General features: G+C 37.2%; 1 protein-coding gene and 3 pseudogenes across 1 annotated transcript; 3 read left to right on the top strand and 1 right to left on the bottom strand.

Annotated features, from left to right (window-relative positions):
* The first annotated feature begins 16,755 nt into the window (after window positions 1–16,755).
* On the top strand, window positions 16,756–20,491 carry LOC141844486 (uncharacterized; annotated as a pseudogene).
* Window positions 20,492–20,846: 355 nt separating this feature from the next.
* Window positions 20,847–21,784, top strand: LOC141844485 (uncharacterized; annotated as a pseudogene).
* A 28,890-nt stretch (window positions 21,785–50,674) lies between these two features.
* On the bottom strand, window positions 50,675–51,622 carry LOC141843816 (putative germin-like protein 2-2). Its single transcript, XM_074731839.1, has 2 exons — window positions 51,462–51,622; window positions 50,675–51,355 (listed from the first exon to the last, which is right to left on the bottom strand). The coding sequence occupies exons 1-2, from the start codon at window positions 51,574–51,576 to the stop codon at window positions 50,793–50,795; spliced, it is 678 nt and encodes a 225-aa protein (XP_074587940.1). The 5' UTR covers window positions 51,577–51,622; the 3' UTR covers window positions 50,675–50,792.
* Window positions 51,623–60,519: 8,897 nt separating this feature from the next.
* The window catches only part of LOC141844484 (uncharacterized), an 18,951-nt pseudogene continuing 17,733 nt past the window's right edge, over window positions 60,520–61,737 (top strand).

The following is a 61,737-nucleotide window of genomic DNA, read 5'->3' as shown; positions in this document are numbered from 1 at the left end:
CAGTCGACTGATGCAGTGATCAGTCGACTGATGTGGCTGAAATTCTCAAATTTTGATAATTTTTTGACTATTTGCATATCCTATTACCTACTAATTTTTGCCACATGCTCTAGAAATATTTTTATGGTTTATAGGATTGATCATACATATAATTTAGGCTCCACAAAGCCATTTTTGGTGTGTGTTATAGGGAGAGTAGGGATTTAGGGGGAGCGTTTGGGTTAAACATGAAATTTGAGAAGAAAATCAAAGTAAAATCCAAAACTTAAGATTTAGAAATATTTCATATTGATTTCTAAACACCCTAGAACTATCTATTGGTAGGAAATCATTTCCCTTTTCATTGGTGATACAAACTCTTGATGGCTTTAAAAGTTTCATATTTTTGATACATAATATCAAAGTAATATTTTAATAAGAAAAACTTTTTAAAATTATTTTTGTATGATCATATATGATATAAGTAATTACAGTATAAAAATTTCATACTTTTTGAACGAAAACTGAATTACTTATGAATTACTTATAAAAAATAAATTTTCAGACACCGTTTTATCACTGTTTTGATTCGTTTCTTGATAATTGGACATCCTTTGCCCTCTATTATTTGATGCATGCTCTAGGAGCATATTTATGGCCTATAGGAATGTTCAAAACCTATAACTTAGATGTCCTAACTAAATTGTTGGTACTTGTCTTAAGGATAGTACGATTTTAGGGGGAGCCCGTGCCAAAACTACTCAAACTTGACTTCTAAGGCTCCTTATTGGGATTTAGCTCTACCTCTTATTTATATCTACCTCCTTAAATGTGTATTCTTTTTTATGGTTGTCAAAAAGGGGAAAATAAGTTGTTTTAAGTTAGACTTTAATGCTTTTATGATGATATTCACACTTATTGATTCATGACTCATTTATTATCACTGTGATTATTCGTTATTATTTTATAATACTGTATTAAAGACCTAACTTAAATAATTTTTGCCAAACATCAAAAAGGGAGAGATTATTGGTGCAATCTTGCCCCAAGTGAATTAGATTTTAATGTTTAGCTAAAATGAGTTTAAGTTAGACAATGTTGGTGATCTAACGTATGTGAATTGAGTTCACAGGAAAGTCCAGGTTGGAAGATTTGGCAAATGGTGAAGTCCCGGAGGCGTGGCCTCTTGGCAAAGATGAAGTCCCGGAGGCGCGGCCTCTTGGCAAAGGTGAAGTCTCGGAGGCACGACCTCTTGGTAAAGGGAGACTTAGCATGATGAAGCTGAGGGAAACGTCTCAAGCAAGTGCAAGGAAGGGCACGAGGCTTGTGGAAGACGTTTGAAGATTTGCGTCAAGGCTAAGGGCTAAAGAAGAAGTTGAAAGGGGGTTTCAGCTTGATCAGTCGACTGACACTTGGTGCAATCGACTGGAGGAGATCAGAAGCACACATAGAGTTCACAGAAAAATCAGTCGAGTAAGCAGTCGATTGGTCGAGTGAGCAGTCGATTGATCGAGTGAGTAATCGACTAGTCTTGGAGCAATCGACTGCTACATAACCATTGGAGCGACAACTACTGGCCCTTGGAGCAGTCGACTGATGTCGGGAAACTTATAAAAATGCAGTTTGACGATTGGAGAAGGGTGGTTCACATTCTTTCATTCTTGCACGAACTCCAATACTTGTCTTTCATATTCCTCTTCCTCTAAACTTTACTACACATCTTGTGAAAGGAAGAGATTGATTTGTAAGAGTTTCTCCGCCTTCAAAGTGCTCTTTGAAAAGGAGAGATTTTTCATAGTGGAAAGGTGCTCGGTGTGTGTGGATCCTTGGATTAATCACCTCGTAGAGGTGGATACCAAGTAAATCGAACGGGTTAGCGATTGTTCTTTCTTTTCTGTATTTTATTTTACTTTCGATAACGATCTCGTAGAAAAGTTCAGAAAAATCGTTATTCACTCCCCTCTAGCGAACGTCTCGGTCCTAACAGTCACCAGAAAGGATGAAAGAACCTGAAAAGCACTCAAGAAAGAGAGTTAGAATGATTTCGGATTCTGGTCTCGACAAGCTACTCCGATGCTCAAGTTAGAGATTTATGAAAGGACAGAGATTAATGATTTGAAGAAATTAGGATTGTGTGTGCATACCTGTGCCCATGGATATGAGCATCCTTTTATAAAGTTATCAATGTATACAATCGCCAAAAGATCAACATCCGTTTAAAATATATTCTGAAATATGTGTACCATTTATAGTATACTCCAATATACATATTTCAATTGTCCGTGTTTTCTAGGATATTTTTTTATTTTTCGGGCGAAACAATCTTAAGGTTTTATGATCTTACAGACGAATCTACTTTATGGGATAACCTAGAAGTGGATGACAAATGACCCAAAACTGAGATGAGGGACCCCAAGTTGGCATGTGGTTAGCGCATGAGACCAAGTAGATGTCAAGGATGGAATCCGAGGCTGAGATGAGGTCGATGCATGAGACCAAATAGAGGTCGAGGTTAGGACCTGAGGCTGAGATGAAGGTCAAGTCATGAGACCAAGTAAAGATCGAGGTTGAGATTCGAGGCTGAGATGAGGTCAACGCATAAGATCAAGTAGAGATTTAGGTCGGGACCCGAGGCTGAGATGAGGTTGGTGTAAGAGACCAAGGTTGAGATCCGAGGCTAAGATGAGGTCGACACTCGAGATAAAGGTGTATCCAAGGCTTATGTCCGACATCGAGATGGAGTAGAGGTTTGTGCCCGAACTAGGGCATACCTGTGATCTGGTTTGAATAAGCTCGGGTTCGCACCAGGTTTAAACACCTTACCTTTGGTCTTGCTTGGCGCTCCTTTGACTGACAGCTCATCATGACTTTAACCCCCGTGTGACACGTAGAGGTAATGATTTTCACCACATCACAAGCATCCTCAATTAGTCTAGTCGAAAGAGGCGTAGTCCAACTGACTGGACTATGCTGAGTTATCGCTGGGATACTTTGATGAGGTGTCATTGCTCCACCACATATAGATGAAGTTGTCATAGCATGATCGCGAGCTTGGGGCTTGGTGCTCTGTGTCTATGATAAGGCTATATATCGAGTTCGAGGCTCAGTGCTCCTTGTCTGTCGTGAGGTTATGTCGTGAACTCGGAGCTTAGTACTTCGCGCTTGTCATAAGGTTATGCCGCGAGCTTGGGACTCGGTATTATGTGCTTGTCATAAGGCTATGTCGCAAGCTCGGAGCTTGATTTTTACTACATCACATGCATCCTCAATTAGTCTAGTCGAAAGAGGCGTAGTCCGACTGACTGGACTATATTGAGTTATCGTTGGGATACTTTGATGAGGTGTCATTGCTCTGCCACATATAGATGAAGTTGCCATAGCAGGATCACAAGCTTGGGGCTTAGTGCTCTGTGTCTGTCATAAGATATATATTGAGTTCGGGGCTCGGTGCTCCTTGTCTGCCATAAGGTTTTGTTATGAACTTGGAGCTTAATGCTCCATGTTTATTGTAAGGTTATGCTGCGAGCTCGAGACTTGGTGTTCTATGCTTGTCATAAGGCTATGTCGCGAGCTCGGGGCTTGATACTCCGTGTTTGTCATAAGGCTATGTTTCGAACTTGGAGCTCAGTGCTCCATACCTGTCATAAGGCTATATCGTGAGCTTGGGGCTCGATGATCCATGTATGTCGTAAGCCTATGTTGTGAGCTCGGGGCTAGATGCTTCATGTCTATCGTAAGTCTATGTTGCGAGCTCGGGGCTCAGTGCTCTGTGTCTGTCATAATACTATTTCGCGAACTCGGGACTCGGTGCTCCATGCTTGTCATAAGATTATGTTGCGAGCTTGGAGCTCGGCGCTCTATGTCTGTCGTAAGTTATATCGCGAGCTTGAGGCTCGATACTCCGTGTCTGTCGTAAGGCTTTGTGATAAGTTCGGGCTCGGTGCTTGGTACTCCATGCCTATTGTAAGGCTATATCGCAAGCTCGAGGCTTAGTGCTCTGTGTATATTGTAGGGATCTATATGCGTCATCAAACAATTTTAATCGCATATACGCAGCGGAAAACAGGATCCCTCCAGAAGATCCATGCGAAAAACATACTCGTTTGACGATTCTACCTACTAGAATCGAGATTACCTTTGATGCGAGCCCTTCGCAATCCCGACAGCAACTCTTGCCTTCAAAGGTTCACGGATCTCAGCACGATCAGTGTGTTCGCGCCTCCACGGTATCCACACGAACACTGAGATGGAGAAGAACCAAACTGTGGTGCTAGCCACAAGATAGGGTTCGGCCAAGGTGGTAGAAGAGAAGAGGAAGAGGGAGAGCAAGAGCATCCAACAACTCTTCATCAAGAGCCTCTCACCCCTTTTTATATCCCACCATGGGATGAAGGGTTTTTGGCTTTTAGTGATCTAAAAATTAATATTTTATTAACTCTCATGCATCTCATGCATGAAGATCTTTCTCTTCTTTTAATGAAGATCATGCATCTCATGCATGATAATCTTTCTCTTCTTTTAAGGAAGATCATGCATCTCATGCATGATAATCTTTTGATAAATTCGAATTGGCTTGTGTGACTTGAGTCCAACTCGAGTCTCACACAATCTGAGTTGACTTGAGTCCAACTCGAGTCCAACTCAATCCGAATTGACACTAAGGGCTAATTCTAACAATCTCCCACTAGCACTAGTGTCAATCACTGTAATTCGAATCATTTTGAGTCCAACTCAATGAGTCTTCCTTGAGTCCCACTCAATGAGTCTAATCTACATTAGTCTCAACCCAATGGCTTAATGATTCATCACATGAACCATCTCCAAATCACATGTTCTAAGTGTGTGACCCAATAGGTTCTCGTAACGTTGGCAATGTCTCTAAAACCATTTTAGAGACATAAGCAATGAGCGGCATCTAGCAATACATCATTGCTACCCAAGTGACGAGAATGTCGAGATCCGACACAACCTTTCCGTGACTACTATCTTGTATGACTCAGTCCTTCTATCCTTGATATCTAGATTGATCAATGAGGCATAGACCGTGTCATCCTCTTATCAATCATGAATTTCTTGATCTCCAAGTAGACTACTCAATCAAATAAGCTCAATATCTCATATTGACTTATTTAAGCATGATCATGACTTCTGTAGTCCTACTCTATCAAGGGGCCCATAGATATCGCTTCCGTCATATGGAAGGGATAGATCCCATCTACATCACTCACATCCCTCCGCATAACTTATTGCATACCCAGTGATCGCCTTTATAGTCACCCTGTTACGGGTGACGTTTGACGAAGCCAAAGTATGCAACTCGTTATGTAGGGAACCGTAGTGACTTCAGGTCTAAGGACTATTCATACCAATAGTCACATGAGAATGTTTATGACACTCATATAACGATCCATGAAACATTCTCATGGCGGGTCTATTCAGTACATAGTCTCTAATACTTGTGAGATTAAGTCATCAATTGACCTACATGCTAGTCTTAACGCATTAATATTGTCCTTGCATATTAATGCTCGACTAGGAATGGTTAAGAGTTGTAACACCCCGATTATTTCTCCTTATTTTTAGGGATTTTAATTAGATTTAAAATTCTAATAAAAATACTTTAGTTAAATGATATAAGGGAGTTTGGTAAAATAAAATAGGTGAAAAGATTCGTCCTTGCAAGACGAATCCAACGAAATTGGTTTGGATCAAATTGGAAGTCGTTTGGTTAGTGAACCACGCGAACCAAAATTGAACCCGGTCCGGTTCAATCGTTTTAATTGGGTTTAATCGGTGGTTTAGATTAGGTTTTTATTTGGGTTTTAATTGTTTTAATCGGGTTACTGTGCATTCCCTATTAAAACTACGCGCGACTGTTCACCGCAACCGCGTCTCGCGCAGCCCGCGCTCGGTCCGCCGCCGCCCGTTTCCGCCGACGGAAAACACGGAACGGAACGAGGATGGGGGCTATAAGAGGGGACCGCAGCCAAATCCCTAAGCCATCCTTTCCCTCTGCTCGCGTCCGCCGCGTGAAGACAGCCTTCGCCGCTGCCGCGTGGGGAAGCAGCGCCGGCCTTTCTCCCCCTGGTTGCCACCGCCCGGCCAGCCGCCCTCTGCCGGAAGCACACCGACGCCACCGCCCCTTTCCTCAGCCTCCTCCCGCCGAGCAGCCGACGCCCAGGCCCTGCCCTGTTCGGCCCTGTCCACGCGGGGAAGAAGACGCAACAGCAGAGTATCAATTAACTGGATTAATTAACACTAAGGTATGGTTGAATTAATGAAGGTTAATTGATTAGTTAGTTTAAGTAATTAATCGAGTTAGTTGATTAATCTAGGTAGTTAATTAATCTAGTATAATTAGATTGATTAATTAACCTGTTAGTTCAATTAGGAAATTAGTAATTAGATTTAATAAATGGTAATTAGTTTAAGGAATTCGTTAATTAATTGATAGTTAATCTGATGTAGTTAGAGTTTAATTACATATTAATTAGTCTAACAATTAGTTAATTGTTGAATTAGATGATTGATTTGTAATTGATTAGTAGTTAAGATCTAATTAATTAGATTAAAGATGAATTAGATTATTAATCGGATTAATTACATATTACTTGATTTAATGATGAGTTAAATGATTAATTAATAGTTGATTAATCAAGTATTAGGATTTAACTAATTGAAGGATGAGTAATCAAAGAATTAGATTAGGTTAATGATTTTGGTTAAATTAAGTTATGATTTTACTAGGTCACGTGAAGAAGACGCTAGAGTACCTCGGAGAAGGTCTCCGATTTCACCAACCTTAGCATTAAGAACCCAGTAAGCGGACAAGGTAAGTACATCTCTCACCTGCAGTATGAGTTGTTCCGTTACTTTCGTTATTGTTTCCATGATGTGATTTGATAGAGCATGCATACAGTATTCCTGCCATGACATCATTTTAAGTTAAAGCATGTGTAAATTGTTTCTTTCAAAATTGCATGATATACGAAGTATAAGAAAAGTATTTTACTTTATTTTGATGTTGACAAGTACCGGACCGTGAGGTGTCCAAGGGATGGGCTCCATAAGTTGCCCCTAGGCCGCGAGGTGCCTAGTACGCTCTAATCGGCTTCGGTGGCTAGCTACCCCGGACCGGTTAGGGATGCGCGCATTGGTACTTTGTCAGGGCCCAAAGGATGGATGTTTAGTATGTTTACTTATTATGAAATAGTATGTTTTGAAAACCCCCTCACATGTTTAGATACGAACATTCATGTTTGCATTACGAAGTTTTTTATGGTTTTGTGAGTTAGATGATGTACTTACTAAGCATTGCTTATAGTTTGCATTCCTCATACTGCAGATAAATGAAAGGAAAAGTTTTAGGAAGAGGAGGCAGCTGGAAAAGTGTTTGATGTGTGGTGTCGGCGGAACCGCGGAATAAGATCAAGAATTATATAAATGTTTATTTTATGTCCAAAAATTTATATTTATTTCTTTTGCTTCCGCATGCTAAACAGAAAAAGAAAAGTTTATTTGAGTTATTTTATTTAATGAGTAAAAGTTAAGGAAAGTTTAATACGTAACGTCTCCCTACTAGTATAAGAAAGAGGTGGGGCGTTACAAATGGTCACATAATGGGTCGACCCAAAGGAAGACTCATTATGTGGTCAACTAAAGTTTGAGTTATATTAGAGAGTACCGCTAACAAATTATATTTTAGTTCAAGGCGAAAATTGCAATATTGTATTTGGTATCTCATAAATAGCTCATTTATATGCTTTATTTACATATTTTATTATCTATACTTATATGTTCTTGGCATTAATTAAACTATGAGCTGTAATTTTGTGGATTACTCTAAAAAATCTAGAGGGTATAAATTTTATGATCCCTTTGACAGACCTTTCTTCGAAACGGAAAACGTCAAATTCATTGAGGACAGTAGGAGTGATAAAGTTAGGAAAATAATCTTTGAGGAAAGCATAAGCAATCCTCTTGTAGTCACTACTAGTGCAATCAGTAGCAGTATAGTTACCATACCGCACATCATGGATATTGTACATCTAGAGGGAGTAGTGACTCAAGATATTCCCGTGACATCTCTAATACAGTTAGAGGATCCCCCCACTCAAATGAGATATTGTCGCATATTGATGAGCAAATACCTCAACCACCTCAAGAACAAGTGCCTTTAAGGCAATCTACGAGGGAACAGAGATCCACGATGTCTCATGATTATGTTTATCTCCAAGAGAACGAGTTTGACATTAGGTTGGAAAGTGATTCTGTATCTTTTCAAGAAGTCAAATGATGCCCTAAAATTTAGATTAACGTCATGTAAGAAGAGTTAAAGTCTATGGCAGAAAATGACGTTTGGGAACTTACCTGAAGGTACGAAACTTGTTGGTTGTAAGTGGATATTTAAAATCAAATGGGATTCAAGGGGCAATATCGAAAATATAAGACTCGTCTTGTTGCCAAGCAATTCACTCAAAAGGAAGACATTAATTACAAGGAGACTTTCTCACTTGTGTCGACAAAAGACTCTCTTTGGGTTATCATGACATTTGTAACTCATTTTGATTTAGAGCTGCATCAGATGGACATAAAGACTGTATTTTTCAATGGAGACATTAAAGAGTCTATATATATGGTACAACTGGAGAACTTTCAGTTTAAAGATTCAAAACACCTAGTATGTAGATTAAAGAAGTCCATTTATGGTTTAAAATAGGCGTGCCGTCAATGCTATCAGAAATTTGATCAAATGATTATCTCAGTTGGATTTAGAGAAAACCCTGTTAATCAGTGTATATATAACAAGTTCAGTGGGAGCAAATTTGTCCTATATGTGGATGACATATTGAAGATCAATTGTAATAATAAAGTCGTAGAACGTTATGCCAAGAACAACTGCAGTTCGTTAAAATCCAAGCATATCGACATTAAATTTCTAGCGGTTAAAAAAAGAGTTCAGAATCGTCAAATGATGATAGAGCACATCAGTACAGATTCTATGTTAGCAGATCCACTCACCAAGGGCTTAGTGTGTTTCATACGCATGTTGTGGATATGGAAGTTCTTTTTATGGAAGAAGAATTCATTTAGTGGGATATATATACATTTTATTGTTCTATATTTGTTAATAAAGATAAATATTTTATTTTGATTATTGTACGTATTTAAAGTTTAAAACATTAATGAGTATTTATATGTTTGTTTGACATTTTGAATTAAAATATCATGATTTGCTACTGTAGTTTAGCATTTGATATTTGTAAATATGATACAGATTCCTTTAGGAATCATAAGGCTTGGATTATAATTTGTTGTTGTAGTTTAGCATAAAGTATTTGCAAATATGATCAGACCCTTTTGGATCATTCAAGACCAATTGGAAATTGACATGTACTGATCACATTTCATGTAATTTCCATACTAAATATCCACATCTTGATCTATGTTATTAATGAAATTGGTATTGTGATTATTGTTGGGGCTTGTTATAGGTATATATAGTAGCTATAATCTCTTTAGTCCTAAACCAATGAAGTTAATAAATCAGATTATTTACAGAGGTATTTTTGGACCCATAGAGTTTGATATCAACTGAAATTATAATCGTATATTATATACACATCACATGCAGCCCAAGTGGGAGATTGTTGGATTTAATTTCTTATGGATTTAATCTCTTAAGGTGGGCTCAATTATAATTTGCATATGTGGATACGAACCCAACCCATTTAAGTGATCTAACTAAGGTTTATCGGATTTTGAATTATTGGATGTGGATTAAATATGTAGAATCCGTTAGTCCGTTTCATTATTATTAGATGTGAATTAAATATGTAGAATTTGTTAGTCTGTTCCGTTATTATCGGATATGGATTAAATATGTAGAATCGGTTAGTCCGTTCCGTTATTATCTATGGGTTGATAACGGATCGGATTTCTATATATAGGATTTAGTCTCTGAGGATTTAGAACAACTGACATCCTGCCTTCGTTTCTCATTGACAAAGGTGTTACAGTGTCGTCACTCAAATTCCCTTGGAAGACCACCTTTTTATTTCCGTTTCATCTTCTTCCACATGGATCAAGCAATTGACGTTATAAGACAAGGACAATAGCTTTCCAATCAAGTTCCTTATCGTTATTTACATATTTTATAAGTTAAACCATGTTTCATTGAAACTAGATCTTTATTTTATTTGTATTTCTAATTATTCAAGTTCTTATTCGATTTATAAAACTCATACAATTTAGGATTTATAAATTCTTTCAGAGGTTACCAGCGGCGGCAGCACAGGGAGACTACAGGGACGCTATCAAGAACCCTGTTTGCATCTCCACGTTCCTACAGATCGGATTCATGCGTGCACGAGCAATAAATTCAATCAACATTCATACACTAATGAAAGATTAGGAAAAAGAAGCATTAGTGCCTTTATTATTTGTGCCATCACACCAAACCGCAATGCTATTCACTTTCCTAAACTATTTGTCTTACAAACACCTCAACGTTCAAGCATAAGACAGATAAAAATAACCCACATCCACTTGTATTATTTTCATCTGTTTTGAAATAAAAATAACATCTCTTTATCTTATTTTAGTTGGAATTGTTAGACAGGTAAAATCTATGAACCCTCCTAAGTCAATGGCCCTCAAACAAACAGGGCAAGAACATGAATCATGGAGGCAACCAATCAATCCAGGAAGATACTGAAAGAGAGAAGAGAAAGATTCGAGTAGAGTTGCTGAATCCATGCATCAGATCGTGCACATTACATCAGACAATTTGTTAGATGCCAGAACAAATGTCCACATCACCATCACTGTTCTTTAAACCAGGACCAGACCGACCAGTTCACTCGAAATGAAGTGTCTGATTTCTGTTACTGGACGAGAAGAATGAACAACCATAGCTGAGATCAGTAAGCAAGCGATGAGTAAACAGTAATTCTCGATGACCATTAGCATTCGAATCTGTCGAACTCAAGATGAATTCATGGAGTGGTCCTTTGCTGAACATGGTCTCAGCACATCAATGACTCTCGACCAACTGGATTGTTGGATGTTATTGTGTGGTACCAACTTGTGCCCTTTGCTAGTGCAAAATAATATGTTTTAAAGGCTACTTTGGCACCCTTCATTGTTAAACATGTTATCTTGTTAATGCTATTGCCTTAACAGGAATGAATTGTCAGTCCTAGTTAAGGAATGAATTAGCTTTTTCACTCCCTATCTTCTATCCCTGAGGGAAACAAACCCTAAGTGTAGTTTCACCCCCTACTTTCCCTTGCCAAACCTCTAGGCTTTTTCGTTCAAATCCTTCACTTTCCCTTGCCCACTTCCTTCACTATTGGAACAATCACCAAATTCTTAGCTCAATCCATCAGGTTTCAGAGATAGCATCTCCAAAAGGATAACCAAAAAATCACTAACAAGTTCATGTTAACTCATATATACTCAACTTTTATTAGACCTTCATGGATAAAGAAACTCATGATCTTGAGGCCACTACAGACTCATATATACTTTTTATCATCATGGATAAAGAAACTCACCTATCAACAAGTTAGATGGTAGGTGTGAGGTGATAGACTACAAGTTTAAGATCCTACGATTGATCTAGTGTTTAATTTAGAATGGTTTAAAGAGTTGCCTAATGAATTTATCTTGCATTTTAACTACAAGACATTGAGCTTTGTTCAAACTTAGAATAATTTAAATGTCGAAGAAGATAGGTGGGTCAATTTCCTTTAAAGAGTGTACCTTTATTCTAAAGCATTGATCTAGTGTTGATAATAAGCCTATTGATGCATTTGTAATAGCCATATTACACTCAATGAGGATGACAAAGTAGGATTTGATCGCCTTATAGATGTTATATATATGGATCCTATCTTAGTGTTGCGCATGTCAAATAGTTACGATCACTAGAAAGCACAAGAATTTTACATGCCACTATTGATCTCATATGAACCTTCGAAAGACATTAGTATGAATTTCATTTTAGATTTATCTTAGACTAACCAAAGCCACAAATCGTATAACAAAACCAATAGTACATCATAGATAGGCAAATTTTCCTTTAGAGATATTTAAATCGCATTGGTTATCCATATCGATAGTGTCAGATAGGAACATGAAATTTATTAACTATTTTTTGAGGAACCTAGGAAAACTATTTTGGACCCAACTTAGGTTCTTGTATGCTTTCTACCCATAGATTGATGGGCATACCAAGATTGTCAATTGCAAATCAAGACACATAAATGTCTAGTGGGCAAAAACTAGGTATTTGAGATTCTTTTTTTTTTTTTTAAAAACTCCCTTTGAGGTCATGTATGAATTTAAAAACCGTTAATCTACTTATTTGATTCCTTTATCCACCATTTCTGTTCATTCGAGTCAGTTCAGAATCTTGTTAACTATATTCATGATATTCATGTAGTTGTCAAGAGGAAGATTACATTAAATAATGAAACTTATAAAATTTAGGTTTATACACACTGTAGATATAAGGAGTACAATGTTTAAGTTGATGTACTATGTAAATTCAAAGAGTACAATGTAGAAAAGTATACAGTAGACGCTTTCTTAAAAATTCTTCCAAAAAACTTTAGTTAGTTTTTGATACACATCGTAAATTTAAGGAGTACAATGTTTAAGTTGATGTACTATGTAAATTCAAAAAGTACAATGTAGAAAAGTATGCAGTAGACGCTTTCTTAAAAATTCTTTCAAAAAACTTTAGTTAGTTACTATGGCACTTTTAGGTCATGTATGAATCTAAAGTCCGTTAATCTATTTATCAGCTTTCTTTATCTACCATTTCCGTTCATTCGAGTAAGTTGAGAATCCTTTTAATATATTGTATTCAAGATTTTCATGTAGATATCAAGAGGAAGATTGCATTAAAACTTATAAAATTTAGATTGATGCACATGTAAATTTAAAGAGTACAATGTTTAAGTTGATGTACATTATAAATTTAAGGAATACAATGCAGAAGATTACACTGTAATTTGCATTCATCCCGAACACTTTTCTAAAAATTCTTTCAAAAAAACTTCAGTTAGTTACTATGGATCTTTTCTTCTGCAAAAAAGTGGAATTTGTCACCTTAGCGGTTCCATGACCATCTGTGAGAAGGTAAATCGAGAAGCTGCAGTTGACTACGACGGAGGAGAGTGTTGCTCAACTTCGTCGAGATTCGAATTCTTATCCTCTTCTACAAGTCTGCTCTATCGTAACCAACTCAGCTATATCTCGGGGCTACTATGAATCTTCTCAAAACATGAGAAAAGTTGATTATAATATTTATTTTATTGACTTGCTTGCTAATTAGCATTAGCTCAATTTTAAATATAGAGAATTTACTTCCATAGGGACATCAATAACGCCTAAATTACTAAAAACAAACTTTAACACCTTGCTCTAGGGTTTCTTAAAAAAATAGAACAACCATCTAATAGAGGAACCCCACTCCACACCAATTTGAGACACCACAAATATTGATCTCCCTATTTAATGGAGTTGAGTTCTTCTTGATGAATTATGTCACCTACTGTTTATCTTAATTTTGTTATTTTTAAACAAAAAGTTAGTTGTTAATTTTTTTTGCGACAATTAAGTCATTTTTTTTATAGAAAATAGGCCTTGTTTCCAGTCTATAAGACCATTAGAATCTCATGTATAAAGGCCTTTTCCCTCTAATAGCACAAACCCTAAAGTGGCATGGAGTTTCCCCCTCTCAAGAACTCTAGTGGCTCATCGAATGCACAAACGACCTTCAACTTTTTTAAAAAATTCAAGTATCTAGGCTTCGTCCATCTAATCTTGGAGGTAGATAGCCTTCCCCTGATTTACTTACTAGATAAATTTGAAGCACAACTTATACACATTTAGAGACCGACCTCTAGAATATTCATCCTTATTGGGATTCGAATTTAGATCCTCTTATTTATGTTGGTGTAATCAACCTCCAAGATTTTGATGTTTGTTTGGTCAATATATTTAATGGGGAAATTGTTGGTATAATAGATCCCTAGGTTTGAGTCTAGTTAAGGTTGACCAAGTAATTTGGTCAAGGTTGATCAAGTTAGTATAAAATTGAAGCAAGTCAAGGGTGATCGAACGTTTGACAGTTGGTAGCAGTCCTGACAAGTCAGGTGACCTAGGCAAAGTAGAAGTCTTGACAAGTCAAGAGTGACTTAGGTAAAGTAAAAGTCCTAATAGGCCAAGGGTGATCTAGGCAAGGGAAAGTTCAGACAAGTTTAAAATAATTGGATGTATGACAAGTAGAAATCCAAACAGGTCAAGACAATCAGATATTTGACAAAGAAAAACCCTAGGGGAGTGAACCTTAAGTAACGGAAAGTCTCAGATGAATGAACCCTAGGTAGTGTGAAGTCTTGGAGGAGTGAACTCCAAGTAAGTGATAAAGCCCAATACGTTAGGTAAACTAGATACTAGGTAACATATCTTGTATATTGTTTGTGTTTAATTTTGTGTTGCAGGAAGTTGGAGTTGACGACACGGGTGATCGAAAGTGCACTACAAAAAAACAAGATTTTAGCGATGAATGTTTGCGACGAATTATTTTCGTTGCAAATTTTCAACATATTTTACGACAAAATTGCTATTTGTCGTAAATTTGTAACAAAATTTACGACGAATCATAATTTGTTGCTAATTTAGCAACATATTATTTTCGTAGCCAAATTTATTGCAAAAAAAAATTATTGCTTTTGCAAATTTGTCAAATTGCAATTTTGCCAAATGGGTACGAATACGCGTTCGTCGCTAAATCGAAATTCATTTGGCAAATTGGCAATGAAAAATTTATTCGTTGCCAAATGGGTACGACGATAGTGCGTTTGGCGTCGCCAAATTTCTACTTAACCCTAGATCTGAATCCCATTTTCCCTTACTCGCGAACAGCTTCTCGCCACCGCCTCCTCTCTCGCCTGCGCCTCCTTCCTTGATCTTTCTCTCTCTTGCCGGCCGGATCTTGTCGGATCGTTCCTCCTCGCGTTTGGTAAGCTTTCCTTTCCTCCCCTTCTTCCTTCCTTCCTTCCTCAGGTTGTTTTCGCCGCGCGGACAACTGCAGGGGCCAGTCGCGCGCGACCGACGGCCAGTGCTGGCCGGGGCTGGCCGTGGCTGGCCTGCTGCCCGCTGCTAGCGCGCGCCTGCTGGCTGGCGTTGGCCAGCGCGGGCCGGCCCTGGCAGGCGCTGTTGGCCGGCGCTGGTTGGCCAACGGCTGGTCGCTGCTGGCCGGGGCTGGTGGCTGCTGCTGGCCGTTGGCCGTCGCCTGCTGGGAGCGGCTGGCCGACGCTGGCGGCTGTTGGCCGCCCCGCTGTGCGCGCTGGCCGGTGCTGGAATTGCATAGATATTGACCGCCGCTGGCCGCCGCTGGTGTAGTGTTAAACTCGCGTTGAACATGCTTAAGTTGTGTTGTATAGATATTGCATAGGTTGTATGATACATGATGTGAATTTAATGTTGATTACTTTTTTAATGTTATTTTTGCAGGTTTACAATTTGCGTGGACAAAAGTAATTAGAGAGATAGTTTTACCGACTTGAGGTATATTTATAAGTATAGTTGTTTTAGAAATGTGCATAGTTTTTAGTGTTATGGGTATTTAGTTTAATGTTAATATTTATGATTATATTTTAGTTTGAATTAATTAGACCAAACGATAAACGTAAACCTAAAATCTAAACCTTAAACCCTAAACTCTAAACCATAAAAACCTAAAGCATAAACCCTAAAACCCTAAAATCATAAACCATAAATCCTAAATCCCTTTAACCCTTTAAACCTAAACCCTAAACCCCTTTAACCCTAAACTCCTAAACCTTAAACCCTAAACCCTAAACCCTAAACCCTAAACCCCTAAACCCTAAAACCCTAAACCCTAAACCATAAACCCTAAACCCTAAACCCTAAACCATAAACCCTAAACCCTAATAAACCACTAAACCCTAAACCCTAAATCCTAAACCTTAAAGTGTAAACCCTAAACCCTAAAATCCTAAACCCTAAACCCTAAAAAACCCTAAACCCTAAACCCTAAACCCTAAACCCTAAAATCCTAAAATCCTAAACCCCTAAACCCTAAACCCTAAACCCATAAACCCTAAACCCTAAATCCCTAAACCCCTAAAAACCTAAACCTAAACTCTTAAACCCTTAAACCCTAAACCATAAACTCTTAAAAAACCCTAAACCCTAAAATCCTAAACCCTAAACCCTAAACCCCTAAACCCTAAACCCTAAACCCTAAACCCTAAACCCTAAACCCTAAACCCTAAATTCTAAAAACCCTAAACCCTAAACCCCTTAAACCCTAAACCCCCTAAACCCTAAACCCCTAAACCCTAAACCCTAAACCCTAAACCCCTAAACCCTAAACCCTAAAATCATAAACCCTAAACCCTAAAACCCTAAACCCTAAATCCTAAACCCTAAACCCTAAAACCCTAAACCCCCTAAACCCTAAACCCTAAATCCTAAACCCTAAACCCTAAAACCCTAAACCCTAAAATCCTTAAACCCTAAACCCTTAAACCCTTAAACCCCTAAATTCTAAAACCCTAAACCCTTTTATTTTAATGTTAATGTTTATTATTATAATTTAGTTTGAATTAATTATACATATTTAATTGATGAAGAGATAAGTAAGAACAAGTTTATAAGTAAAAATTATAATTTATGGGATTAGAACAAGTGTTGATGAATTAAGAAAGAATTATTGATGAATTATATTTTAATATGTTGGAATTTGTGGGTTCAGAAAAAATACGAAGTTGGATGTATAACAAGAATTTACCTGAACGTAGAGGTTTGACCGATGAATTTATTGCAGGATTAGAATAATTTATCGAGTTTGCTTCAAATAAGGTTGATTTTATGGATGGAGATAAGATAAGATGTCCATGCAGAAAGTGTCACAATGGTAAATTTTTACAATGTAATAAAGTACGAGAACATCTTTGTAGATTTGGTTTCACTCCCAATTACTATAATTGGACTTCTCATGGTGAACCGTTCATATCTGATGAAGATTATGGACAAAACATACAATACTCAGGCATGGGGGATCAGAGTTATTATATAGATCAATTTAATCCATATCAGAGGATGGTAACTGATGCTGCGGGTCAGAATTTCTTTGCTGAATCGAGTGGTCCAAGTTCTAGTTTTCCTCCAATGGTTGAACAAATGTTTACTCCTTATGCTTATGCATCACCGTTGGAGGAGACACAAGTACCAGGAGTTGGTGAAAATTTGAATAATGAATCATATCTCAAATGGCAGGAATTATTGAGTGCTGCAGATGAACCATTGTGGGCTGGTTGTGACAATCACAGTAAACTATCTGTTACAGCAAGATTGTTGAATGTCAAAGCAGAACATAATGTGTCTGAAGATTATTTTAATGATTTTGTTCAAGTTATGGGGGAGGCATTGCCACGTGATCACATAATGCCCAATGATTATTATAATATGAAAAAACTCGTCAAAGACTTAGGTCTTCCAGTGGAAAGAATTGATGTTTGCAGAGATGGTTGTATGTTATATTGGGGTGATGATGAAAATGCAGAAGTTTGTAAATTCTGTAATCAAGCCAGATACAAGCCTACCAGAAGGAGTCAACAACGACGTAAAGCATACACTCAGTTGTTTTATTTGCCTTTGACTCCTAGGCTACAAAGACTTTATGCATCAAAAGTCACTGCTGAACACATGACTTGGCATGCAACTCATCAAACAGAAGAGGGATTAATGTGTCATCCATCAGATGGACTACAGTGGAAAAATTTTGATAGAACACATCCTGATTTTGCGAAGGAAATTTGAAACATTCGGTTAGGTCTTTGTGCTGATGGATTTGCTCCATTTGGTAAATCAGGAAGAAATTATTCTTGTTGGCCAATTATTGTAACTCCGTATAATCTTCCACCTGGAATGTGCATGAAAACACCGCATATATTTTTAACATTGGTTGTGCCTGGTCCACAAAATTCGAAGAAGTTAATAGATGTTTATATGCAACCATTGATTGCAGAGCTGAAACAACTATGGGATCAAGGTTTTCCTACCTATGATGTGCATACTGATCAGATGTTTATAATGAAGGCTGCACTTCTTTGGACCATAAATGACTTTCCTGCTTATGGTATGTTATCAGGATGGAGTACCGCTGGGATTTTAGGATGTCCAATATGTATGGAGAGATCAAAATCAATCAGATTGAAACATGGGAAGAAACCGAGTTATTTTGATTGTCATAGATAATTTTTACCACAAAATCATAATTTCAGAAGAAATAAAGATGAATTCACAAAGAATAGAATTGAGAGAACACCCCCGCCATTGAGATTAACAGGTGAACAGATTTGGTGGAGAGTGCATAATTTTTCATCTGTTATTGAAGATCCACATGGTACCCCTTATGAATATGGAAGTACACATAAATGGACTAAACGGAGTATATTTTGGGATTTACCATATTGGTACAGTCATTTGATTCATCACAACCTTGATGTAATGCATATTGAGAAGAATGTGTTTGATAATCTGATTAATACAGTCATGGATATCCCTGGAGAAAAATAAAAGATAATTTGAATGCAAGAAAAGATATGCGACTCATTTGTAAAAGACCTACTCTTGATGTTGATGAAAGTAGTAGGGGACCAAAGCCAAAGGCAGTTTATACATTGAATAGAGATCAGAGACGTGTTCTTTGTGAATGGGTGAAAGCTTTGAAATTTTCAGATGGTTATGTCTCTAATCTTGGAAGATGTGTCGATTTGAAGGAATGCAAATTAATTGGTTTGAAAAGTCATGATTGTCATATATTTATGGAAAGGCTCATTCCTATCGCTTTTAAGGAGCTCTTACCAAATTTTGTATGGGGTGTCATTACAGAGTTAAGTATTTTTCTTCATGATATTTGCTCAACAGTTTTGAAATGCTCACACATGGAGACGTTAGAGCGAGAAATTCTAATAATTTTGTGTAATTTAGAAAGGATCTTTCCACCTTCATTTTTTGATTCGATGGAACATCTTTTGGTTCACTTGCCTTATGAAACCAAAGTTGGAGGTCCTGTCCATTTTCGATGGATGTATCCATTTGAAAGGTAAAATAATATTACTTATATACTTTGTTGTTTCATATATATTAATGTCTAATATACTTTTATTTTATTACAATCAGATTTCTATATCATCTGAAGAAAAAAGTGAAAAATAAGGCCCATGTTGAAGCCTCTATTGTTAATGCATACATTGTGGAGGAAGTAACAACTTTTGCATCATATTATTTTGAGCCTCACGTCCGAAGCAAAAGACAAAGAGCGGGAAGAAATGATGAAGGACCCATTGATCCCAATTTGACAGCATTTTTAATTTTTAATTACCTTGGCCGGCCAAGTGGACCATGTAAAGAGAGATACTTAACTGGTCAAGAATGGCTCGCAGCCCACACATATATTTTACTGAATTATCCAGAAGTAACACCATATTTTGAGTGAGTATATATTTTATATTATTTTCATTCGGTTGTAAATAATTTATGTTATAATTATTATTTTTATAGGATTTTTCAGAATTTATACTCTGAAATGACAACACAAGAGTTTAATACCTTCTGTGATAAAGAATTTGCACCATGGTTCAAAACATATGTGAGTATAAAAATTTAAATTTGCTCAACATATATTTTGACTTATAATTAATTTTGAAATTTGATTTTAGATTCAGGGTAATCAAGCTCACGTTGACTCAGAATTATTATTTCATCTTTCATGGGGTCCAAAAGCAATGGTACGGACTTGGCCAGTATATTTCATAAACGGATATAATTTTCATACTCAGGAATATGGAATGGGAAAGGCTACAATGAATAGCGGTGTTTGTGTTCAATCATCCTCAGATGGAGCTGCAAGTAATGATTTTTATGGGTTATTGGATGAAATTATAGAGGTGGAATACCCAGGTCCAGAAATTCGAGTTGTTTTATTTATGTGTCGTTGGTTTGACCCTGTCAGAGGGATGAAGGTGCATCCACAGTATAATTTGGTTGAAATTAATCATAAGAGATTATATAAGAGATATGAACCATTTGTGTTGGCACAACAAGCAATTCAAGTATTTTATGCTTCATATCCAAGTTTGAAACGAGACAAAATTGATTGGTGGGTTGTTTGTAAAACAAAAGCAAGGTCAAAAATTGAAGAACGTTGGCAAGAGAATGCATATCAACAAGACGAAGTTGTAAACACATTTCAGACCCACGAATATCATATACCTACATTACGAGATCCCAGCGGAGTAGTGATACCCATAGATACAAGTGAAATTCATCAAAATGACGATGACGACGAAGATGACGACGACGACGACGATGACGATGACGATGACGATGACGATGACGAGACGACGATCATGACCATGCCCACGACGACGATGACGATGATAATTTTGATTTTTCATGCTGAGTAAGTCAGGTTAAATTATAAAAACATTAATAATTCATTTTAATATATAGATAATGGAGTGTAGGTGTATATATATTTCATTTTAATCTGTAAATTTATTTTTATTCTTCATAATATGTAAATTTTGATTTACTAGATAGATTTACAATATTTTAACTGTACTTTTTTCCCTTATAGATCATTTCTCCTGACTTGGTGGTGTATTTTGATTGGACACATCCTTTATAGATTTGGCATCATGGTAAGTTTTTAAGCATTTTCATTATGCAAATAATTTTATATTTCCTAATATGTTTCCTAATATATTTTTTTACAGTGGCGACGCGGTCGACGCAGCAGCAGTAGTCATGCACCTATGCAGCCCCCACTCCTTCACAGCCCCCTCTCCTTCAGGTGCAGGTGCAGCCTCTCCTTCAGGTGCAGCCCCCCTTCAGGTGCAGCTCCTTCAGGTGCAGCCCCCTCTCCAGGACCTTCCCCAGGAGCCATGGAAGGTCCTTCGACCCGACAGTCCGCTGCAGAGACACGAGAGTTGATAGTCCCTCTCGGCGATTCGTAAGTATTTTAAATTAATTATATTGTCAATTATATCTTTATAATTATTTAACATCATTTATTTGATATTGTATTATAGTTTTACTGATTCTGTACGGGTTATTCACGGTATTAATCGAATCGTGAATAACCTTTGGCGAGGGGATTCCATGAGTTATACAAGCACTCCTGATTCCACCAAGGAGTTGTGGTGGAGTGAATTTAAGGTAAACTATTCATTTAATTATATATATATGATATTATTGTTGAATATATAATAAATTATTTATTTCTACTTTCAGCGGGCATTTACTTGGGATCCTACTGATGAAGTCGAGATTAGACGCATTTTTAAGAAAAAATACGGTGATCACATCCGGCATGTCCTAAATCATGCAAAAACAGGGGGAAAAAACCACCTTGCATCAGCGATGAGAATTGGGTTCGGATTTCTCAGTTTTGGAAAACTGAAGAAAGTCGAAAGAGGAGTAACCAGAATAAGCTTAATCAAGCTTATAATTCTGGTGCCTTATCTGCGACGTATGCGGGCGGCTCAATCAATATTGATGAGCATACGCGCAGATTGGTAATTTCTTTCAACTACTTCAATTTAAATTTATTTCATATTAATGTTTATTATTTCTAACAATATTTTTTTAGGCTAAGGAAATGGGGCGAGATCCTGATTTTATTGATACTTTTACTCGCACTTTCCAAAAAAAAAGACAAGAGTTGGAGCGGAGACCGAGCAAAAGCTATTAAGGTTTTAATATGTATCTAAATATTTTTGTGTTTAATTTCTCAAATATTACAACATATTAATATTTCTTTTGATAATACAGGATAAATATTCTGAGCTCGAGCTAGCACAGCGAGCTTCAAGTGCTAGCTCTGAGGGATCTGAGCCCTCAGTTGGCAATGATCTGAGTCTGTGGTTGGAGGCGAGTGGGGGATGCAAAGGTGGTGGAAGGATATTGGGTATGGGTTCTTTGAGCAGAACCCATAGAGCTGCTGGTAGCTCTTCTATCACCTCCCCTGCCGTCACATCACAGATCCATAGTTTGACTGAGGAGGTAACCCACTTGAAAGGGTTATTACAGCAAAGAGATCAGGAAATGATACGAAGAGATAAGCAAATGAGACAAAGAGATAACGAAATTAAAAAATTACAAAGAAAACAAGACCTGATCTTGCAACATCTTCAGTTGCAATCTATTCCTGGTGACGACGACGACGACGACGACGATGGTGGTTCTTCATGAGTTTTTTTGTGTATGAATTTTTTATAATCATTATTTTATTTATTTAGCATTTTATTAGTTTTCGGGCGCCTGGAATACCTTTCCAAGCGCCATGACGTCCGCCGATCCGCCATCGACGCTGCTGACTCAGCACTTCAGTCGCCTAGATTCCCTTCCAATCGACTCCTTGCTCACGTGGAGGTTCCGGATGAACTTTGACTCCGCTGCATTTTATCCAATCCCAGGCGCCTGGAATCGATCCAGTCACCTAGAAGCTGAGGTGTCCCGGCCACTAGGACAACACCACCTCATTGCTTCGCTGGCCTAGTTCGCTGACGTGTAATCGCCTGGATTCACAATCCGGGCACCTGGACTGCCGATCACCTGGATTCTGGATAGAGTTGCTCGGAATCAAAATTCTCGCCTCTCCAATCCTGCATTACAAGTTAGTGCAAAAACCAAAGATGCATAAATGGATTAACAGTTTTTAAACTATTAAGTGGTCTTAACTTCAGGTTTCCAGTGAAACTCTAGGTTAGACCAACGCCTACTGTTCTACTCCGGGAACGCACCCTTATCCACTCCACTCAGAAGAATTTACCTAATTTGCTAGCAAGTCCTCCAGATTTATTGGACTTTCCACTTAGCCATGATCCTCGACCCCTAGAATTTGCTGCTAGGTTACCGGTCCACCTGACCGCATAGACTTCCACCACGCATCCAGTCCTCCTGACCTGCCTGGATTTCTGTCATGCATCCGATCCTCCTGACTTGCCTGGACTTGCACTTGGTGCACTTGACCTTGCTAGACTTCTACCTGATCCTCCAAACCAGGACTTACCTTTGTCTAGCCTCAACTAGGACTTACTTTGTCTAACTTCAACTAGGACTTTCCTGTGCTCCCTGTATACTAGATAATCATATCAGTACACAACACACACTTATGTTGAATCTCATGTCATCATCAAAACTAAGGTTCGATCATTTGGTGCTTTCTTGCACCAACAAGGGTGAGTTCCTTGGAAAGGATCTCTAAAGAGGGAGGGATGAATAGTGCATTTTTTATTTTTATTTTTTAAATAATAACTTCTCTTTCTATGATTTCAGGAACTACAAACACATAAATAAGCACATACTAAAGGACACATCAATTTAATATGGTTCATAATTTTGCTAAATTACTACATCCATGACACATGTACACGGAATGCACTATCTTTCTTCTCTTTACTTAAAGTGTCAGAGGTGAGGTAGAGAACCTCTTACAATAGCAAGCAAGAAATTCAAAAATTAAAACACCCAAGGCTTGAATAAGGAGAATACAATTCTTTGATTTTAGTGTCTCATCTTCTACTTTAAGCCTATGGTCCTATTTATAAGCTTTCCCCCACAAAGTGCCTTATTGTCAGAAAGTTGCTGACATGACAAGGTTTTAGTCAACCAAAACACTTTCTAGTTGATCACACTTTCATTTTTCTCCAATATTCTTTCGATCGCTTGGCTACGACTTCTTCAGTTGGCTTCGTCCACAAGTCCTTCTTGTTGCTTGGAAAATTTTCATTTGATCGCAACTCTAGTTAATAAGGATCTTTGATTGCCTCATCTGGATTTGATGTGAATCACATTCCACGTTTGTCTCTGATCGTTCGGATTCCTTTTTGGATCCCTTTTTGATTGCTTGGATCTCCAATATCGATCAACTCCATATCATGTTCATTGAAATGACTCCTTATCTGTTCTTTGGTCAAATGAACATGGTTATGGTCATTTGTAGCTTTGGTCAGTTAGAACTTTGACTCTAGTCTTCTAAAGCCAAGTTTACCTACGTTAAGTTTTACCATTCACCCTAGTACATTTTCACTCAACTCTCATCTCACAATAGTTCACCTTGTGCAGTCTTCCACCCAACTTTTTGTCTGTTAGATGTACTGAGCATTCTAGCTCACTCCCTATACTTACTTCTCGCTCTACTAGCGTACTCTTCTGCTAAGTTTCTTGTCCCTTTGATGCATCGAACTCATTGGCTCTCTTCTTGTGTCATCCTTTTCACTTGCTTGTGTCTTCTACTCTAGGTGCACTTGCTTCTAGTACTCCTCATGTTTTAGTCCCTCAAGTGTCCCATACCATCATTTTCCATATTTCCACAAACATTGATTCATCAGGTATACTCGTGTGTATTTCAAAAAACTTTTGCACACTTAGATACACACATTGTTGGAAAAATGTGAATTGAAAAGGATGGAAGAGACTCCAATGGGAGTTTTTAGTCCCATGTTGGGAGTTGAGTGGTTTGAAGGTTGTTTTGTAATGAATCACAACACTTGAAGTTATGTACATGTATGGGAAGATACTCTCTCTCATGTGTTGACCCGTAGGAGTGCAAATCCAGGGATCAAATTACACTAAACCCAAGTGACTCGTGTAGAGAAAGATAGAGCAAAAACTTCATCCATCTCGTTCCCCCTTCTCCTCCTCTTTGTTGAGAGACTTGGCAGATTTTTCATGATAGCATTCGAGTACATGCTCAGTTCGCTAAGAACAATCCATGCTTGGTTGTGTATGTGGTTGTGCTATTGTATCATGGGCAAATAGATGCCCAACATGGCCTTAAAGTACTATCGAGGGGATGAATCAATTTTAAAGAAACTATGTTAGACATAGTCTTGGACAATCACTATCCCAACCTCTCTGCTCTTAGTACTCGACCTGAGCACTTAGACTCAACACCCGACCACTTAGCCAACTCAATAGCTAGGGCCACTTAATAGTAGCTCATCACTAATCTTGCTTGGCAGCTGACTATTGTTGGTGCAATCAGCCTCTAGGATTTTAATGTTTGACAATATACCTGTGTCTGATCAAGTATTGACCAAGGGTTGATTGAAACAAGACTAGATATTTGGAAGGGAACTAAGTGAAAAGTATAGTCAGGTTAAGATTGACCGGATGACTAGCAAAAAGAAGTCTAGTTAAGTCAAGGTTAATCGGATGACTAGTAAAAGTTCAAGCAAGTCAAGACTGACCGGATGATTGGCAAGGGAAAGTCCAGGAAGATCAATGATGATAGGATGTCTAGCAAGTGGCAAGTGACAAGTCCAAGTAGGTCAAGGTGATCTGATGTTTGGCAAGAGAAAGTCTAGACAGGTCAATGATGATCGAATATTTGGCAATTGACAAGTCTGAGTAGATCAATATGATCGGATGTTTGACAAAGAAAAATCCTAGGGGAGTGAATTATAGGTAGTTAGAAGTCTTGGAGGAGTGAACTCCAAGCAAGAGTTAAGCCTAGTAGGTCAAGTAGACTTATATAATTAGGCTAGGTTGCATGTGTGTATTTGTATGCTTGTCTTGCAGGAACCTAAAGTTGGAACAAAGATTGAGAAAGCAGACAGACGCAAACCAGACACAATCAGACCAAGTCCGGAGTGAACCAAACTTGACTTGGGTCAAATTGGATCCAAACTGATTCGGTCGACCGATCTAACGGTTTGATAGACTGATTGGGTTTGGGTCTAGACTCAATTCGGTGATGTCATACGGTTCAGTTGACTAGAAAATTTTGGTCTATCGATAAACAAGATAACAACAAGTTCACAGGGGTCAGTCTAGATCGCAAAGAAGTTGGTCGTAGAGATCAGGTTTGACCAGGTTCGGTAGACCAATATGGTTTATCGGTAGACCGAACGTTGCCTATAAAAATAACTCAAGATCAGAGCCTCAACACATCAATCTCGATATTCTACTCTACATCTCTGCTTGTGAAAATATCTCGACACGCTGCTCGTCCGATCAGGGAAGCGCCAAGAGGAGTGTGTAGCACTCAGGGGCTTCCAAACTGACCGTTGACAAATCTATTTGTATTTAATTTACAAATCATGCTTTATTTCATATACCTTGTGCTTGTTTTTAAATTGTAAGATATTTTTTTGCCTCTGAAAAAATTTCAAAAATGACACTAGTGGATAGACGCCTCCTATACATAGGTCTTAGAGTAGCAACCCTTCCACTGTAAGGTATTATCTAATATAAATGAACAAAATGAAATGAGCAACGAAAAAGATGATTGATATTCACCCCTCTCTATCAATTTTTGCAATTCTATAATTGGTACAAGAGCTCTTGATTGGACTAATTGTCAAAGGAACAAAAGAGGCTAGAGATTGAGGGGGAGTAAAAGTATGGATGTCAATTTAAAATATAATTTTTATATAATATACTTCAAGTGTAGGGAAAGAGAGCACTACAAAAATAAGTACCCTACTTGTAAGATTCGGACTGTACAGTTGGTAGCAAAGGAGGAACCAATACTAGAAGTCCGGAGGAACAAAGAGTACATCATGTGCTTCAAGTGCAAGAAATATGGACATTACAAGAGCCAATGCTTAGAGAAGAAGGTAAAGAAAAAATCCACAGAATTTGGAGAAGAAATCTAGGTCAGTAATTTTAGAATTTATAAAAATATCCATGATAAAATACATGATATTAGTTTCCTCAAAAGTTTACAACAAATTAGATAATAATTCGCATGATAAAACAATTAAAATTTAATTAATAATTTGAATTTAAATTTAATTAATAAGTAGGGAACTTCCATTTTGAAGTTGAAAGTTAAAAATGGAATTTCAGGAGAAGTTTTTTTATGTGTGCCAAAGAGAAAGAATGTAGGGTTTAAGTTAAGAAACCCTCATTCATGCTTTGGTATGAGAGAGAAAGGATGAAGACTGAAGTTAGGTTAAAGAATTAGCCTAACTTAAATATATTATCAAATATCAAAAAGGATAAAGGATGTTGGTGCAATTAATCTCCAGTCAAAGTTGATCAGTTTGACCAACCTCGAGTTGACTCGAGTTTGGATTTAAATGTTTAATTACTATATTAGTTAGATGTCAAGTAGGTTAAGGTTGACCAGATACTTGATGGTAATGAAAAATTCAAGTGAGTTATGGAGGATCAAACACTTAGCACGAGATAAAAAGTGCAACTGAGTAATGGAGCACCAAACACTTAACATGCAAGAGGAAGTCCAAGTGGGTCATGGAGGATCGAACACTTTGCACGAGATGGAAAGTCTAAATGGGTCATGTAGAACCAGACACTTAGACATGAGACGAGAAGTCCAAATGAATCATGATTGACTAAACACTTGATGATGATGAAAGTCTTGGCATGTCAAGGTTGATCGATACCAAAAAATGTCCTACCAGGTCAAGGTTGATCGGATGTCAAACAATGAGAAAGTTCCAGAAAGTCAAGATTGATCGGATGTTAGACAATGATGAAGTCCTGGCAAGTCAAGGTTGATCAACGGTAGGTAATGAGGAAGTCTCGACAGGTCAAGGTTGACCAAATGCTAGGCAACGGGAAGTCTCAACAGGTCAAGGTTGATTGAATATCGAGCAAAGGAAGTCTTGGTAGGTTAAGGTCATGGATACAACACAAGATGAGAATTCAGCTTTGATAAGGATAAAACAGGAGTATTAGTCGATTAATAGTGATGCAGACCAAACTTTCGAAGACTATGACTTTTAACTCGAATATCAGAAATGAGACGATCTTTGGTGCAAAATGGAGCTCATTTAGAGATGTATCTTGTTGCTTAATATTAGTCAACTGATCTCGATCAGAAGCAAATAGAAGTCAAATTTGATTGCTTGATTCGATTGATGAGGTACATCAGTCGATTGATGTCGATCGAAAATCAAACAAAGGCTTATTGGATGCAATTGTTTGATTCAAATGGTAGTATCAATCGATTGATAGTGGACATCAATCAACTAATGTTGACCAAAATTCGAATTGAAGTAAGTCGATCTACTTGGGAGATTCGACTGATTGCTATCAGTCGATTGATAGGATATATCAATCGATTGATGTCTAAATAATCAATAAAATCAGATAGATTTCAGAAGGTCTTGAGGTCAAACAAATTCAATGAGTTCAAGACCATATCAATCGACTAATGGGTAAAATTAATCGATTGATAGGTAAAAATTAGCCTCGACCTAAAGGTTTTAAAGGAAGGGTTTCAAGGAGTTTGTCACCGTTGGTTCTTGGAGATTATGAGGCGAAGTGCTGGTGCATTTCCGAATCAACAAGAGACTATTCCAAGCAACAAGAAAACATCCAAAGTAATTTCATTGTAAAGTTATTTTCAATTTCATTTGTGTTTGTATTTATTTTTCTTATTGTGTTCTTGTAAGAACAAGGTTGTAAAAGGCTTATCCATCCACCTTCGGTTGTTGTCCAAGAAGGAGAAAGTTTAGTGGTAATGGATAACTAGGAAGGACCCTTAGATTAGTCGCCTTAAGGAGGCAGATACCAAGTAAAATCAAGATGGTGTGCATATGACATCGATTTTGATTTAAGTTTCCGTTGCACATTCAAATGACGAACACGAGATCAAGAGAGAAGCGATCAGACCTCACTTCTATCTCGCACAGGTCCTAACAACTCGTACATCTCACTGCTCAAGCAAAGACGACCCACTCAGACTCAACCTCTCAATCTTTTGACTTCGCACTCGGCCTCGTCACTTGGCAAACGGACTCACTCTGGCTGATTAGGCATGCACTCAACGCTCAGGTGGTAGTTTACCCACTCAGACTTAGGTCACTTGGACGATATCTACTCGAGCTCGGGACACTCAAAAACTCTGCCCAACTTCCCTACAGGGCCTGGACTTCGAGCAGCGACATTGTTAACCGCATTAGGCCATCAACAGATAAATATGAATTTGAATTCCTATAATTTTGATTTAGTATATTCCCTATAACTCCAACAATAATCGTAGAAGCAAGATTGTCAAACACACATTAGATCACTATGAAAATCTAACTTAAATTCTTTTTCTTAACATCAAAACTCATATCCAAACCACTTGAAGGTATCAACAAGAACCATAATTAGAGATGAAAATTTTTGATGAAGACCAATGCTCAATTATTAAAGTAAATGATGAAGATGATAGACTATGATCATCCTCTTAAGATTCATCGGATAGCGAGACATTAAACCTCTTTTAGTAATGAATCCACTTCCAATAATCATCATACACTCGTCGATACTATACATGGACAAAATGAGTCAATCTATAAAACTTCATATAACAAATTAAGAAAGAACCAATAAAAGAATAACATACTAGAAGTTAGAAGAAATGACTCTACGAGGATAAATGTTCAGATTTGAAGAAGAGGCATAAAGAAATTTAAAAAACAAGAATAAAAGAACCCCAAATGAAGAAAAAGAAAGCTAACGTAAAGAGGGAGCTTCAAGTGGAGAGGAAAGTGACATTGAAGAATTATCTCATAATAAATTGCTAGATTTAATACATAAATCTTTAAAGAAATCAGTAAAGTGTAAGGTGTTGGATATTGGGATTTTAAACGGTTTTGTGGACAAATCATGGTGTCATCAATTGATAAAAGTCATAATTGACTTCAAAATCGAAATCTATGTTTCGCGTAGATAGATCTAGACTATTAATTTGCTCAAAATCGATTAAGGATGAATGAGAAATTAATTGTTAAAGTTAGCCCTGATCGAATAACATGAATTGTTAATTAATGTTACATAAGGAAGTGCATGAGAAGTAATCCCACATCGGAAATTTTTTTTAAAAAATTCCCTTCCTTATTAATGTTGCTATGTTAATGGAGTTAACACAAAAGCTCATGTGCTCTCTTCTCACGGGCGAGCAAGTGCTCGCACCTGTAAGCTCGCGGCTCGCCACGCACGCAATGGACGCTTTGTTGGCGCACTTCGCACATATGCGTCGTCACGAGGAGCATTGAGGAGCTTAAATTTATGCTCTAGAGGACGAGGCAGTGCCTACGTGGCACTCGGGTGATGTGTCAGGCTCACATATGACGTGACAATGCCTATGTGATGTCCACGTGGGCAGGGAGAGATGATTGGACTGCTGACTGGGTGAACGGATGACAACCATTGATCAAAAAGGTGTGATGGATCACATCACATGCGATCTGGAGTGTTGGATTGTGAAGAGTCACAATCTGACCGCTGGTGATGGTGCTTGATCTGACGGCGGATGACAAAAGGGGATCTGAAGGGTCACAACCCTCCAGATCAAACGGCCCAGATCGATCTTGCCCGAACGTCACAGTCACTCACTAAAGGGTATTCTACCTTTTCCCTTTTTATAAATAGATCCCTCTAGATGTTGAAAATATCATCGATTCAACTCATCCTTTGAGCATTCATCTCATCTTGTGCATTCGGAGTCCAAAAAACCTACGAAAAGGTTTGTTGATCTTGAAATTTGAAGTGCTACTATTTCAAGAGGGAGCTTCAAGTAATCTAATAAAAGAACCCCAAATGAAGAAAAAGAAAGCTAACGTAAAGAGGGAGCTTCAAGTGGAGAGGAAAGTGACATTGAAGAATTATCTCATAATAAATTGCTAGATTTAATACATAAATCTTTAAAGAAATCAGTAAAGTGTAAGGTGTTGGATATTGGGATTTTAAACGGTTTTGTGGACAAATCATGGTGTCATCAATTGATAAAAGTCATAATTGACTTCAAAATCGAAATCTATGTTTCGCGTAGATAGATCTAGACTATTAATTTGCTCAAAATCGATTAAGGATGAATGAGAAATTAATTGTTAAAGTTAGCCCTGATCGAATAACATGAATTGTTAATTAATGTTACATAAGGAAGTGCATGAGAAGTAATCCCACATCGGAAATTTTTTTTAAAAAATTCCCTTCCTTATTAATGTTGCTATGTTAATGGAGTTAACACAAAAGCTCATGTGCTCTCTTCTCACGGGCGAGCAAGTGCTCGCACCTGTAAGCTCGCGACTCGCCACGCACGCAATGGACGCTTTGTTGGCGCACTTCGCACATATGCGTCGTCACGAGGAGCATTGAGGAGCTTAAATTTATGCTCTAGAGGACGAGGCAGTGCCTACGTGGCACTCGGGTGATGTGTCAGGCTCACATATGACGTGACAATGCCTATGTGATGTCCACGTGGGCAGGGAGAGATGATTGGACTGCTGACTGGGTGAACGGATGACAACCATTGATCAAAAAGGTGTGATGGATCACATCACATGCGATCTGGAGTGTTGGATTGTGAAGAGTCACAATCTGACCGCTGGTGATGGTGCTTGATCTGACAGCGGATGACAAAAGGGGATCTGAAGGGTCACAACCCTCCAGATCAAACGGCCCAGATCGATCTTGCCCGAACGTCACAGTCACTCACTAAAGGGTATTCTACCTTTTCCCTTTTTATAAATAGATCCCTCTAGATGTTGAAAATATCATCGATTCAACTCATCCTTTGAGCATTCATCTCATCTTGTGCATTCGGAGTCCAAAAAACCTACGAAAAGGTTTGTTGATCTTGAAATTTGAAGTGCTACTATTTCGAGGCGTCGTTAGGAAACGAATTACTGCTATCCGTAAGTACCTGTAACGAAGCAATATCGTTTTACGAAGATAGTGTTGAACACTAGTCTCGACGATATAATATCAGTTTGTATCCTCTCCGGACAGCCACCGACCCAACATAAGGAAAATTCAAAGCATATGAAAAAGAAATGTATTTGATAATTTGCATGAAGCATCCAGGATATAATGCAAATTGAAGAGTAAAGTGATCAATATTGGACAATGAATTTCATGGATTGAAAGTGGAGTAGAGTGGAGCTTTGAACTCATAGATGGTCATCATGCTTGAAGATGGCGGCCCGAACACTCATTATTGTATTGATCGATATTGTATTTTTAAATTTATTCATAATATAAATTGATTGTATCGATAGAATTTAAATTCTAAATGGAGATTAGGTTACATGTTTATGTCAACAACTCAAATCTTAGACCATAGACTTAGGAGGGTTTGCTCAATTGTGCTAATCAACTGATTAAAAAAATAGTCTAGTCGACTAGAGTAGAAGCAAAAGTGTATTGACTATAACTTTAATTTGTGTTGACTACGGTGGCCCATAATTGAACATTAATATCTTTAACAGTCCTATTCTAAATGTTGATTGACATAAAAGCCTAGATAGAGTCATCGAGTGTATTCTTTAAAAGTCTTGTTGCTTTTACACAAAAATATTTGTAAGCATCCTATATTTCTCTCATGTGCCAAAAGGAATATCAAAAGAGCTTGGAATAAAACCCAAGGTTTCAGCCTTTTCTAATCATGCTTTCTTAAATAACATTTTTTTCAAGAAGGATTAATTTTTTTTTTCTTCTAGATTATCTAGGTATCTAATTTTTATGATCCGATCAATCCTAGAGATGATCGATCTAATCTCATAAAAATTCTCAATCGACCATCAAGATAAATCAGGAAGTATAAATGAATCTTAATGGACGGTTCACATAACAAATAATTTGAATTTCTCATGTGTAATATGTCTTAGGTGGTATTTAAATCCTCATTGTCTAAGGAATTCGTCCCACCGTTTACCATCACACTATAGCTCCAGAGATATTAAATTATTATTTATAGGATGAGAGAAAGGATTTAACTCATTTATAATTATTAATCATCTTGAGTGTGAATTTGCTTCTAGAAGGTTATAACATTGAAGTAAACATTATAAAATAAAATTATAAATTTATTTTTAAAAATATTTATTAAAATAGGAGGATAAGTGAATTCAAACTAAGTAAAGAGTAAACTTACTCAGAATTAGATAGTGATTTAAAATTTGTAATAAGTATCAAAAAAATATAATAAGCAGAATATCTTATTTGATTTTGTATGAAAGTTAGCTCAGTTCCATTTTGAATATTTTTTTAGTTTTAAATCAAGTTCAGTACACATAATTATGAATTAAAATTTTATGGATGAAAAAAAATATATCCCAACGTTTTTTGTGTTATTCTAAAATGTCACTCTAATGTCTGTATTTATCAACATTTTGTTTTATTTTAATTTTAATAAATTACTTGTAAACCTCTATAGTAAAGTGGCATGTCTTGTAATTAATTAAGATTACCCAAAGTGATGTGAATGTTGCCCATTTTTAATAATCCTTTGGATCTCCACCATCAAATCAATGTCACTCTAATAGTTCAGGTATATTTCACTCGAGGAGTTTAAAAAATTTATTACGCTGAATCATCCGTTAGGATCCATCTGTGCACACTTCATGATTTATCTTAGTGGCTAATGGAAAACTTTCATACGTAGGACCGAATCGATCATCTCCAGAATTAATCAGATTGTAAGAGCTGGATATTTAGATTAAAAAAAAGATGAAAGTATACTTATCGCCTTTCATCCCCAACCATCCATCATTTAGTGAAGAACAAGTGCTTGCAAAATAACTTCGCCAAGTTGGATCTATCCTCTAGCTAGTTCCTAGCTAGTTTTGATACTTATCAAAATTTTGCTTTCACTCATTAAACTTCACTTAAAATTTTACGTAAATTTCATCTAAAACTTGCCTATTATATATCAAGAAGTGTAGTCAGAACGAGTAAGTGGCCTTCATCAAGTTGGAAAAATTAAAGCCCATGTCACACATCCAATGGGTTAAGTATCTATCTCTGAACAAAGTTCACGGACAACTGACTTAGCCATTTATTTGGCTTAAAGTTGAATAATATAATACAATAGAAATTTTTGGAATTCCTTGCTAGCTGATCTTCATAATTAGTTAGTTAATTCATAAGCCAAAATCGCCTGCGGGCGTTCAGCTTAATTAAGCTTTATCTGTCAGCCTATTCTTCATAATCATTAAATATCGATCATTTGCATGCAAATGGAAGAAGAAGATGGGCTGCTGAGAAATTGCATGAGGATCCATCCAATTACGTACGTTTGATTTAGACCAAGATTTATGAACTGATTCAACTCCTGACACTGCAGCCATGTGTCCTCATTTAGGGTTTCATAAGTGGCACATGAAAAATGTGAACTGCGCATAATAGACAAGGGAATAAATAGTGCATGAATGCAAGCTTTAAGATACTGTGGCAGTAATGAGAAAGTTTTATCCGTGCATATGAATGCAAGCTGACAGTAATGCTGTACATCTCATCTGAGTATCTTATATAATTTTGTTAACTTTAATTTTTATTTTATTTAATCTAAATATCACTATATCTTAAATCATAAACTTTAAATTCTAAAAATAAAATTATACTAGATGCTCACAATCAAATAAGATGCCCTTACTTCTTCTTCTTCTTGAGAGGGGTATATATAGATACATGAAGATTTTCTTTGCTTAAAGAGGAAGTTTTCTGTGTCTGTGTGTCCACTCAGAAAGTTAGTAGAGTTTTGTTTGAAAAAGAATATTAGTATCAAAGTTTAAAAGACTTAGGACCATGAAAATAGATGACTTCAGTTCCAACTACTATTCCAAAATATAGCTTAGACTATTTAGACTTAGCTCTATATCCAACTAGCATTATGACTACCGTAGATTTTTATAAACATCAAATCAGAACAAGAACATCCACTCATTACCTTCATTCTAGCTCTTTGATGTGTTTTTGTGGCTCAGATTTATCGTCTAAAATGAGCACATCAACTTAATTAATACTGCATTCCCTAACTAAAGTAGTGTAGGGTAACTCGAGTCGTCTCCCAATGATTGTAGTCGGTGTACGGTAATCCTAAGAGATTATTGCAATTGGGGATTTGAATTTTTGATTGGACGGGAGGGGTTGTATTAAGTTCTAAATCTAAAGAATGAAAAGAACACTAAACATTGTAACCAAAATTGCTAATACGAAAGTACTAAAAATAAATTGCATCAACAAAGTAAATAAGTGCATTAACAAACAATCAAGAGAAAGCTAAGGATAATCAATATCCAAAACATTGTAAGAGGGAATTAAGCAAACATTTAATATGCAGAATCAAATCTATGCTTAGAAATAGAAAGTAAAATGAATCTAGTGAATCTCCCTATGTCCCTGGTCAGAGGTGGATGTGAAGCGACGAAACTCCACGGAAGGTGCGGCGAAGGAAGAATTCCCCAACTTCGATGCAATCTCCGTAGATGATGTGGTAGGTGAGATGATGCGGTGGAGAAGGGAATCCCCTTGACTCCTTGGTGGATGGAAGATGGTCGGATTGAAGAAGGGAATCCTCTTAACTTCCTTCCGATGGTGGCGATGAATGAAGATGATGATGGTGGTGAGGTGAAGGTGGTCGGCTCCTTAAGTCAGATCCAAAGGGAAAAATCCCCTCATCCAAGCCAAACTTCCTTTATTTATAGCTCTCCTCGACATGGCTATGCCTCAAGGCACGACCTGGAACTTCGCTCAAGTGTTTCGCGGGCACGGTCGTGTCTCGTAGCATGGCCCCTGGCTAATTTCAAATGGTAGAAGAGGCACGACCGTGCCTTAAAGGCATGGCCTGGAGCAGCTAATACTCGATCAGCCGTGTTTGGGCCCTAGAAATGGTGAGGCACGACCTGGAATTGTGAGGCACGACCCTAGAATTGTGAGGCACAACCTGAAATTGTGAGGCACGGCCCTGGAAAGGTGAGGCATGGCCTGGAAAGATGAGGCAGGCCTGAAAGCTTCAAAACTAGTCTGGATGATGGCGCACAGTCGTGCCACCTTTGGCACGGTTGTGTTAGCCTCTGAAGCACTTCAAATAACCTCCAAACACATCAAAATATTCAACTTGATCCAACTTCATGGCTCTTTAAGTATCCTACAAAAACACATTAAAAATATTAGATTCAACTCCATATCTGTGGGAATAAACAATATAATCTAAAATGAATTTCTACTCGTAAAATGTATTAATACTCAATAGTTAAACAACTAGAGGATAAAAAATGTCAAGTATTAGAACCAAAATGAACTGTAAAAATGAATGTTATCACTCTTCCCATTTAAACACTATAAAGACTTACTAATATATCTAGGAAAAATAATAGAAACCTATCAAAACGTAGTCAATCTGACTTTGAAACAATTTATACAAAGTGTAGCTCAATAAAATTAAGAATTAAAGGATCTTAGAAGAAATAATGATTGTCTCAAAGATTTTCAAGGCTCTTTAAATAGAAAATTTAATAAATTTAATTTAATTAGTATTCCTAAGAAAAAGGACACACTAACACTTGCCAAACTTATTGAAGAAAACAAACCTAGAAATTTTGAATTACAAGCAAAAGATTTGTTAGTACAAATCAAAGAACTACTAAACAAGAATAAAACCCAAATAGAAAATAACTTGAAGATTCTACATACTATACTCGAAGAAATCAAATATAAATGAACAAAATATAATTTTAAAATACATATTATGAGGAAGTTTTGAACTATATACAACAATACTCAAAGACTAAAAATGATGGCTATTACATGGTAGACTTAACCAGGTGAGTAGATCAAATATTAACTCAACAAAACAACATTATTATAGCATTCACTCCATCACAGACTTACTCTATTAGAAAATAACTTGCTACATCTTGAAATGCAAATACAAAAGACAAAGCAAACAATAGAGCAAAAAGACAATATAGAAAATTTAACTAAAGATTTAAGCAAAGCAAACTGTCTATAGGAAGCATAGTTCCCAGAAGACAACCTAAAACATATTCCTTCCTTACTTATATCACACCTTCACAATGAGTCTTACCAGAACTACCTAAACAAAAAACTTTACAGGACCCCCTAGAACATTAAGGGGACAACAATCCAACACAACTTCCTTGCTAGATACTATATTAACTAGAAGAGATAGCACTTCTAACCATCAGTTAGAAGAAATTATAGATGTAGAAAGAAACCTTGAATTATTCTCTAATGCATAATTGAATGCACTTAATCTCAAAAAATTATATAATCATGGCACACTATCTTTCACTACTTTTATTTTTAGACATCATCGAACAGAAGCCTTACACCTCCCAGATGAAGAAAAAAAGATTTAACCTTATAACAGATGAATCGGCAGGAGTCCTTAATTAGGAGACGTAATTACATCCATCTTGGATTAATTGTTCTAGGATTAAGAAGAAGAATTAGGAAAAGGGTAGGCAGTAATGTTCTATTTGTATTATATGACTCTAAATTCTCCAACAAAGAGAAGGCTATTATTAGACTCATAGAAGTGGGTGTGAATAACAACTTAGGTATAACCTACATTTGTCCAAATTTTAACATGACCATCACAAATTTTATAAAACATATTAAAATTATGATACAAGCCAAAGGATATGAAGATTTCCAAAGAAATAATGTTCAACTAGATAATATCTTCCTAGGAAAAACAATGAATAACCGAAATAAAAATTTCAAAGTTAATATCCAAGGAATCATTGAAACCTTGACAACAAAAGGAATTTACTTCTTACAACTAAAAGACTTTAATTCTGAAATCTTAGCAGGATTAGAATGGAATGTTAATCTAGAACCTTATCAGACACTTAAACCAAATTATTCTATCATGTACAAAGATAGACATGGGAACTTAATAGTAAGATTTAGCGGTTATCATCCTTCTACTTCTCAACAAATTGGAGATCTAGAAGAAGAAGACAATGTTAATATGATGAACATTGAAGAAACAAACCCATTTGAAGTCTTAAGGCAAATAGGTCAGAAGCACCTAAAAGTTGTCATGCATTTAAAAGTTCAACATGCTAGTAAAGAAGCAGCTAACTTTAAATGTATGAATACAACCAAAAACTTCTTCGATGACCTAGAAGAATATATATATATATATATATATATATATATATATATATATATATATATATGCCAACAGAAGTGGCTACTTATTTAACCTTAGAAGATCTCGCCGCTGAATTAGAACAATTTGAAAAAACAAATCTATAGTTAGAGGCTGATTGGGAATTATATTTTGACGAAAAAAGAAACATAATTGCTCGAAAATAAAAAGTCAATCTTATAAAGCCAGTAGAATCCACTTCTACATCCAGACCACAATTTGAAGTACAATATCCAAAAGGTTCTATAAGAACCATGGATTATGGACAAGGTCATCCACCTAGGACTAGCAAAACTCCATATACAAACAATAACCCTTTATTGAGAACAATAGGAAAGAGGAGACCATCAGAAATCATAGTTTTTGGAAGAAACTAAGTACTCCTAAATATAAATGAATGTGGCCCTCAATTATATGACACTTACTTAGAATAATGGATTGTCTTAGTAAAATGAGACTACCAAGCTAAACATGAACTTGACATAGAAACTGCTGAAGCTATAATGCGAGTAGGAGAAAATTACTTAGGAAAAGTAATTAGAGCTACTTGGGAGGTTTATAAGGTAAAATTTCTAGAAGAGATAGCTAAAATAACATCTCAAAGAAATAATATTCTTAACTTTTGATATATCATTCATAGGCTTCGAAAAGCTAGAGATGCCAATACTAGCTTAGACATTACGCCAAGAGAAGTCATGTAAGACATAGAGCAACTTCATCTTTTTAGCTAGAATTAGATTAAGACTTTTTGTAATGACTTTTTAGCACTTATAGCAGTCTCGGAAAATTATTATAATCCCAAATTAAGAAAAAGATTATTTAGCAAACTTCTCAGGGATTTAGGAAAGAAAATTCATAAAGCTTGGACCGATATGAAAGTCTCACCCCAATATGACAATATAGGAGTCCGAGTCCAACATATCATTTCTATATTGAAAGAAAAATGCTTTAAATTCATAGACCTATAAGAATAAAATGGAAAAACTAACATAACCATTAATTTATATTGCAAAACTAACATAAACATGAATATTGTATACTCACCATAGTTTCAAAATTAGATATTGGATTACCATTATATGCAAGAGAGTTGTATTGGTTGAAAGTCATTGTATTTGTATCAATAGACAACAAGTGAAAGTGCACACTAGTAATATGTATAAAAATATACTTAACTGCTCCTTTGTCTTCCATATCCATTGTTATGATGTGTGTTGTGGTAGTTTTCCACAAACATTTTGATGTTGATTGCAATTGTACAGAGATACATAATTAACCAACTAGTATAACATATTCAATCATGATAAAGTATTAGATAATTTTAATTCCTTACAGTGAACTCAGATGAACAATATATAGACTTGTTGTATGGCCTACCAGACGAGGCCCCTAAACAAAATTGAACAATAGGTATCAATTAACTCCTCAATTGTAAAAATAGAGCCATTTACACTAAAGAAGAAGTAAGTCATAGTTAAAGAAAAAGGTGCATCCTGCCAAATAAATTCAAAAGTAGGTGATCAGACCGTATGTCACACTGCAGTATCAAATAAATTAATGAACCCCTCCACACTTATATAACATTGGGAATAATGACCTAAATTGTCTCTCACAAGGAATATAACAAGGATAATAAATCTTAAGGTCAATTTATTTATAAATGGAATATTTTGGGGTTTGGGTTCGAGATACTAAAGCTAATGACAATAAAGATAAATCTAATCTAATCTACTATTGCAAAGAAATTAACAAGAGCATAAAGTAAAGTATCCCTAATTTAATCATAACGAGAACATAATAAAAAGCATTCAATGAAAGCTAATCTAATCTAACCTACTTGCATTCAAATAAAGAACACAAACATAAAGCAAAATAACCATTGCAAAAACTAATTGAATTGAAATGCACCAATTGTATCAAAGTAATGTAAGGAGAAATTTATCAAACACATTGCAAGCAAACTAAGCATTAGGGAGCAAACTAAGCATTGAGAGTGGATACTTCTCCGATCGAAATGAATGGATGTAGTCTAAAGATATGAACCCCTAAACTCCGATGGACAAGGGAGAAATAGATGACAATGGGAACCCCCAACTGTTCTTCTCCTCGATGGATGATGGCTGATCAGAAGAGGAAGGGAACCCCCTTTCCTCTCTTGAGGTTGGTTGATGGTGTGTTTGGATCTATAGAAGATGTTGCGGATGGAGTGGTTGTTGTGGGATTATCGAAGGTGGAAGAGGGAGCCTTGGAGTTATGAGATCTCAAGCTCATGAGAGGCTGATGTTGTGGTTGGAGGAATCCCTTTGATCTTGTGAGATGAGGTTGTGACTACTGATGGAGATTGGGCAATGGCTTCAGATGGTAGTGGAAATGGATGATCGAAGCTTGCTTCTGATGGAGGTGCAGATAGATGTTGTGGCTGGAGGAAGTAGGGAATCCCCTTACCTCTCTATGGAGTCGAGCTCTGGTGTATTGTGGATGGACTCAGGCTGAAAAAGAAGATAGTGATTGCGATGGAGAAGAGGTTGTGAGGTATGATCGAGATTCTGTGATGGAGATGTGGATGGCTGACAGGATGAAGGATCCAAGAGGAAGAGAATCCCCTTTCTATTGGTGTAGGGAGCATCAGATAATTAAACTGACATTTTGATCATTAAAAAGGGTTCAAGTTAAGCTTGTGGTATGTACTAACAAGCTGAAATGAGTATGCAGGTAGCACATGGAAAGTCCTAGTTGAGATTGGATGAGGAAGTCCTAATCTGGAGGACTGTGTAAGAAAGTCATAGTCTAGAGGACTGAGCAAGGAAGTCCTAGTCAAGAGAACTGAGTAAGAAGACTTGGTAGATCAAAGCACTAGGTAGGAAGTATGAGATGCATAGGGTAAAAGCCTAGATTTTAGATGCTTATATCAGTGTATCAAAAATAAATCTAAACTAAAAATACATACATATATTAATCAAGTTAAGTGTTCTTTCATAGTAAAAGACTAGCTAAAAATATATATTTAACTTGACTAACTTAGTGAAAACTGATATCTTTCTAATAGTCAGCTAGTAATAACAAGTTAGACATGTGAATAAGGACAAATTTATAGATGCCTATTTTTTCTTATATATTATATAAATGTAGACATCATGCTTTTAGACTCATGACCCAGATTTTTTTTAATTTTTTACATGTTTATAAAATTGCTTGATAAATATTTTTTGTCAAAGTAGTTTGCCTCAAATTATTTTCAAATGTAAAACACTTTGAAAGTTTTGCAAAAACCTCTTAAATTTTTTTTTGATTATGTCAAAGGGAGAGAGAGAGAATATTTCAAAGTTAAAGAAAGTATTTTTTTGAAAGATTTTCATATCTAAAAAAGTAAGGAAAAATATCTTTAAAGTTTTTAAAAATGAAGTATTTTGTAAAACATTTATATTTTGTAAAATATTTTTTCCATAAAGTATTTTCAAAAATTAATATATTTTAAATACTAAGTTTTACTTGAATAGTTCTTAGACTCAAAATGATAAATTAGAGAACCATGTTAAGTTTAGGGGGAGAAGAGATGAAAAAAAATTTTCAAAATATTTTTTAAGTATACCTTAATTTCAGGGGGAGAGACTGAATTAAGGGGGAGCCTGAGTTTTGTGACTTAAGATTTTTTTGAAATGACATTTTCAAAGTAAAGCTTTTTACTTAACTTTGAACCAGATTGTCATAATCAAAAAAGGAGAAGATTATTGGTATAGGGAGCACCAGATAATCGAACTGATATTTTGATTATGGTAAAGGATTCAAGTTAAGTTTGGTGTGTACTAATGAGCTGAAATGAGTGTGTAGGTAGCACAGGGAAAGTCCAAATTGAGGTTGGGCAAGGAAGTCCTAGTCTGGAGGATTGGGCAAGGAAGTCCTAGTCAGGAGAACTAGGCAGGAAGACTTGGCATATCAAAGCACTAGGAAGGAAGTCTAGGCGAGTCAGTGGACCGGACATCTAGCGGAGTGATGGGTCAGCGAGGATCCATACATCAGAGGAAAGTCTTGGCGGCCGAGGATCGGATGCTGAGTAGAAGTCTAACCAAGTCTAAAGGATCAGATGGTTGGCAAAGCTAATCTCTCCTGAGAAGAGTAGGTGAGGACGCGTTCCCTTGAAGGGAATAGTAGACGTTGGCCTGACCTAGAATTTCACTAAAATCTAAAAGTCAAGATCAGACAGTTGAAAAACTGTCCAATTTCCTATTATATATTTATGCACTAACTCTGTGATGCAGGAAATTAAGAGATCGGAACTTCATATTTTGAGCGCCCCTATTGGATCCAGGCAATTGTACAGTCCAGGCGCCCAGATTGGATCAGGCACTTGATCAGGCCAGCGAGGTAGATGAGGTGGTGAGCCAGGAGTGATTAGAGACACCTCAGCTTTCTAGGCGCCCGAAAGGCTCTAGGTGCCTAGAGATAGATAAGGCACGGCGGAGTCAAAGCTGACCCGACAACCTCCACGTCAGCATTTCAAGTGCCCAAAGGGATATAGGCGCCCGGAGATGCTAAGTCAGCATCGAGAGTGTATCGACCAGACGACGTGGAGGCACCAGAAAGGAGTTCCAAGCGTCTGAATTACTCTATAAAAGCAACTGCGAGGGAAACCCTAGTTCATCCATTCATGCTACCTTGACATTCATTCTGTGCGAAATCGAAGCACCTGAGACACCGTTGTAACGCTTGAAAGCTACACCGACAACTGCACGAACTTCCTACTTATATTGTTATAAACTTTAATTTTATTTTCTCCTAATTTCTATACTTGAATATTAGGACGATAAAAGTATTACTGATCCTACATCCTGTAAAGGCGAAACTCTTTCTCGTAAGAGTAAGATTTCATTAATGGATTGTCCAACGTAAACAGTCAAGGACCATGTGAGCCTTGGAATAGTAGCCAGTAATTATAAATCAAATAAAAATAAACTTGCCCATTTTGTGTTATTAAATATTCCACTTTTATTTTAAATACTCAATTTATTACATTTTATGAATACGTGAAAAAGTGACAAATGCACTATTCACACCCCCCTTCTAACGCTCACTTCGATCCTACTGTAACAACCCCCCCTCTTTCTTATACTAATAGGGGATGTTACGTACTTAAACTTTTCTCATTACTCTTACTCATTAAATAAAATAACTCCAATAACTTTCCTTTTTCTGTTTAACATGCGGAAGCAAAAGAAATAAATAACTTTTTTGACATAAAATAAATATTTATTTAATTTCTTGATCTTATTCCGCGGTTCCGTCGACACCACACATCAAACACTTTTCCAACTGCCTCCTCTTTCCTAAAACTTTTCCTTTCCTTTATCTGCAGTATGAGGAAAATAAAACTATAAGCACAAAGCTTAGTAAGTACCATCCTACTCACAAAACGATACATATTTTAAAATCATGCTTTTGAAAAATATGAAAGGAAATATTTTCATGCTTATAATTTATTGCTACTGAAACATATAAGCTAGATAAATATCATGGTATATGCATCATAACAAGCACATGGACTAAAATCATAACTGAACTAATCATGATATAAAAAAACTACTTTCACTTCAAGTTAGTAATGAACTTTTGAAAACTTATACATACAGTAAGTGAAAATAGTAATCATCCTGCTGTGGGCCCGGCATTGTGCTAACTATGCACGCATCCCTAAATAGATCCGAGGTAGCTAATCCCGAACCCATTAGGGTACTACTAGGCGATCTGAGCCTAGGGGCGATCTAGGAGCCCACCCATGGACGATCTGAGTCCAAGCACATGCCACATAAAAGTAAAATACTTTCTTTAATCATTCTTTTCTCTTTAACCTTGCATATACTAGGCGATCTAGGGCCTAGGGGCGATCTAGGAGCCCACCCATGGACGAACTGAGTCCATAATTACTGAGGCAAGGTAAATTATTTTCATAAACATTCTGTAAGAGAAACAATCTCCACATACATACATAAATTTTTGAATAACTAAAACTATGGATTTATGCATACGAACGGAGCTACTTATACTGCAGGTGAGAGGTACTTACTTGATCTGCTTTCAAATGCTAAGATTTGTGAAATCGGAGACCTTCTCCGAGGTGCTCTAGCGCCTTCTTCGCACGACCTAGAAAAATCATAACTACAACTTAACTGAAATCTTTAATCTAATCTAATTATTTAACCAGGTCAAGAGCTAACCCTAACACAAATCACTTCTCCTTACTCTCATTCAACTGGATAAATTCTCTAAATCAAATATTATTTATTTAATCAATCAACTTGAATTAATTAACCCTAATTTAATTTACCAATTAACAAACCTTAATTTACTTAGCAAACCAACTAATCCTCTAATGATCCTAACCCATCGAACTTTCCTATTAACTTAATCAAAATCTGATTACTATCAATTAATTGGATCTTGCATTAATTAACTAATCCAAGAATTCAATTAATCAACTAACTTTAATTAAATAAACCTTACCTTAATTAATCAATCTTGGTTAATTAAAATCTGCTTCGTCTTCTCCACGCGAACAGGGCAGCACGGCTCTGGCAGTGGCGCGGCTGGGCACCGGCGGAAGGCGTCGGTGTCGGTTGGACGGCGGCGTTCTCCGTGAAAAGGGGCGGTGCAGAGCAGGGGCGCGATCGCGAGGGGCGGCGCCGGCTGGATTTCGACGGCGCTGAGCAGTGGCGTCGAACAGAGGAAGGGACGCGACCGGTCTGTGGAGAGGAGAAAACTGATAGGAGGCAACGGCTCCGGCTCCGGCTCCGCTTCTCTTCCCGCAGCGCCGGTGACGACGCGGTTCTTCTCCACACGAGCAGGCGACGGTCAGAGGCGGCGGCTGCTCTGCTTCTCCACGCGGCGGGCGGCGAAGGGCGGCGGAGGTGGCAGCGGCTTCGGCTAGGGTTTCGGCCTCCTTTATAGCCCTCTTCCTCGGTCTGTTCCGAGGTTTCCGCCGGCAGAAACGGGCGGCGGCGGACACAGTCCGCGCGGGGTCGCGGCTCGGGAAGGAGCGGTGTCGCGCGGAGAGAAAGCGGCGGCGGAAAGAAAAAAAAACTCTTTTATAAATAGGACGAATTTGCACAGTACTCCTAACTAAGAAATCTCGATTAACCTATAATTTACTGTATCAACCCGGGTTAAATTTTGGTTCGCTTGGTTTACTATCCAAACAACCTCCGAATTGACCCAAACAAATTTTGTTTGATTCGTCTTCACGAGACGAATCTTTTCCCTATTTTATTTTATCAAACTCCCTTCTATCATTTAACCAAAGGACTTTTATTGAAAATTTTAAATCTAATTAAAAATCTTAAAAATAGGGAGAAATAATCCGGGTGTTACAATCTCCCATCCTTATAAAAGTTTCGTCCTCGAAACTTAGAACAACTCCGAGTACTTTTATCTCCTATTTTCTTCACTTTCTCTAGTTGCTTCTTCGAATCTTGGATTTTGCCAAATGACTTTTACTAATGGCATTTCCTTGTTTCTCAACCTTTTGATTTCTTGATCCACTATCTACATTTACACTCGCTAAATATAAAGACTACATCTATTCCACTGCATATAAACAGCTAATTGTCTTGACACTACTCGGATCTAATGTTACTTTATTCATCGAGCAGTCCTTTACTATTGTTGATTTCTTGGGCACCCTTTTCTCCTATCACTCCTTGATTTCCTTTGATCAAGTTGAGTATCTTCTCTCCATATCAACCTTTTAGCTTCCTACTACAGCTAAGTTTCTTAAAATCTGAGATGTCTCAAACCCAAGAAGGTCATTATATTACCAATCAATTGTTGATTCCAGCCTTACTAACACTGAATCCATGTCGTGCTAAGAGTTCTCACACATTTGAGACTTCACTTGCTGCACATTCGAACTTTGACTTGTTAGACTTTACTATTGTCAAACCTTTGGCTTCTGAGAAGTTGAATCTGATTGTGCTTTTGAAAAGTTGAGCTGAAATTACATTGCAATTTCAATTCTAAAATTAATGGTCAAAAAAAAAATTTTTTTTTTTAACCTCCGTGTCAAACTTCTAAACAGATGGAAAGCATGGTTTATAAACACAACCAGTAGCCCTATACTCAACTCCCAACGGCACAAATAGACTCATAAACATTCTGAAAGCTTCAACCAAATTCCAACCAATGAGGAATCAACTAGGTCCTACAGAACCCAGTCATCCTTCCCTTAAGCTCTTCTCATCTTTGTATGTAGAGATATAATCTCATTCTATCAACTTATTGAGAAAGTTACAGCAGACTACTATCTGCATAGTTTTCTATAGCAAACATCCTACTCATTTCTAAAATAGCCTCATGAGCCCTATAGTTACCGATTGATCTGATCTTTTAACATGTTTTCTCTACATAACAACCTTTCCATGGATATTACTTACCTTCTTCGAAGTTGCAACTCTATCCTTTGTAATTCGGACTCTCATGTTGAATACTTGAAAACATATTCTAGAACCAAGCACGTCAAACGCTTGAAACCATACCCATGTCTAATACTCATACTAGAGTCCGAGTAACACATTATGAGCTTGCTCATGCCACATATACACCTCTGTGAAGAGCATGAGGAGACATTTGCATTCCTTGCTTATCAAAAAGGTCCCCCATAGTGTACTACTTATTCTTTTAGATATCTCTTACACTTGTCCATCACCTAGTTATTTTGCCTTTATTTTATTTAAATTCGTGTTGCATTTCTTAATATTGTTTTAGAGACACTATCAGATTAGTTATGTGATAAGCTATGGTTGATGAGATAATGGTCTTACATCCTAATGACACTTAGGAGTTAGTTCTTCTTCACCTTACAAATCTTTACAGATAAACATAAGTGACTATTCACTGTCGAGCCCACACCCATAAAAATATTATCGATCAACTGAAGATTCAATTGATAGTTAAGAGATTAATGATTCAATACTAGTTTAAGCATGTCTAACTTAAAACCATTCTTTATGCTATTCATAAAAGGAGATTATATAAGAAGAAAACATATATGTACTTCCTTACTTGGGAGACGGCAGGGTCAATGCTTGATGTGAGTGTGGCGGAAGGGCGGAACCTGCTCTGATACCATTTGTAACACCCCCCCTCTTTCTTACTAATAGGGAGATGTTACGTACTTAAACTTTCTCATTACTTTTACTTATTAAATGAAAATAACTCAGATCAATCTTTTTTTTTCTAGCATGCGGAAGCAAAAGAAATAAAAATAAACTTCTTGGACGTAAAGTAAATATTTATATAATTCTTGATCTTATTCCGCGGTTCCGCCGACACCACACATCAAACACTTTTCCAGCTGCCTCCTCTTTCCTAAAACTTTTCCTTTCATTTATCTGCAATATGAGGAATGCAAACTATAAGCAATGCTTAGTAAGTACATCATCTAACTCACAAAAATCATAGAAAACTTTGTCATAACATATGCTATTATATGAAAGAAAATGCTGGTAAATGATGGGGGAAAACTTATACTATATATAAGTGAAAATAAATAAACATACTTCTTTGGGCCCAGCGAGGTATCAATGTAGACATCTCTTATATAGGCGAACCTTGTGCCTTGAATTCCTTTCCTTGTGGGCGAACCTTGTGTCCGGAATTCATTGTGGGCGAACCTTGTGCCCTGGATTCCTTCCTTGTGGGCGAACCTTGTGCCTGGAATCCTTTATGCCTTGCATTTCTTATGGGCGAACCTTGTGCTCGATACCCGCCTCTTAAAAGTAAAATACCTTTCTTATACTTCTTATATCATGCAATTCTACCACTTACATATGCTTTAACAAAATCATGCATATATTTTAATAAAATCATACTATGGAAAAATAGAAACAACGGAACTACTCATACTGCAGGTGAGAGATGCACTTACAATTAACAAAGCGTTAATTGCACCAGGGCAATGAACCCTAGGTGGAGCACGACAGAGAGCACAGATCGGGGGCCAACCTTCGTCCATCGCCAGCTGCAACCAACAAACAAAGCGTTAGAAGAATGGAATTACAACCCCTTACCTTGCTTTCTCCGGTGAATGAAGATGATTGAAGCCGAGCACGAGCATTCCCAACGCTTCTGAACCACTTCAGCGTCGGTCACTGTACTAGGGTTCAGTGAAGATGGCACGCCGGAGAGTAGAAATAGAGAACCACTCACACCTCACTCTCTCGGGCTAACGACCATCGAGCACCGGTGATCGGAGAACCACCCACGGCCATCGTTCCGCGACGATGGGGAAATGGATCTCAATGCCTCCGAACCACTTCGGCGCAGATCCAGCAAAGGCGACGGCGAAAACTTAAGAAGATGAAGCTGATCTGTGTGACCGGAAGGTGGAATGAGGGGGACGGTGGCGCGCGACGGAGCCCGGCAGAAAATCGTCACGGCGGCGGAGAGGAGTCGAAGAAGACCTAAGAACCGAGCTCTCGATCCTCTGTGAACCAACTTCGCCTTTAACCTTCGCGTGAACCGCCGGCTTATTTCTAATCGAACCGGACCAATTTGAAATCAAACTGGGTTTATCTGATTTGGGCCGAATAGTGAAGTGGGTTGGGCTTATGGATTGGGCTGAGCTCATTTAAAGGCTGATTTAATGAATTCAAATCAAATTAAAGCCCAATTTCAAATATGATTGAGTCAATTGAATGCATTTTGAGTCCAACTCGAACCAGACTTGATTTTTTTCTTTCAAATTAAATTTTCTACAAAATAAATTACAACCCATTAATACCCATAATTATCATAAATTAAAAATATATATAGAATAACACCTAAACCTCATTTAGATAAAGAATCAACTCAAAATCCCATTTATAGCATGAAATATAATAAAGAATTACCCAATCTAATCCTAATTTACCGGTCAAATAGCCAGTTATCACCTCCCCCTATCACTAGAAGATCATGTTGTCAGTTGGGAAGGAAGTGAGGGAGGTAAGAGGAGATCAACAATGTGCTCCTAAGTGTTAAGTAAAAATAATATGAAAGAATCAAAAGGAGCCTAGAATGATGCTGAGCAAATCCAAGCAAAGAGAAGTATGAGTAATGAAGTTCATTTACTGTAGGAGGCTTCAATAATTTTCATGGTGGACAAGGAACTCAAGTTAGTACCCATCATGCTTGGGTGTAACAACAAGGTCACTTGGGTTGCCCTTAGATTGGAACCTAGATTGAAGAAAGAGTTGGTTTCTTGCCTCACCAAAAATAGTCTCTGGTCAGCATGGGATCTAGTCAGGACCTCTCCTAACATTATGGAGCACCATCTCATCTTTCTTCATACAAGTCAAGTTGTAAAACAGAAGAGGCAACAATTCAAGCCTATGAAAGATTGGGTTGTCCAGGCAAATTGGGTTGTCTAGGCAAATGCAGAAAAGTTGTTGGAAGTCAAGCACATTCGAAAAGTATATTTTCCTACATGACTATCTAATGTGGTGTTGATCCTGAAGCCTTTTGGCAAGTTGAAGATATGCTTAGGGTTTTAGGATCTCAACAAAGTTTGCCCAAAGTATTACTACCCCTACTTCAGATTGATCAATTAGAGGACTCTACTATTAAATATGATTCCATTTCAATGATGGACACCTACTAAGGGTATCATCAAAATTCCCTAGCCAAGATTGAGTAAGATAATGTTAATTTTATAATAGCCGATGGTACTTTCTGTTATGGGTTATGTCTTTCGACCTGAAGAATATAAGAGCCACATATCAAAGACCCATGAACAAGGTCTTCAATTCTCAGATCAGACGCTTTGTGTGCGCAATCAATGGTGAGGGTTGTCATCACCTCCCATGCTGATGTGATCCCTTTCCTTACAAATTAGTCAGCATGACGAGGCATAACACTTTGAGTGGTTGATTGGATGGACAAGGTTGTGTTCCCCTAAATTGCTGACATCATCCATGGTCTAACTCTTGTCTCCCTGGCCATTAATGCTTGCACTCTATCTCTAGTGCTAATCATGACAATTAGAGCGACGATTACCATGCAAGAAGCGAATCATGACTAGATGAACCTGACTTAAGCATCGAAGGAGTTTTGTTGGCCTTCGTCGACACCCTCTCACCTGTGTTACCATGCAAGAAGTGAACATCAAAGCAGCCAACTTTGCTTGTCAAAATAGTGCATCGTTGATACTCAAAAGGGTGTTATTGAGTAACTATTAATTGTGACCTACATTGTCGTAATATTGATGCATCATCCATTAGAGCCACCCAACTACCATAAATTAGGGCCACCCAACTAGGCTGGCTAACATACTAGATGAAAGCCAGTTATTGGATTAAGATTAATTAAATCCAACAATATGTATGAATGAGAAGGTCTTGTCATTGGTGATATATATTAGTTTTTCCCGATGAGAATTTTTGATTGGTTAAGCTTCTAGTTTGTAAGCTCCAACGATTCTTTTAGCAATATGAACATTGACAAGATTTTTTCATTGTTAAAGGATATCGTCAATGGAAATTCAAAAGTTTATCTTGGTGTTGATACTTAGATCCCCAATAGTATTTGTTGAAGTGATAAGATTTATGTGAGATAGGTCGAATAAAAAAAAGTATGATTTTCTTGTTGAAAGATAGTATATGCAAATTCTAGCATAAATGATAGTCGTTAGCAGTCATAGATAAATAATGATTGTTTTCCCCATTTTTATTCATTTCCTATTCTCAAACAATAAAGCAACACAATTAATTTCCAACGTACAGTAACAACGATGAATGCATTCAGATGATTTATTAGCAGTTAAGCGAGTGAGAGAGGGTTTGTTGAGAAATTAAAGTGGAAGTTGCTAGTTGTTGTTGTCCGTCCATTGTTGAGCTTGGAGCCAGTCAACGAGGCGTTTGTCCACCTGAAAAGCTTTGGCGAGCACATCATCGGAAATGGGCGGCGTCGATCCGAACACAGCCTTGGCGATGGTAATGACCCCCGGGTTTTGACTGCTGAGACCGGCGAGCGCAACCGCATTGCATTTGCCCGTGTTAAGTTGGAAGTGGATGAGGCCTTCGGGGAACACAAAGACATCACCCTTCTTCAAATTCTTAGTGAAGAGGCGGTTGGTTTGGCCGATGTTGGACGTCACAAAGCCCACGTAGAGCTCTCCTTCTAACACGACGAGGATCTCGGTTGCGCGAGGGTGGGTGTGAGGAGGGTTGAGCCCATTAGGCGCGTAGTCAATGCGAACCAAGGAGATGCCGAGGGTGTTCAGGCCGGGGATCCTATTCACGTTGACGGCGGTGACGTTGGAGCCGACATTATTGTTGTTGGTGTTGCCGGGCTTGTCGAGGCCAGAAGTGTAGAAGTCGTCGGCTGTGACGTCGTTCATGTTCTTGCATACGGCGCCGTTGACGAACACTGCAAAAAGGTAATTAATTAAGGTCCGATTGGTAAACATATATATGCATGCGTGCGCTTGCTTGTTGGCGGGGGAGGATCGGAGGAGTAAAGCTATGGTATGCACCTTTGGGGTTGTCATCGGCGACGCAGAAGTCCTGAAGGGGACTAGGATCTGAAGCCAATACAGCGTGAGCGGAAGCCAAGGCGAGGAGTGCGACGAGGAGCAGTTTAACAGCCATGTCTTTGATTAATTGTATCACTGAGCTGAGCTAGCAATATAATTCTGGTGGTGGTGAATGCAATGCAATGCATTCATAGGTTTATATATATAGAGAAGAAGTAGGCTTGAAAGTTGAAACATTTCTTCCCTGCTCTGCTCGTGAGAATAGAGATGAAGTGGTAAACATTCTCAGTCTTCACCTGCCCCTCAATCATCAAATTAACTTCTTGCTTTTATCTTATTACTAATTAAAAGCTAATTGACTTAGTCCTCCACGTCCTTTATATTAATTAGTTTACTTGGCCAACATAGAAGCAAATTAGAATGGGCAATGCAATCCACATTAATTAATTGATTGTCTTATACTTTATTAATCCACGTGTCTATTAATGTTCATCTTTGAACTATACAATATTTATAACAAGTCAAAGCAAGATTATTTCAAATCTTCTCCTCTCCATCTATATGTTGATAATTGATCCAAAATTAATAGTGGAGTTAATGGAATGATGATATGGCAATTAGTGGTAGTAATGGTGAGAAGAAAAGTGTCTAAATTCAATGTATCTTCATTAGTTGAGTTAGTGGGGTATATTTATGGAGTTAATGGGTTTAATGTGTTATGTAAGTAGCTTATAAATATGTTACGTATCATGAATGAATTAATGAGAAAAAAAATATTATTGTGTAATCCCCTTGTCTATTATCTCCCTCCTATTATCTTTCTCCTTAATTTCTCTAACAGTGGTATCAGAGCGCCAGGTTTGACGTGTTATAGTTGCTTGCAATGGCGATTAATGGAGTTTCTCAACCTCTCATCCCCATTTTCAAAGGCGAATGCTACGATTTTGGAGCATCAAAATGAAAACTCTATTTAGATCTCAAGATCTTTGGGATTTAGTAGAGAAAGGTTTTGACGATGAGGATGCCGATGAAAGTCGATTAAAGGAGAACAGAAAGAAGGATTCAAAAGCATTGTTCATCCTTCAACAAGCAGTACATGAGACAATTTTCTCCAGAATTGCAACTGCCTCATTTTCCAAAGAAGCATGGGAAATACTGCAGAAAGAATTCCAAGGTTCCTCTAGAGTGATAACAGTCAAACTCCAGACTCTCAGAAGTGAATTTGAGGCCTTGCTTATGAAGGGTAATGAAACTTTACAAGATTTTTTATCTAGAGTAATTTTGATCATTAGTCAAATGAGATCTTATGGAGAAAATATTACCGATGTAATTATTGTTTCAAAAGTTTTACGAAGTTTGACTCCGAAATATGATTACATAGTAACTGCGATTGAGGAGGCTAAAGATCTTTCAGTTTTCTCTTTTGATGAACTAATGGGTTCTTTGCAAGCTCATGAGGCAAGGCGAAATCGATCAGTTGAGAAGAACGATGAAAAGGCATTTCAAGTGAAGGGGGAGATAGAAAAAAAAGAAGATTTCGCTGGCAGAGGTCGTGGAAGAGGAGGCTTTCGTGGTAGAGGACGTGGCAGAGGAAGAAGTAAGTTTGATAGACAAGTCAACGGGGATAAAAAATGGAACAAAAATTCTATTCAGTGTTATGGTTGCAAAAGATTGGGGCATATAAAGGCAAATTATAGAAATAGCTCACAAGCAAATTATGTGCAAGAAGGAAATGAAGAAAGTAAGTTATTTATGGTTCATTCTAATTCTTATGAAGTTCAAAACGATATTTGGTTTTTGGATAGTAGATGTTTGAATCATATGACTGGTAATAAATCATTATTTAAAGAGCTTGATGAATCTCAGAAGATGCTAGTAAGACTTGGAGATAATAAACAAATACAAGTCGAAGGCAAAGGCACTATTGCCGTGGAGACTAGCAATGGTAAAGTGAAATTACTTTACAATGTTTATTGTGTTCCTAATTTGGCATATAGTTTGTTAAATGTTGGGCAATTGATGATGGGTGGATATGCAATTTTATTTGATAATAGAGCTTGTGTTATTACTGACAAAGATTCAAGACAGTCTATTGTCAATGTGCAAATGACAGAAAATAAAATATTTCCACTTAAAATATCTAATGTGGGAAACCAAGTGATGGGTTAAGATTTTATTGCATTTTATGGATTTAATTTGGATTTCTACATGAAATAAAATGCTAAATGATATGAATTGATTGCAATTATGAAATTTTGTATATTTGGGCAATTAATTCTAATTTTTGTGATTTTACGGTAAATTTTGTGTTAATTAAGCTTGATTGTTTGTAGGGTCCAAATTGAACCATGATTAAGTCAAATTGAGCCAAGTCAAGTAAAAATTGGTGATTCGATGGATTCTAAACTTCATGATCAAGGTTTAAGTCGAACCGGAGTCGAATTGGAGCTAAATTGGGCTTGATTTGGAGCTGAACCAATTGGAAATGGACTGAACCGGCGCTAATTCAGAGCTGAACCCGGTCTGAACAGTGTTGAACCGGCCGAATTCAAATCGCAATTTTAACGAGAAGTTTCACTGTAGCGTTTCACGTAGTTACTGTAGCATCGTCTTCTTCGTTGTTTTCTTCTTCTGTAGCATAGATCTAGAGCGGAAAACCCTCAGATTTTCCAATTCAAACTTGATTTCCGAATCCTAAAAGGTGATTACAAGCAAGGCTCGACATCAATGGAGGTTGGATTCGACTGGCGAGGGTTTTGCCAGAGTTTCTGAGCCGCCGCGGATTTCACCTGATTTCTTCATATCCAAACTGATCGGAGCAATAAAGGGCATTCAGAGGCGTTCCTTGAAGATCTTTTAGGGTTCCGGCACATCAATTTGAAAGCGATTTGGAGAAGATCAGTTCGATTCTAAACTTCTTGATTATCTCTGTTCTGCAATTCAAGGGCGTTCCCTGTTGCTGATCAGAACCAAGCTAGATTAAACCGAGCTAAGCTGAATGGTTGTCTTCTGGGATTTCTGATTTTATCAGAGCTTGTGTGACGGCAAGTTGGAGATGGATTTGGAAGGGAAGCTGAGTTTGTTTTGATTTCGTTGTTCTGTATTCTTTCTGTTTCTTATAGTTAGCTTCTTAATTCTGTTTCGATTAGATCTGTTTCACGGTGCTTGGATTCATTTTGTTTGGTTTAAACATCATCTTATGTTGCTTAATTTCATTTGTTTCAGTGATCTCTTGCTGCAATTCTTTTCTGATTCTGCATTATTTCTGATTATGAATTTGCTTAAGTTTCAGTTTGTTACTGTTCCGTATCAAAAGGGTTAACTGTTTGCTAAAGCATAATTAGGTAGTGTGTAGATTAATCCATTTAGTTAGTTAAATTGAAATTGTGTCCTGTATGTGAGTTTGATTTCTCTGAAATTCAATAACTTGCTTAGTATAGTTTCTTCATTGCCTGGTTTCATGAATTGCATTTTCTTTAATTGTTGATTTCATTGCCTTTGTTAAACTTGTATTCTTGCATTTAGGTCCACAGCCATTTATTTCATGAATTACTTTTATGCTTGCATTTTGTTTCATTTACTGAATTTTCATTTACATTTCGTTGAAAACACCAAAACCCTCATTTTTATAGAAAAACCCAAAAATAGAACGACATCTTAGCTCGATTCATACAATTCTCTATTAGTCCTTGGAAAATACGACTCGTGGCCCCTATATTACATTTGTTTGTGAGTTAAGGGTTTTCGATTATAAATTCTAATTTGAGGCTCATTCGTGACACTAGTTTTGGGCTTATCAAATTTTGGCGCCGTTGCCGGGGAAACTAGTAGAGATTGTTTGAATTGAGCTATTTTCATTTTTCTTTATTTGCTTTGATCATTATTGGTTTGCAACATGTATGGAAATTCATTTTATCAGCAACCATCTTTCCAACAATTTGAACAACCACATTTTTATTTGCAGGAACCTTATCAAGGTTTTCAACAAGTGGATCAACAATTTCAACATCAAAATCAGAATTTTCAGCATCCGTATCAGCTACCACAACAATTTCAACAAAATTACAATAATTTTCAACCACAATGCCATCATTCACAGCCTCAATACTCAAACTTCCAACAACCACAATTTCAAGCTTCAAATCAAGAATTTTCACAATTTTCAAGCAATTTTCAGCAGCCCTCAATATCAAGGTTTACAAGGCAACAATTTTCAGCAACTTACATCAAGTTTCCAAGGGGATTTTCAACATCAAAATCAACCATTTCAACCTCCAAAATCACTTCGAACAACAACCATTTCAAAGTGGACAGATTTCAAGCAATTTTCAACATTCCACCTATTTTCAAGATTCAAGCTCAAACCAAGATGAATATGAAAATTCTATTGAGTTTATTCAACAACAAAGGCTTGAGGAGATGATGCAACAAATGCTATTGCAACAACAATCTCAACAAAGGGCTGCTACAACCTTGCAAAATCTTGAGAGGCAACTTGAACAACTTGTAAGTAGCATGAATCAAATGCAAGCAAGTCAATTACATTCTCAGACAATTCCTGAAGAAAATTTGAAACTAATTTTGTGAGCCTACTTCAAATCAAAGCACTCAAGTCAGATTTTCATGAAGAAATTCACAGAAGTGCCCTGAGTTGGATTTTTAGCAATTTGTGGACCAAGTCTAATGATTGATCTTGCAAATTTGGAAGAGGATGCATTGGTAATTGAGGAAGGTTGATTTGGAGGATATTTTAGCCTAGTTCTGATTCATTTGCAGCAGAAGATGATCACATGAGTGTAGGGGATTTTACTGAACCCCAGGGACCACCATTTTTGAGTGATATATCAGAGGATTCAGAAAATAGATATGAGAGTGTAGGGGATTGCACTGAGCCCCAGGGATCACCCATACCTATTGAGCAGTCACAGTTGGAGTTGAAGATTTTACCTGATAATTTGCAAAATGGTTGTTTGGAAGAAAATCAGAGTCCACAAACTATTATTGCCCAAGATTTCAAGTCAGAGCAGGAGAAAATTTTATTTCAAGATCTGAGGCAACAAAAGGAAGTTATAAGGTGGACAATGGTTGATATGATTGGTGTGGAGCCTACCATTTGGGTATATAGAATTTACTTTGAGGAAAATGTAAAATCATTCAGAAAACCACTAAGGAGGCTCAAATTATTAATTTGTGGTCATGTGAAGAAAGATGAATTGGAGCCTACCAGAATGAAGAAGGCATGGATTTATGAAATTATTTTGTACAAGGTGAGGCATAAATGGTCAAAGGATTATGTCCACCGGCTCAAGATATATTTTGAAGAATTAAAGGAGCTAGAGGTGGATGATTTGGACTTCATGATGCTATCTACCCGACCTAAAGGGGAGTTTTTTTTCTATCTTACGCTTTACTTTTCATTGTTAATACCATCCTTTATTTTTCTTTTTCATTTTCAGTTTTATATCAGTAATAACATGCCATTTTCATGAGCATTTTTGTTTGAAATAAATTTTTAAATACCATTTCATGCATGGTTGGGTGTGAGGAATAAATGTATCCCCCTAGTCATTTTTATATCATTTTAGAGGCCTTTAAAAGTGAGTTAAATTTGATTGTTTAATTTTGAGAATTTGAGTTCATGGATGAAAATTTTTGGACACTTGTATGACCCTTAGTGATGGAGTCTAGAGTGATGAAATTAAGATAGTGTACATTTTCTACCTAGTGAGGTTATACCCTATTGTGTGATGCACTTTTGTGATTGATTACTCTAGAACTTGCTTGTGTTCTTTCAAGGCTAAATTTTCTATGATTGGTCCACATTTATGAAGGCTAATAACTTGTTTCATAAATCACACATTTCCTTGTTAAATACATTTCATTCTATACCTATACTTCACACCACTTTCTTTAATTTCACACCTTTTCTTTTATCTTGGATGTGGATATTCTTAGATGCTATTAATGTTTTTTGCCCTAGACGGTCAAGGATTTAAGTGTGGGGGAGGTGCTCATTGTTGTGGAAGTTTTTGATGATACAAGAAAATTTTGGAGTTAATATTCATGGCAATTAATTCTATAGTTTTGGAAGTTTCATTTTAGTGAATGAATCCACTGTTTGGACTGAAAATTTGAAGTGTTTCAAGCTGAGATGAGTTAAGATCAGATTAGATCAGTGAAGAGGGCAGTTGATGGTGTTTGATCAGTAAAAAAAAAAGAAGAAAAGAAAAGAAAAAAATTTAGCTGAGATCAATGTGCCAAAATGGGGCTGTTTTGTGCCAAATAGGATTTGAAACAATGTGTTATTAAGAATTCCAAGTAGAGCACATGATATCTTCATCATTATGTGATAATACAATGTTTTTGTGATGAATTATGAAGCAAGAAATTTTTTCAAGAAAGATGTAATCAGAACAAAGGCAACATCAAGTAAGCATTATGCTACTCCTGGATTTTCCAAGCTTGTTTGGATCTGTTTTAATGTTCATTGATGGCTTATATTGCTGGGAAGCTGGAATTTGAAAGACTATGGAGTTCATGAGCTAATACTAAGCTGTAAGGTACTGATATGAGCTCAATTGCTGAGTTAAGGCAGAGAAATGAAAAATAAAAACAAATCCTGCTGTAAATTGTCAAGTGCAGAATTGGTTCTAAAGGAATAGAATGACTTTCAGATTCAAGCAGGGGTAAACTCTATTGAATTGTTTTCTGCCAGTAAATTGAATCATTCTCTAGGCAACAAATTCAGATTTTACTCAGAATTGTTGAGTAAATGAAAACAAGGGAAAAGTGGCAATAGCTGAATTTGAAAAAAAAGGGAACTTCACTTCATTTATTTGGATATGTTTTGATGTTTTGATGGAAGGAACTAAATTCGAATTGCAATGAATAATTGCAGATTGATGAGCTAATATAGATCAAATTTCAGGATTAAAAAAAAAGAAAAAAAAAGAGGAATAAAACTGAACAGGGCTGTAAATCAAGGTAAAAACAGTGTGGTGAAAAATCTGTGATGAGTTATGGAAAAATGAATTATTTTGCTTGGATTGTATTCATTAAATCAATTGAAACCCATTTGAAGAAATAGGATTGATATGTGATAATCATGGGCACAAATCAGTTTGAATTGCATCGGAACAGATCAGAAAAAAAAATAGATAGAAAAAAAACAGAATGTTTCAAGAAGGGGGAGTAGTGTATCAAAATCATTGATGAGATGATGAATTCTTGTGAAATTTAATTCCATTCAAGCATTTATTGAACAACAAGTTGAGAATCTAATCAAGTGTGATGGCAGCAAAAGAAAAAGAAATGAAACAGAAAAAAAATTCTAGAAAAATCCAGAAAAAAAAAACAGGAAGTTTCAAAAATTTGTCTTGTAAAGTTTCTTAATCTGGAAATGCTGGAATTTGGCACAAAGGTTTGAACCTGCTAAGCCTCCTGTTTTAGCAGTTGTTGATCAGCCATCAGCTGTAGTTTCTGATTTCTGATAGATGCAGAATGCTGGAATTTGCAGAAATGCTGGGATTTGACAAATGCTGCAGATTTAGCACAAAGGGGCTGAAAAATGCTGGAATTTTGAAAATGTTGCCTTATATAGGCGACCTGAGTCGACTCAGATAGGCATCTGGGTCGACTCCAGCTGACGTGGCGGATAAAAGTCTATCGGCTGCGCTGCTTATCCTTCCTGAGTCGACTCCGGCTGGCTCTGGGTCGACTCCAGTCGCGGTGGCGGCGGAGACGATAAAATCTTGACCTGGGTCGACTCAGATCGCCGTCTGAGTCGACTCCAGCTCCGCTGGCGACGACTTTTGACGTGCTGACTTCCGGTTCTGTGCTGATTGGGCTGGAGTTAACATTTGTCGAGCCCTTCTTTCCTGCATAATAAGTTAGCTCGAAAACATAGTAATTACAGAACCGGTCGATTCACCGAACTGGCTTCGAGTCTTAACTTCGGATCTCTGGTGAGATCCTGGGTTAGACCGGCGCCTACTGTTCCTCGTAGGAACGCGTCCTCACCCACTCCCCTCGGGAGAATTTACCTGATGCCAACCAAGTCCTCCTGACCTGTTGGACTTTTGCTTGGCTCTGTCGTTGCCCCCCAGGACTTGAACGCAACTGATCCTCCTTGATCAGTCCATTCTTCTCTGCAACTTGGTCCTCCTGACCAAGTCCATTTCATCCGCAACTACCCAAGTCCGGATCTTGCCTGGTGCACGTTGACTCTGCCAAGTCTTCTTGCCTAGACTCACTAGGACTTAACCTGTTCTCTGCAATCTCATTTCAACTCAGTTAGCCAAACCACATACTTAACTTGATCCTTCTGGTCTTATCAGAGCTTGTGTGACGGCAAGTTGGAGATGGATTTGGAAGGGAAGTTGAGTTTGTTTTGATTTCTCTGTTCTGTATTGTTTCTGTTTCTGATTGTCATGCTTCTTAATTCTGTTTCGATCAGATCCGTTTCACGATGCCTGAATTCATGTTGTTTGATGTGTTCATCATCTGAATTGTTTTAGTTTGTCTTAGAGATTCTATTGTTTCAGTTTTCCTTATTTCTTTCTTCGTTTCAATCTGTTGTTTACTGAAAAATTTCAGCACTTACTGTTACGTATCAGATTCATGTTTTGTATCAGAATGTAGGTTTGTGGATGATGCATTAGTTATCTTGCAATTGAGATTGGATCTTTTGAGTTTCTGTTCCTTGTAATTCTATTCCTTGAATTTAGTTTCAGTGCTTTGCTTTTGTTAATATCTTGTTTCATGTTTAGATGTTTGGACCAGTTTAGAATCTGTTGAACACTTTAATTGCAACATGTTTGGATCTTGCAATTTTTCATTCATTACTGTTTTTTAATTTTCATTACGTTGAAAACACCAAAAACCCCCATTTTATATAAAACTTAAAAAGAACGACATCTTAGCTTGATTCATACAAATCTTCTACTAATCCTTGGAAAATACGACTCGTGGCCCCTGTATTACATTTGTTTGTGAGCTAAGGGTTTCGATTATAAATTTTAATTTGAGGCTCATTCGTGACATCTGTTCAAATCAGTATTTTTATGAAGGTTTATTACCCATGGATAGGAGCATGATTGATGCTGCAGCTGGTGGAGCCTTGGTGAATAAAACCCCAGAGCAAGCTAGGGAATTAATTTCAAACATGGCAGAGAACTCACAACAGTTTGGGGGTAGAGCACTCACCACCAGAGGAGTTAGTGAAGTTCAAGCAGTTTCAAATGAGCAAAGGGAAATCAAGAATTCATTGTTGGAGTTAACTTCATTGGTAAAACAAATGGCTTTGAATAACATGAATAAGGAGCAGAATTTTCCTATTTCTTCATCAACAAATCAAGCCATGAGAGTGTGTAGCATTTGTTCAAGTCAAGAGCACCATTCAGATTTATGTCCTAATCTTCAACAAGATGAATCTATAGCCGCCTTGACTAGAGCTCAATTCCAACAAAAGAATGATCCTTTTTCATCCACTTACAATCCGGGGTGGAAAAGTCATCCAAATTTGAAGTATGGAAATTCATTCTATCAACAACAAGCTTCCCAACAACCTCAACACTCAAATCAGCCCCATTTTCAGAATTTTCAGCAGTCCTATCAAGGTAATCAATCAAATTTTCAAGGTGGACAGCAACCACAGAATTTTCAACAGCCTCTACAACAATTTCAGCAACAAAACAATCAATTTCAGCACCAAAACCAAGCATTTCAGCCTCTAAACAATCAACCACAGAATTTTCAGCAACCCTACAACAATTTCCAGCCAAGTTTTCATCATTCACAGCCTCAACACTCCAATTTCCAGCAACCGCAATTTCAGCCTTCAAACCAGAATTTTCAAGGATTTTCAAATTTCAGCAGCCTTATGGAGGGTTTCAACAGCCTTTTAATCAGGGTTTTCAAGGAGCAAACATTCAGCAACCTTCCTCCAACTTCCAAGCAAGTTTTCAACATCAAAATCCACCATTTCAAGCCCAAAACCAAGGCCAATCAACAAATTATCAAAGTGGACAGCATTCCAACAATTTTCAGCAGCCCACCCAATTTCAAAATCAACAAAAATTCAACACAAATCAAGGGAATCAAGGGAGTTCTAGTGGGTTTGTTCAACAACAAAAGCTTGAGGAGATTGTTCAACAAATGGCGATTCAACAACAAAATCTTGAAAGGCAAATTGCACAACTTGCAAATGGAATGAACCAAATGCAAACTCAAGGATCAGGACAATTACCATCACAAACCACTCCTAACCCTAAGGGAA

Source organism: Curcuma longa, chromosome 13 (assembly GCF_044706935.1).
Source record: "Curcuma longa cultivar G26 ecotype Majalengka, Jawa Barat chromosome 13, ITB_CL_G26_1.1, whole genome shotgun sequence".
NCBI classification, from domain to species: Eukaryota; Viridiplantae; Streptophyta; class Magnoliopsida; order Zingiberales; family Zingiberaceae; genus Curcuma; species Curcuma longa.
This window is presented reverse-complemented; position numbering and strand designations above follow the sequence as displayed.

Excerpts from the sequence above, each read along its gene's own strand:
- LOC141843816 (XM_074731839.1), bottom strand. The coding sequence starts at position 51,576 with ATGGCTGTTAAACTGCTCCTCGTCGCACTCCTCGCCTTGGCTTCCGCT. Across the intron at positions 51,356-51,461 it reads CGCCGATGACAACCCCAAAG|TGTTCGTCAACGGCGCCGTA; the intron begins GTGCATACCATA and ends ACCTTTTTGCAG.